We start from the raw sequence: 72,089 nt of genomic DNA, 5'->3' as shown, positions 1-72,089 counted from the left end.
TTGATTTTGAGAAACATTGAAAAAGCTTGTAATGATTTAACCCTTTTTTGTTTTGTTTTTAATTTGTTATTGAATTCTATAGAATGATAATGGTCTTTATTTCCCATACATATTAGTTCTTTAACAAAAAATATTTGAGATTTTATTTTTCTAGAATTTTTATATAGTATTTTCTATTTTTAAATAATTTTGATTTTTTATCATTTTTATATAGAATTAGGGTCAAATTGAAAGAGAATATAAAAGTTGAGGACTAAAATTGTTATTATACCAACTAAAAAGTGTTACTTAAAGGTTGAGTGAAAACATTAGTAACCAAAATGAAAATTTACCCATAGTAATAGTGAAATTTATCCTTTATTTTTATAACAAACCAAAATTCATTTTTACTATTGTTTTTAAAATTAATCTACAAAAGTTATTTGTAATGAAAAGACATGTTACACTTTTAAAGGAAAACTCAAATTTAACTTTTGAAAACGAAATTGTTTGGATAGCAACAAAAAACTTGAATAACTATTTTTTTGTAAATAGCTACCACTTTATTTTTTAAATTTTATTTTTTGGTAGAATCAATGTATTATTCATATTTATTTTACAATTCATGAAATATTAATTTTTAAGGGTTTATGGTTGCCCTCCTAACAACGTCATATTTTATGATGTGTCATAATCTAATTGTTATTATTATAGTTAACTAGTAGGTGGTTAAAAGAAATGTCATTTTTTTCTCCAAGTATTTAAATTGAGTTTGAATCTTTAGCTCATCATTATTTTTGAGAATAAATATAATTCTGACCCAAACAAAATTAGTTGTAGACCATAAAACAAATCTCAATACCCATAGTTATATAAAAATAGGTCAAAATTTGTAGTTAGTCCCTATACTTCTATAAAATTTGAGATTTAATTTATGTACTTTTAAAATTAAAAATCCAATCCTATAACTTAGTCAATTGAAAAGTCCTCGTCTAAATCATCATGGTCATTGATAGTTTATGTTAGAATTTCTCAACTTAGTATGTTTATTTTTATGAATTATATGTCATAAGAAGAAGACAAATAAAAAGATTTTAAAGAAAAATACTAACATATTTATTTTCTATCATTCATATATGTTATTAACTAAATCTCAAACTACAATAATGTATATTAACCTAAAAATATTTTATGGCCTTTGATAAAAATGTTGAAACGAATATGAAAAAAAAAAAAAAAAAAAAGGGCCATTAAGCTTAGCCAACGTGGTGCAAAAATAACGTTACCTTGCGCTAAAACCCAGCGAATCTTATCCACTCTTTGTAAGTCACTGCAGCATTTTTTCCTTTTCTTTTTTTTCTCATTTCTTAGTTCTTAAGTGAAACATAAAAGGAAAAAGGAAGAATATAGAAAAGACAACAACAAAGACAATGTTGAATGTGAATAGCATGGCTTCTCTATCAAACTCAAAGCTTCCATTTCAATATTTCCATTATTATAATAAGCATTCCAGCAAGTGTTTTAAGGTATTAACACCCAGGAAATCAGAGCTGCAACTGCAAATTATAAGGGCTTCTTCTTCAGCTGCTGCTCCTGATGTTGATCTCAACACCCTTGAATCTGCCATTTCCAAGGTTTATTATTCTTTTCTTTCCTTTTTATCAATTTCTTTGCCCTGGCTTGAAACTATTTGAAACTGGGTGTTTAACTTCGGGTTTAGTTTTTTTTTTTTCTTTTTAAATGAATTAACCTGCTTGTCATTATCATTTGATGGTTGATGAACTATTTGAGATTGCATATCATTTACAAATCATATATATATTCACCATGTAAGAGGATACCCACAAAGCATCCATAGCTGATTGGTTAAAGCGTTCAACTTATAATTGAAATAAATTCGTAGGTTTAATTCCTACCCTTCAATAAATCTATTGGAATTTACCCTATATCAATCGAATTTATATATATATGAGATTGGAATTATATACACTGGTTTTCTCTTTTTGCAAATTAGGATATGTGTATGTTTGAACTTGTAAATCCTTTATAAGGTAGTTTGATATGTATGTATATGTTTTGGTTCAGAAAGACAGTGAAGCTGTGAAAGAAGCACTTAATGAGCTGAGTGAAGTTGGATGGGCAAAGAAATGGAGTTCACAGCCGTATATGTCACGTCGTATGGTCAGTCTCTGATATCAAGTCTGAAGTTATGGGAAAAAGTGATCACTCAAATGTTACCCTGCATACTCATATGCATACGTGTACATGTATACCATACATCTTATCTGTTCATTGCTGTATATATAAATATTTAACCGAGCAAATTAAAGGGGCTTGACTTTGAGATTGTTTGCATCAGACATCTCTTAGGGAGCTGACCAGCCTTGGTATTAAAAATGCAGAAAACCTTGCAATTCCAAGTGTTCGAAATGATGTAAGTATCACAATGCTCATCTTCTAGTTGGGATAATATCATTCTACTCAGGATAATATCATTCTACTTACCTTCCTCATATTTTAGAGTCAGTAGGCTGAGAAGCTCTCACAATGCAGCCTTCACCTAATCGAGTTTTATTTCTGAACTTGGAACTCAATTTGAGATAAAAACAAATTAAGTTCATTTTCTTAGTAAAAAATGAATCTGATTCCAAAATTAAATGTCAACTTGATTATTTGAGTTTGAGAGATTTTTGAATATTAAGTAAAAATTATTTAAAAAGAAAAGCTGCAAGCTACTCAAATCAAGTATTAAGATACTCGAACTTTTGGAGCATAGCTTTTCAAATTAAACCCGAAAGACGTGTGAATACACAATGTCTCATTTACACCTTAGTCTAACCGGAATTTCATCACATAAAGCAATCTTCACATGGTTAAAACATTAATTTCAAATTGCAGTTCATGTATTTGATATGTTTCAGTTGTAACAGGCAGCATTTCTTTTCACAGTTGTTGGGACAACAGGGTTTTTGGGAGTTCTTGCTGGCCAGCTTCCTGGGGTAATTTTAGCTATATATATATATATATGTTCTCTTTTATCTTTGTTTTTCATTTACTTTTCTTTTGCCTATATTTTTTTTTAAAATAATGCTTTTAAAATATGAATTATGCGTTGAACACATAATTCTTACTCTTAAAAAAAGTGCACTTATGCATGGAATAGCCTTACACTTTTTATCCCAAAAACTTAAACTACTAAGAAATAATTCAACTATTATATTTAAGTTTTGAATAGCATTATTTACTTATATTTGTATTGGCATTGTTTTCTTTGATGGAGCTGTAAGATTCCAAGGTGGTAATATGTATGAAAAAAGAAAAAAAAAAAGAGAGAAAAGTAGAGAAGTTCTTGCTTTTAACTGGTTTTCCGGTTCACACTTTGCCTACAGGATTGGGGTTTCTTTACACCATATTTAATTGGGAGCATTTCTTTGGTCGTTTTGGCAGTAGGGAGCATTTCACCAGGGTAATTAAGTCTAATGCAATTTTTCCTATCCCATGGTTCCAACAATTTTGGTTTACAAGTAACGGTCATTCATTTGCTCCTACAGACTTCTTCAGGCTGCCATTGGAGGCTTTTCATCATTTTTCCCTGATTACCAAGAAAGGATTGTTAGACATGAAGCAGCTCATTTTTTAAGTAATCCCTAATCACGTATAGAATCTAGTGACGTGTGCCTGTGCATGTATATATTCATTCATAATCTTTTCTCTTTGTATGTAGTTGGTTATCTGTTGGGCCTTCCTATCCTGGGGTATTCACTGGATATTGGTAAAGAACATGTCAATCTCATTGATGAAAAGCTGGAAAAGCTTATATATAGTGGACAGCTTGATGCTAAAGAGCTTGACAGGTACTAATCTTGATAATCTGAAAGCTTCCATATAGTATATTATATGGTGCATGAAGCAGTAAAAGTACCATGGAAGCCCTTGTATTAGGAGCCAGATTGTGTTTTACTCCCTCTACTCAAAAAATGAGAAAATTTGTCATGTATGTTAAATCAAAGAGCAAACGGGTCCTTCTGTTAAAACATTCATATATTTCTACTGTTAAAAACTAGTCCTCATACATCAATATCAGGTATACATAGCACGCCATGTGTAACTATTTGATTATTTAGTCAACCATGTCAGTTTTTATTTCCAAAAGAATGGATCAATTTGCTCTTTAACCTAACATACAGAGATTCATTTGCCCATTTTTTTATTAAAGGAGACAATGTAATCCGACTCTTAATAGAGGGGTTTTCATGTTACTTTTACCTGCATGGGGCCTCAACAATATCATTTGCCATTCCCGGTTATTAGTTATATAGTTAATGATAAGCATACAAAAACATGGTATCATGTGCTTGGGCCACTTCTCACAAGCAACTAATGGGGGCGATATCAACAACTATAGAAGCTTGAAATTAAAAGGAGACTCACTCAACTGCAATGTGTATCTCAGGTTGGCAGTGGTTGCCATGGCTGGACTTGCAGCAGAGGGTTTGAAATATGACAAAGTGGTGGGTCAATCAGCTGATCTTTTCACACTTCAGGTTTTAAAACGGCCCTTTTAGCCAAAGTTGAACTAGATTTCATTAGTTGCTTACCTATTCAGCAACTAACTCTGGTCTGTACTCTCTGCAGAGATTCATAAACAGGAGCCAACCAAAACTGGGCAATGATCAGCAGCAAAATCTAACTAGATGGGCAGTAAGTTACTTAAAGTTTCCTTTCAGCTTCATATTACCATTAAAGGATAAATGAAAGCTAATGTTAAAGGTGAAACTAACACAGGTTCTGTTTGCTGGATCCCTGTTGAAAAACAACAAGGTGATTCATGAAGCCTTGATATCAGCAATGTCAAAGAAGGCAACTGTATTGGAATGCATCCAAGCAATTGAGAACGCTGCATAGGTTTTACCTTGGTGCTCCATTTTATATGCCCAAATTCGGGAAAGAATTCACTCCTTGAAATTTTCTTCTGATTTTCTTTTTATTATTATTAATTTCATTTTCAATACCATTAATCTTGATATTCAATTTATATACCCAAAATGATTGTAAAAGGAAAACAATCAAGTTCAAGTTCAATTCTGTTTTCTATGCTCTCTACATCATGAGTTGAAGTAAAAAGGCAATTTAATCCATTGGAGTAATTTAATCTTTTGTGTATCTGAAACAAGAAAAAGTGTACGTTCTTAATAGAAGAAATTGGTTTTGCTGCTTTAATTTTATTTACAGTTCCTATATTGTCAAATTGCATGAACTCAAATCAACATTGAGATGGATTTTCCATTAAAATACTATCAAATTTACTTAATATCAAATGTATAGGATTAAAATATTCAGTTTCATAGTGCATAGACTAAATTGCACTTTTATCTATGATAAAGGGACTGGTTAAATACTTCAACCAACATGATTCTACTCATCACAGCTTGCTAGTGGGTAGATGCTGAAAACTTACCAAAGTAGACAGATAGCGCTCTCAATGAAGCTAGAGACTGATTTCATTACTCTTGAGTAGCAAACATGGCAATAGGCATGCATATATTTAGAAAGTAAGAAATTAACGAGAAAGAAATGAAAGGGTATCAAGCTTTTTATTAGTTTATAAATAAAATTCAACTCTAAAACCTCAGTCATCAGCAAAAGAACTTATTCAAAGCTAGACTAGACACATAATGGTGGGGGTGGCACTAAATTCATGTGTAATGACCGAGGAAAAGAAAGATATGAAGCTTTCCTGGACTACTTTCGACCGTACATGGAAAGCATCTCTCTTAATCTTAACGCTTCTTTTTCCAAGCAATCAAAACTCGTGGAATTAGGTATCCTCCAACTCCAGTTTCCATGCTGCACATAGTAGTTACCAAACAAAAAGTTACGGTGAGATGTGTGAAAACCTAGTTTGAATATGAGCCGCTTAAATTACACAAATTACTTTTTCTTTTTTCCCATAATAAAGATTAAAATAGCAATGAAGATTCTGAAATATGGCATCAGAACTTAGACCACAGTTAATAATCTATTCCTTAATCAACAGGTTTCTAGATGCATGAACCTGAACTACCTCGTGCTACAGACCATTGTCATATGCACGCATTTGAAGAAATTATGTTTACCTGTGTTGCAGGAATGTTCATCCTGGCAGAACTGTCCAACCCAAGAACATCCTGCATGGTTATGATAGTAGTTTGAGCTATTGAAGAAACTGCAGCTTGGATCAGTGCCCATGAGATCTCATCTTCTTCAGTGATACGAAGATACTTGAATACCTGGGATGAATTTATTATGTAAGACAAATACAAGATGATAAATCCGGTCGGAAGATTTAGCATAACAAAGAAAACTCACGTTGGACCTCTCTTGTTCCATCAAATTGTTCCACCAACCTTGGATCTATGAGACAATCAAAAGAACTATTAGCATGCAATATCTAAGCATTTGGTAAAATAAAAATTCCAAACCAAACCACAATATGCCTTTAGCTCGAATTTATGACTAGTAACATCAAATTTCACACCTCATTGCTCTCTTTCATTCTTCATTCCTACTCTTCTTCCTCCATATTATATATTCAGAGCCAGACAATTTTCTAGATTGGGATGTTTGCTCCAGCTATTAGTATTCAGGACAAGGGTGATTACCTTACTGACATTGTTGTTCGTATCTTTTTTCAATATTTTTTTCCTGAAAATTGAAAGAGAGAGGTACCGGCATATCTTTTTGAGTTTTGCCTTCACTGGTTTTGTCTCGATGGTTATTGTGATTTCCATCATTCCATATCCAAAAAATTGTGCTTGTTTTGTTTAAAATTGCATTTGATTAATGAAGTTCGTTCAGATAGAATAAAGTTCCCAAAAGCACCTATTCTTCCTAGCATGTAGCATTCCAACTTTCAAGCAACAATGAAACCAAAAATAAAGAGATCAATGAAGAATCTTTAAGGAGATTTACCGTGTCATTGTCATGTGTTCCAGTGTACACAACTTGATTGTGCTCGTGATTGTGAGGTAAATGAGGGTTGCTAGAGTCACTACCAAAACCTAAACCAAGAGAAAATGGGACAAAACTACAATATCACAGAATGCCAAATTAAAGGCCATCAGTCAAAAATGATAGTTCAAAAAGATGATATCACAGCTGATTAGTAGCAATATATTACCAAACTGGAGAACGGCCATTCCAGGTGCTCCAATATATTTCCTGAGCTGAACTACATCCTCAGTTATAACTCCCTGCCATGTGACACCCAATGAGATGAGAGTTTGCAAAGAAGAAGATGAACTAAGGAGTCAAACAAAACATTCTTCTGGACCCCCAAAAATCCTCAGCATCCCTGCTAAATATATTATTTATTTAAGAAAACAAGCAGCACAAGGACACCAACGATTTGTTTAGTGGTGCATGCAATGTAGGAATTAAAAGAAAACAAGTTTAGTTTTATAATTAATTACTTGATCTATAATTGTCATTATGACTATGATTTATCTAGATTGCCATCCTTTTTCACTCATTATATTTTTTATGTAACACCTAAGCATACAGACAGAAAAACAATTAAGCATGAAATAGCAATGACGCATCAAACAATGCCAAACTAGAATTACAAGCAGCAAAATCTGCAACTTTGTCCTATTCAAAATCAACTAAATTATCAAACCAGCGCTCAGTGTACACTGAACTAGCTCGTGCATTAGCTCACATGATCTTCCTCCCGTTTGTGGGGGAGAACACGTCATAGAAGGGGTTTCAGCAGATATAAGCAAGAACATTGAACTATAAAGACAAGTTATATTTTACTCAATATCTACAAAGTAACTGAATGCCCCCAGAAGAACTTTTATCATAGGCAGGTCAAGCTTATTGAAAAATCAAGTATCTATACTTACTTTCCCTTGAAGAAGAGATGAGCAAATAAAGCTACAGAAAGAAAAATGATAAAATAAGTTCTTCATATTCTATCAAGCAGAACGCACCAGATCTTCAGCTATGATATTTATCTTTCCAACTGCTTTGGAGATGGCGTCGAACAAAGATTTTTGAGGACCAACCTACTATCATGGAAATAACATCAGTAGTGGAAAATGGGACAGTTGAAGAAAATTTTAACATGGTCAGAATAGAAACCTGACCTTCCATCGTCCAACCATTGCAACTTTCGCTTCTGCATATATTAATTGTGTCAATAACATGGTTTCAGTGTTTCACATTTCTAGCAAGCGCCAAAAGCTCAGTATAGTTTACAACATCTCACCAGAAGGGACAGCCCAAAAGCCAGCAAATCCTCTAAAGTGATCTATCCTGAATTCATCATATAGATTCTGTGCACGTCTAATGCGACTTATCCACCATAAAAATCCATCTTTCTCCATGGCTTTCCAATCATATAGAGGACTGAAATAAAGCATACATTAATTAAAGATGATTAGTGCAGCATGAAACTAGCATAAAAAATTTAAACTGCAAAGATACCCTACGAGAAAATAAGAGCAGAATATCTGGATAAGCAAAACATCATATATAGGTTTACAGGCTATGACTAAAATAATGTGAGTTTAGCCAACTGTCAAAAAGTATTAAATAAAAGGCCCCTAAGTCCCTATCCTTGTTAGAAGATCGAAAAGACATCCATGGCACAAAAAAAAAAAAAAAAAACGGGAGGAAATGTGGAAAAAGAAGATGCAAAACAATCCTCAAGTTCAAAACTGCATACAATTGGATTTATGATGCGTCTCCAAAATGAATGAACATGAAACAATACCTTGCTTTTACTAGCACAGGTAACATTATTTATGAAAATTAGATTGTTTACAGAATATGCATGTAAACTTGTTTCTGGTCAGTACAAACCTCCCCCAGAGCTGACCAGTATCACTGAAGGCATCAGGAGGAACACCACTGACTAGCATAGGATAACCATGCCTATTCTGCCAAAGAGAACAGGAACAACAATTGAATGATTCAGAGCATAGTTAAATTATTACCAAGTTCTCTTTCATGAGTAAAGTCCTCACCAGCAAAAAATGTTTCTTATTTGCCCAAACATCAGCACTGTGATAACCTACATAAATAGGCATGTCTCCCATTATGCTGACTCCCTTTGTCTGTGCATAGTTGCGAATTTTCTTCCACTGCCTTTGGAACAGGAATTGTTTAGCAATGAACAAGTCTATCTGCCAAGTGAAAGCAACAGCAGGTAGCAATATTAGCATCTAAATTAGGTAGATAATGTATGATACCACGGAGCCAATATTTTTAACAAGAGAGGTTCAGATCATACGAAATCCTTCTTTTCCTCGTATATTTTTTCTAAGGCCGCAAGATGGCGATTTTTCAAAGGTTCAGGCCAATCATACCAACTGAATGCTTTTAAACTGTCATTAACAGCAGCAAAATAAGCTGCATCTTCAAGCCAGCCTAAAAAAAATTAAAATAAAAAACATGAAGAAAGGCCTCCAATGGCACACAAATTAAATTCAAAGGTAATGCAAAGAAACATGATAAATCAGTACATCTACCTTTACGTCCTTCGTGTTTTTTAAGGAAAAATTCTCCTGAGCATTACTTAATTAATTAGGATAAAGTAAAACTTCTTATAAGGCCACACATGCACGCAAGTGAAATTTCTCTGAAAATTATTTACTGCTATAGACAACTCCCTATGAGATTTCTTTAACTGTCAGGCTACATATATAAATGAATGGCTCTATACATATAGAGATGCAGTCATATTATTTGCCAGAAATATTTCAGTATACACTGCATCATCAACGAAGCTTGCAGTTGATTCTGTATATTATATACAGAGATAGACACACAAAGGGGCATGGAAGGATCAGGACACCAAAGTAAAACTTTCATAAAAAGAATGGCAAGGATTTTGCAAAGCAAATTCAGAGAAATTAGGGTGAAAGAAGGTATTGAATTTAATTTGTTAGCTAACTTCAAATGATACCAGCAACAGATTTGTATAAAATTCATCTGGTTACAGTAATTTCATTCCAGTAATGGAGAGAACATAGGAAAACAATTTTATTTTTATATAAAAAAAAAACCATAATTAGCTGCACCAAATGAATGGCTAGTACATGATTTAAGAATGAGAAAGTAAATATGCTAAAAACTTGTAAGTCCAAAACCTTTGTCAACCCTTAATGATCTTTAAAACAGAGTCAAACCCTTTCAATCCCAGCAAAAAACAATGTTCTTTTTCCACCAAAAACCTTTCTTTCTCAAACTCCACATATTCATCAAATTCATTTAGTAATGCAGATTGAAGCTCGGTGGATATTTAAACTAGAAGTACACAGGAAAGTGATAGTAGTTAGTGCAATTATATAGAAAATAAATAGCTCACACGATATGGTAGGATCTCTACGGAAAGCCTCAAGCTGAGTTTTAAGTTCTCCATCAGTCGAAAGTAGCCTTTCTGCAGCCTAAGAAATAATGATGTGAGTTGAACTGGGCACCGCAACCAAATAAAGAAGTGATGTTCAGTAGATGCTTTACCTTAGTTATAAGTGGATCCTTTAGCTTAGCGACCATAGAATAGTTCACACGGTCACAATCACTGAACAAATGATATAGTAGGATTGTAAGTGTCAACATTATTGTCATACTACAATTTTAGCTGAATATAATGGTATATATAACACTCCTCACATTGGTTGTGGAAGCTCTTTCTTTGTTAGCAAACCATCTTTAACAAGCTCTTCAAGTGAAATCAAGAAAGTGTTACCGCAATTTGCATCCTGAATGATAATCATCAAGGAAAATCATACAATGCCATATAGCAACTAAGAGTATATATATATATATATATATATATATATATGTAAGAGAGGGATTTACTTACCTTGTGTTAAACTCAAGTAGTTTCATAACTTTAGTCAACGGTTGTATTGTTAAAATATTAATAGTACAAAAAATTATGAAAATGTTTAAAATTGCTTAGTTTTACCCTGAATCTCTCCCATATACATTCAACAAGTAATTAAAAGAAAACCTACTAAATTGACCAAAACCTTTCAGGATTTTTCATTCTTAAATCCGGAGAATCGATTAATATTACTTATTGAAACAAGAAAACAAATAATTTAATAAGATATTAGTGAAGAAGCACCTGCCCTGCATATGGTGATCCCTCATCATCAGGAGGAACAAGGGGAAGCACCTACATTCACAATCAATTATTTTCCAAAATTAGGATTAGGATACTAAATATCGTTATCATTACAAGATGCAATGCGTTAAACCAACTACATTAACTGAAACAATATATACCTGCCAAACGGAGCAGCCAGCTAAATGAAGCCAGTCAATGAAGCGAAAAGCTTCTTCACCAAAATCACCAATACCATAATCTCCCTTAAACGAGGTCGGGTGGAGCAAAATGCCAGCTCTTCGGCGCTGGTCTGGATCGGGTTTGGGAAGCCAATCACCATAATCAAGCGGTAAATCTTCACCGACTTCCATAGCAGTCAAAGTGGAAGAGGAGGCAACATTAGCATGAAAGTGAAGATTGAAGGATTTGGAGGTGTTAATTTTGGGTTTGAAGAATAAAGGTAAGGATTTGGGAGAGGAAAGGAAAGAGGGAGAAGAGAACAAGAGAGGGATAGGAATCGCCATGAAAATTTGCAAACATTGGTGAATTGGGGAAAGAGGTATATGAGAGAGGAATCATACAGTGAATTTTTAAAACCAACGATCTATATTTAGCCAGAAAAGCAAAATAATTGTAACAATTATTAGTGGGAAGCAGCAGCCAGATGGGGGTGGCACTTGGTAGATTCAGCAAGGTTTAGGCCAAAATCAAAGCTAAAAGCATGGGATGCACGTGAAGCTGTCACGCCGAGCGCCATAAGTGCACGAAAACACACATCTTGTAAAAACTAAAATTATCACATGATAAATGACATTCAAATTGTCTGATTTTAGGTTGAACATTTCCCTACACGCCCATCATCTCTCTCTCTCAAAGCCGATTAAAGAAATATCATTTTTTTATGCCCAATGAATCTTGGGATGGGGATTGGAAAATTAGAGTTCACTTCTAAATTTTTATTATAATTGGTCAAAATTTTCTATTAGTCCCTACACTATGTGCACATTCTTTAATTTGGTCAAATTTAATTTTTTATATTTTCTCATTTTTAGTCCATGTACTTTTTAAAGTTTAAAATTTCAATATTGACATAAATGATAGTAGTTAAATCCATTAAGTCAAATTTTGCTATTGGTTCCAAAAGTTGTGGATCAATCTTTGCTCTCCGATTTGATCATTATTAGTTCCTATGCTTTTAAAATTTTGAATTTTTAGTCTTAACTCAAATGACAACCATTAAAACCATTAAATAAAGGTTTTTTTTTGTGAACATTACATAAAAATAACAAATTGACATGGTATTGCATATGTGATAATTTGTTTGTCACTTTAGACATTAGAGATAGCAAAATTTAACTTAACGAATTTAACAATTATTGTAAGGTCAAGAATGAAGTTCTAAGATGCAAAAAGAAAGGGACTAAATCCACAACCTATGCATAGCATAAGGACTAATAGCATAATCTGAACATTATAATTTATAATAATCAAATCTAATGCTACACAACATTTTATTAAGGGTTAAACGCAAAATTAGCCCTCAAATTATACCATTTTTTCACTTAGATACTTAAAATTTTTTTTTATCAAAAGTCATACCTAAACTATCAATTTCATCTCATTCTATCTCAGAACACAATACAAACCGATAAGAATGTTGCACATAATCATAGACTTTTTGAATTAAATGAGACAAAATTTGTAGTATAAGTACAATTATTAATAAAAGGAAAGGTGTAGGTATATTTTCTATAAATAAATAAAAAAGTGTAGATTAAATTTTGTTTGAGCATCATATTGATAACATAAAGATATTGTTATATTCGAATATTGTTGAAGAATGAGCATCCTCAAAGTTTTGTCCCCTGCTATAAAGAAAGCTAAGAAGTGTTTACCAAATGCAATATACACACTTATTAAGGGTATAAAATGAACCTTCAACAATCTTATTTCATATAAATTTTACTCTTTCAACTCATTAGATCATATCATTGTCATCAAATTCAATATCAGATAAAAAACATTTAATAACATTTCACTCAATCAAGAGATGCAATTCTTATATAGAGCTCTCTCGCCTAAATTAACTGCATCGACTAAAGGGAAAAAGGAGGAAGGAATTCACAGAAAGAGACCTCTCACCCAAACAATGAGAGTAGATCCCTTGCCTAGACAATGATAAACAAGGATTTGTCCAAAATCAAAAAGAAAGTGGCTTAAAGAAATAACTAGCCTAAAGAATAAGCCTCATCAAACAATACATGATCTTCATATATTAAATCTAAGTTGTTCCCTTGATTGACACCAATCTCCCTCATTTATAACCATAGACAAGCGCCAAGTCACATTGACTCCACCTGAGGACTCCTCAACATGATAACAAACCTCTCAATCACATCTTAGTGCAAATGTTACAAGCTCAGTACCGCCCAGCTGGTTGCTTCTCGTAACAAGATATATGTACTAAGAAAACTCGACTTGGAGGAATAAAAGCCCTCTCCAACAATTAGACCCAATCAAGACTAATCCTGTAGCAGCCCGGTTTAGACCTTAGTCGGAACAGTGGTTTTGGGATCACAAATCTGAGTCAAAAAAATATTTTAATATTATATTTCGTGCTTAAAGTATGTGAATTGATATTTGTGAAATTTTCGTATGAAAATTTCATCGTTTGAGTGTTTAATTTGTGAAGAGGACCTAATCACGTAAAATATAAAAGATGTGTTCTATTTATTAAAGTGCTTAATTGCTATGTCTTTATATATGTGGGGTCTTTATGATGCAATTAGACCATTGAAAGAGTTAATGGACATTAATGGCCATTATTTATGTGTTTATTATATGTTTTTAATGAAGGTTAAAAAGGTAAATGATATATTATTATGAATAAATAAAACAAAGGCATGAAATTAGTCAATTAATGCTTGTTCTTGCCGAAAATATCAAAGAAAAAGAAAAGAAAAAGCTTGCTAGGGTTTTGACACTTATCTTGGCTAAATAGGTATGTGTTTTTGATCGGTTTTTGATAAGTTCTACGTTTTTGTGATCGTTGCTTAGTGTTCTATCAAGCCCATGTCTCAATTTCCTATTTTGTTGATGATTTTGAAATTGTGAGTTTTGTGATGTTAGTTGTTGGAAAATAAAAGATATGTGTTGGGTTGATATATTTTGTCTTTGAATTTTTGATGAATTTGTGTAATTTGGGCTAAACTGTAAAAATAAGATTTTGAGAGACTAAAATGAGAAATAAATGAAATATGTGGGCTTGTATGAACACAATAAATATTCGACTAAGCATGGGTGTATAGAAAAATAAAAGCCCTCTCCAACAATTAGACCCAATCAAGACTAATTCTGTAGCACCCCGGTTTAGACCCTAGTCGGAACAGTAGTTTTGGAATCACAAATCTGAGTCAAAAAATATTTTAATATTATATTTCGAGCTTAAAGTATGCGAATTGATATTTGTGAAATTTTTGTATGAAAATTTCATCGTTTGAGTGTTTAATTTGTGAAGAGGACCTAATCACGTAAAATTAGGGGTGAGCAAAATTCGATTCGATTCGAAAAAATTGAAAAAAAATTCGAATTTTGGATTATTCGAATCGAGTTAATCAAGTTAATCGAATTAATCGAATCAACTCGAATTTTTTTTTTGAATTTCGAGTTAGAGTCGAGTTGAATTCTCGAATTCGAATAACTCGAATAATTCGAATAAACCGAATATAAACTATATTTTTAAATTTTTTTAGATTTTAAGCTTTTAGTAATTATAAACCCAAGCCCAAATATTTTATTAATTTATTTTATCCCATTTTTTCCCCACCCCAACCCAAGCCCGTTTGCCCAAAATATTAGTTTCCCAAAACCCATTCCTCCCCCAAATCCAAATCAATTCAAACCCCCCATACCCCAGCTGTAGCCAATTCCAATTTTCAATTATTTTTCTTATTCTCTGATTCTCCCTGCCCCCAACTCTGTTTTGTATGAAATGAAACCCTAAAATTAAACTCTTTATTTAAACTCCCATTTCTATGAAACCTTAAACTTTATTTTTCTAAAAAAAACCCTAAAATTAAAATCCTTCTTCTTCTTTTAATTCATTACAACCTTCAAATTAAAATCTTTACTCCAAAACGAGTAAGTCTTTGTCTTTGTTGAACTGTTATGTAATACGCCCATGTATGGGTAATTTAATTTTTATGTTTACTTTGCATGCATGATTTCTTTAGGAATTTTGATGCATTCTTCTTGCTGTTAATTTTCATCAAAATGGTGTAAATTGTTGGCATGTATGATAAACTTCTGTAGAAGCATATACTTGCAAAGAAAGACAATTTTTTTTCCTTTTTCCAAGCCAAGGCTGATTTGGTTCCCCAGAGCTTTTGAGTCAATAAAATGCTTTCAAGCATTATTTTTCAAACATAAGGCTTATTTATTACTCAACCTTGATATAAACATGCGCATACATGGACCTGGATAATGAGATAGAAGTGTTTCTGTGATTGAACTGATTTGAGCTTATGTTTAGTTTGCAAGAATTTAGTTTGCTTTCTTGCCTGCAAAAATGCTGCAGGTTTTGTTCATAATGTATCATTTTAGGATAAATGGTCATTTTGAGATGTAATGTTTGTTTTATGAGGGATGCTGTGTGATGTCTGGTTCCCTTTCACCATAGATTTCAATTTGTATGCCCCTTTTCTTTACAGCAAGTTTTTGAATTTTCCAGGAGTAAAACATAACAAATGGCCTTTCTATTTCCTTTGCTAGATGCACTACACACTCTTTTTTTTCTTTTAATTCCTTTTCTTTTTATTGCAATAATATCCCCACAATTTGTATCAACTTCATAAATGTCAAACCTTGATTCTTACCTTCAACTACTTTTGTGCAGGAAGAAGTTGATTGCAGATGCAAAGACCAGTTTTATTCGACAAATACCTGAACCACTAAAGGAAGAACTAATCAAACGTGGTGAGTTGGAATATTGACAAAAGTTTTGATCTGTTGAGGCCTTGTAGAAGTTGTTTTCTTATTTCTTCAATATAATTTTGTTTTGGCTGAAAAGTGAGGAAATCTTAATTCATTTTGTATGAAGAACATTTTGGAAGAAATCAATTAGTATTAAAATATTAGCCCCTCGAGTCAAAGTGCGAGATAATTTTATAACCGATTCTTCCAACCTTTTTGGTCTCATGGATCCGGTTATTGTGCGTCTATAAATTTTTATATTTCTTTTCATTTATATATAATTTCTTATAACCACAATAATTTATATTTATTTAAATTTTAAGTGATATAATCGTATCGTATGTTTTAAATTCTAATCTTAATTTATTTATTTTTCTTTTCAAGTCCAAAGCTATATGGTAACACTAAATTTCAAAGCAGTCTTTCATTGGCAAACTGTAGTCATGATACCGTTATATAAAATTGTCTAATAATTACTTCAAATTTCAGCAAGTTTGAATAAAAATTTATACTAAAAATATGAATTTAAACCAAAAAAAATGTATCGCTTCAGTTTCCCTTCAAGTGAGATCTATTTTCTAATAATATTATGTAATTTATTTACAATGATTGAAGAAGAAAAACCTACAAAGAAGGCGATGATGGGGTTCAGGGAATTTTAGCTTTATCCACTATTCCACTTGATGTACAATAACCTTTAACAAATATGAATTAGTATCCTTATAATGTGTTATTAAGTGCTATCTATTTTTAATTTATGCTATTGTACTATTATATTAATTAATTTATGCTATTATACTATTATATTAATTAATTTTTAATTTAACTGATTTATTAAGTTTGATTTTAAATCAATTATTGGTCATGGTTAGTGATTGCAACAAATGTTTACTTGTAGATGAGTGATCCAAAGCGAGATAGTTCAACTCAAAGTTCACAAAATTCTTCCCCAAGTAAAGATGATCAAACAACAACCAATGAAAATGTTCGAAAAAAGATTACTCCAAGATCAGCTTGTTGGAACCATTTCACCAAATTTGTGACTAAAGAGGGGGAGAAGAGAGCAAGGTGCAATACCTGTGATGTTACTTACACCATGGAATCAACTTCGGGTTCTACAACAAATTTGAATAACCATTTGAAAACATGCCTAAAAAGACCTAGAGGTAATATTTCTAATCCGAAGCAATCAGAATTAGCATTTGTGAAGGTTAGCCAAGAAACAACGGATTTATCAACTTGTGTGTTTGATAAAGATGCTGTTAGAAGAGCATTAGTTCGTATGATAATTGTGGATGAACTACCTTTTAAAATTGTAGAGGGAGAGGGTTTCAAATACTTTCTTTCTATAGCATGCCCACGGTTTAGTCTTCCATCTCGTTGGACAATTAGAAGGGATTGTCTTGATTTATTTAACTCCATGAAGAGTGTGATGAAGAACTGTTTTGAAAAAGATATAAGTAGAGTTTGTTTAACTACAGACACTTGGACTTCATTGCAGAGGATATCTTATATGGTTTTAACAGCACATTGGGTGGATGATGAGTGGAGGTTGCAAAAAAGGATTATAAATTTTTGCCCAATATCAGCTCATAAAGGTGAAAGCATAGGTCAAGCCATTGAAAAATGTCTTCGAGATTGGGGGATTGAAAGGGTCTTCACTATTACGGTTGATAATGCATCCGCCAATAGTGTTGCCATTGAATATTTGAGAAAGAAATTCAATCATCGAAATGCTTCTATTGCAAATGGAAAATTTATTCATATGAGACGTGTTGCACACATTCTTAATCTCATTGTGCAATACAGTATTAAGGATGCTTCGTATCGTGGATCGAGTTAGAGGTCTTTGTGAGGTATATAAGAGCATCACCATCGAGGTTGAAAAAATTCAACCAACGGGTAAAAGAAGAAATAATAGATAGTAAGGCTCAATTGTGTTTAGATGTGCCTACTAGATGGAACTCAACATATATGATGTTAAAGGTGGCTGAAAAATACGAGCGTGTATTTGAATCATATGTACGTGATGACCATAATTTTTTTCTTGATCTTACTGCTGGAGATGGAGTTCCTACATTTGATGATTGGGAAATTGTTCGAAGAGTTATAAAAGTATTGGAGCCTTTTTATCATCTTACATTGAAGGTGTTCGGATCTTTGCATGTTACCTCTCATTCACTTTTTGAAGTATTGGCGGATGTACATTGTCTTTTTGATGGGTGGCAAGATTGTGGAGATCTAGACATAATTTCTATGACTTCCAAAATGAGAGAGAAATATAATAAGTATTAGGGTGAAGGAAACAAGATCGACATGCTAGTTTACTTGGCGGTCATCTTTGATCCGCGATGTAAAATGAGTTTTTTGGACTTTGGGGTCAACTTGCTTTTTCCTAATGTTGCTAATGAAATTATGAAAATGATTGATAAAGAATTGCATTGCTTGTTCAATGAGTATTCTTTTAATGCAGGGAGAATTGAATTGTTTGAAGGTAGATCTAGTTCTTCAACAAATCTTTGCAGTTCAATGGAAATAGATCAGTCAGAAATGAAAACGGGCTTGGCCAAACAAAAATACCTTAAGAAGAAGAAACAAGTTGGATTAGAAAGCAAATCTGAGTTGGATAGATATTTGGGTGAGGATGAAGAAGTAAACAATTCAAGTTCATTTGATTTACTATTATGGTGGAAAATGAACAGTCCTAGATTCCCTATTATTGCACAAATGGCTCGAGATATTCTTGCTATTCCTATCTCAACGTTGCCTCAGAAAGTGCATTTAGCACGGGTGGACGTGTTCTCGATAGTTTTATAAGTTCTCTAACTCCTCTCATGGTCGAGGCTTTGGTTTGCACACAAGATTGGCTTCGGAAATCTAATGATGCCATCAATCTTAAAGATTATGTTGATGAACTTCAAACCATGGAAGATGGTAATATATAAATTTTAATTATAAAATAAGTTTTTGTATTATTTATATTAGTAAGCATTCCCATAATTTAACTAACATTTTGTTTTTAAATTTGCTAGATTTATTCAAAATATTCAAGATCAAGAAGGTAACATACTTAGCATTAGTTTATAAAGTTAAATGTTTATTTAATTTATTTTTGCAAACATTTTTATCATTTAACTAACTCAATCAATACTTTTACTAGATGTTTCAAGATTATCAAGCGTGATTGAAGCACAAGAAGAAAGTTAAACTACTCTATAATGGTTTTTGAACTGATGTGTTATTGTTATTAGTTTGGTTTGGTTTGGTTTGTTATTGTTGTTGGATAATTGAGCTTTTGTTGTGTTCTTTTTTTTTTTTTTAGACTGGTGTAGGTTTCTATTGTATTTTGGATTTTTGCTTATGTTTTTTTAATTACAATGTTGTTGTATTGTTTTGTTGTTTATTTGGACTCATGAAGAAACTTAAACTATTCTATAATGGTTTTGAGCTTATGTGTTATTGTTATTAGTTTGGTTTGGTTTGTTATTGTCGTTGGTTAATTGAACTTTTGTTGTGTTTTTTTTTTTGTTTGGAGTGGTGTAAGTTTCTATTGTATTTTGGACTTTTTCTTATGTTTTTTATTATAATGTCGTTGTTTACTTGACTCATGTTGTTTACTTTGACTTTTACTTATGTTTTTTATTATAATCTTGTTGTATATTTTTTTGTTGTTTTTTGTTGTTTATTTGGGTTGATGTTGTGTTGCTTGTATTTATTCACTTATTTACTTTAATTTTTTGTTGTATGATCATGTTTAAAAACTTTAAAGAAAATTATTTTTTTGAAAAATTACATAAAAATAAATAACGCTAGTCATTTTTTTTAAAACTTAACTCGAACAAATATATTCGATTCGATTCGATTCGAATTCCATCTCACTCGACTCGATTCGAGAAAATTTCAAATAAAGTTAGGATGATGAAATAAGATTCGAAAACTCGATTAACTCAAAAATTTTCGATTCGATTCGATTCGATTCGATCGAATGCTCACCCCTACGTAAAATATAAAAGATGTGTTCTATTTGTTAAAGTGCTTAATTGCTATGTCTTTATATATGTAGGGTCTTTATGATGCAATTAGACCATTGAAAGAGTTAATGGACATTAATGGCCATTATTTATGTGTTTATTATATGTTTTTAATGAAGGTTAAAAAGGTAAATGATATATTATTATGAATAAATAAAACAAAGGCATGAAATTAGTCCATTAATGCTTGTTCTTGCCGAAAATATCAAAGAAAAAGAAAAGAAAAAGCTTGCTAGGGTTTCGACACTTATCTTGGCTAAATAGGTATGTGTTTTTGATCGGTTTTTGATAAGTTCTACGTTTTTGTGATCGTTGCTTAGTGTTCTATCAAGCCCATGTCTCAATTTCTGATTTTGTTGATGATTTTGAAATTGTGAGTTTTGTGATGTTAGTTGTTGGAAAATAAAAGATATGTGTTGGGTTGATATATTTTGTCTTTGAATTTTTGATGAATTTGTGTAATTTGGGCTAAACTGTAAAAATGAGATTTTGAGAGACTAAAATGAGAAATAAATGAAATATGTGGGCTTGTATGAACACCATAAATATTCGACTAAGCATGGGTGTATAGAAATTTTGTGTATTTTGTGTTTTGTGAAATAGGGACTAAATTGCAAAAAATATGAATGTTAGGGGCAAAAGTGTAATTAGCCCAATTATGTGTTTTTAGATGAATTTGATTGAATATATGATTAAATAAGTTGAATTTGTATTGAATTAGATCAAGAAATGAGAAAATCCGATTTGGATCGGGGAAAGTCGAAAATTATCGAATAGTTGTTTCAGTCCATTCGTGTTAGTACGAGTTAAGTTCATAAGCAAATAAATGTTGTTAAATTCAAATGTATATGTGTTATATGTACCGAATTGAATTATAATAAATATATGTGTATATGCCGAATTGAATTGAGAGTTGGAGAACTAGTTACAAGCTTGAATCGACAAAGTTTCAACGTCCGAGAAGTCTCGTACGAACCATAGGAATAGTTAGGATACATATGTCATGATATAGGATTTTGATATGTGTTATCGTGTAAGACCACGTCTGGGACGTTGGCATCGATTTGTGATTTACGTGTAGGACCATGTTTAGGACATTGGCATCGTATATGATTTCGTGAAAGACCCTATCTAGGACAGTGGCATCAATATTTGATTACATGTAAGACCACGTCTGGGACGTTGGCATTGTACGAGCTTATGAGCTATCCGAGTATCCTTATTGATTCCGAACGGTTCAATGGGTATTTCGAGAAATAAATGAGTATATGAATGTGCATCCGAATCAGGTATGTTGCGATGTATATGAAATTAAGCAATGAAAGTGAGTATGATTATGATCAGTTGATATATGATCTATGTGAAAATGAGATGTGGATACTAGCTAGTGAACTATGATTAAATGAATTATATGAAAAATGTGATATTGTAATTGTGTTTTGCCATATATGATTCAGGTACATGTGATTTGTATATGAAATTCTGATATGAAATGTGAGTATGATTCAAATGAACAATATGTTATATATACTCGTTATACGAAATTGTGGTCCTATGTTTCTGACATGAGAATTATAGAAAAATGGAACATGGTTTGGATGTGTGATTTGTTATGGTTATTCGTGTAACACCCCCTACTCGTGTCTGACACTGGGACCGGATACAAGGCATTACCAGACTTAAACATGCATACAAATGAAAACCGGCCCTAAAATTTGATTTAATTCAAGACTGTTCAGACACATACATAACGTCCCTTATTTGGGTCTACGAAGCCCAAAACATACTTTGGAACGGTTTCGAGACTAAACCGAGAACTTACGAAAACCTGGAAAATTTCACGCAACAACAAGTCTTTCATTTTAAACATATTTCACTTTAACCAACATCCATGACTATCAACCTCAACACAAGATATTAGCACATACATGAGTTCAATAACATTCAATATCATCTATTTTAATACCAACATACCACTTGCCTACCATTATTTATGTAATGTACATTCTTACATTAACTAGAACTAGATATGCCAAATCTTATTCTCGTTTAATACCATCTTACTGTGGTTACCAATTTGTCCATTAAACATTCATGTTCAAGGCATTATTACTTATTTACATTTAATTCATGATCCATAGGTATGCATTCAACTTACCTAATGTATCACCAATCATGCACAACAAACAAAGCTAACTACCTCATCACACCAGAAACATAGAACATGACATGATTAATTAAGCTTACAAACCATAGAGAATATGGGCCACATCCCATGGCCATATACGATAACACAACGTAGATCAATAGGTTAGGCCAAATCATAATAATAATACATGTCATAAAACTAGCTTCCTATACATGCCACTCACTTGATATTTCTAATATTTGAATTAATTCTTCCAAAAGTGATAGCTTGATAGTGTGATTCTGCCTCTGACGATCTTCAACCCCGAGCCGACCTGCCAATACTAAAGAAATGGAGAGGAAGGGTAAGCTTTACGCTTAGTAAGTCCATATGAAATTAATAAGCAATTACTAACATGCTTTTCAAGATAAAACACTATAATTGTACAATTACACATGTTCAGGTTAAGCTATTTTATCGAGTTATAGTTACTAAATCATTTATATCTGGATCTAAGAAACTCCAAATTAAGTTCTGTTAATTTTTCTTGAAACTAGACTCATATACCTTTCTCCCATAAAATTTTCAGAATTTTTGACTTAGCCAATTAGTATAGTTTATTCATTAAAGTTTCCCCTGTTTCAGTGTTTGGCTACTCTGACCTCTGTTCACTACGAATCAATTTTCTCTCTGTACAGAATTCAAAGGGCTATGCCGTTTATTTTTCTTAAAAATAGACTCAATAAGGAATCTATACATGTAAATTATAACTCATAATTATTTTTTCACAATTTTTATTGAATTTCTCAAATAGGAATAGGGGATCTCGAAGTCATTCAGACTCTGTCTCACAACAATTTAAATATCTCATAACATAAAATTCAATTGCATGTACCGTTTCCTCTATGTGAAACTAGACTCATTGAGATTTAATTCATATTTTATTCAGCCTCTAACTCAATTTTCAAAATTTATGGTGAATTTTGAATTTTGCATCACTGCAGTAACCCAAAACTGCCAAGGCTAAATTTACTCAATCACAACTATTATTCACTAAATCCATACAATATCATTTCATCCATCATGGAAAGAACACATAATTATGCTTCATAGGCATAGATCCATAATCTCAATGTCATCAAGTATCAAGACTTATTCCTCATCATGTCATTTTCATAGTATTCACCAATACTATATACATCATATATCAAGGCATCACACATAAGTTTAGTGTACATACCTGTACAACTTGTAATTTAACTTAAGAACATACTCACCAATGGCTTGTCTCATTGGGACCATTATCGAATACTCCGTCAAATTACCCGTTGAACACTCAGAATATAATCGGATACACGGAAGCCCGCAGCTAGACAAACTCAATAGCCTGCGGTTTATGCAGCAAAGCTACCATAATCTCACCCATAATGAACTCGGAACACAACTCAACAAGCTCGGGTGTTCGCATCCATAATGAACTCGGAACACAACTCAACAAGTTTGGATGCTTGCATCCATAGGTGAACTCAGATTGCAACTGAACGAGTCGGATGCCTCATAATTCTCACGAACTCGGACTACAACTCAACGAGTTCGGATCTCAATTTCCTAGTGACATGTCACTTGTATCCTAAACTATTCCTAAGGTTCAAACGGGCTCTTTCCTTGATCATACGCCTTTGCCATATTTCTTGTTATGTCAATATCAATACTCCGATGGCAACTCATATTTTTCAAGTATTCCACATAATTTTTATAATAATTCAACAATAATCATAGCATGTAACAATTCGTAAATAATAATCATCATACCATTATAAAGACATCAACAACATATAGTAATGTTACATCATTTACATAATATCAAATTATTCACATATATGTATACTTACAATTCATATAATATCATAACATTAACATTAAAATACACATTGCATTATTAAAATCATATGAACTTACCTCGTATGCGAAAATGGTCATTTTTACCATTTTGTCCACAACTTGGTATTTTACCGATTTTAGCCTGAATTTTGATTATCCTTGCTCTATCATTTCAAATATAGCCTAATTAGGACTCATATTATTCAAATCAACCCAAAATCATATATTGGAAAAATTACAATTTTGCCCCTAAACTTTTACATATTTACACTTTTGCCCTAAATCTCGTAAATTAAAATTCACCCTATTTTATTATGTTTTATGACATGCTGATCATTTTTCCCTTCTATAGCAACATCCAATTCTCACTCTAACATGTATTTATGAACATTAGGTATTTTTACCGATTATGTCATTTTACTCGTTTTCACGTAAAATCGCTTAGCGAAAGTCGTTTATCTAACACCCAACCTTCATTTTCTATCATTAGACATCAAAATACATGCATATTATTCATGGGTAAATTTTTAGACATGAACCTTAGCTCAAATTAATGGTAGAAATAAGTAGAACAAGTTATCGGGATTTCAAAAATGTAAAGAACTTTAAAAACGGGGAAAAGATGGACTGACAATCAAGCTTGGAAGTTTTAAAAACCCTATCCATGTCTTCCATCTCCATATACGGTTATGGCATGAGAAAAATGAAGAAGATGACATCTTTTTCTTAATTATTTTAGCTTTATTTACCAATTTACTAAAATACCCTTAATGAAAAATAAATAAAAACATACCATGCCATGTCCATCTTTGTCCACTAATTACAAAATGGGCTATTTCCATTTAAGGACCCCCAATTTAAAAACCATTACTCACAAGTACTTAGTACCTTCGTAAACTAGAATACACATTTTGCAACTTTTACAATTTAATCCTTTTGACTAAATTGAGTGCCTGAACGTCAAAATTTTCGAACAAGGTTTTCGTGAAATTATTCCGTAAAATCGTAGACCATAAAATATAATAAAAATAAAATTTTCTTCATCAAATTTATGGCCTCGAAACCACTTTTCCGACTAGGCCTAAAATCGGGATATTACAATTCGAGTTTTGAAATGCATAAAAAGAAATTGATATATTTATATGCATGAAATGTAATAAATGACCATGTTTCGGTTGGTTATGTAATGAAATTGTGCAAGCTTAATTTATATGAATAATCTAATGGTCGTTATTTGAAATTAAAAGAATGGTTTATATGTTCACCGATAAATAAGCCTAATGAAGTTACTTAATGTGGTGATGTTAGACTATATATAAGATAAGTGATTGAATATGTGTATGAATTTAACTATATTTGGCTTATTCAAGTTGAATTATATTCATGATGTTGTGAAGATTTATTTGCTTATGGCTTACTAAGCTCTCGAAGCTTATTCTGTGTGTTTTTCCTATGTTTATAGATTTTCGGAGATTTGCTCGAGTTGGAAGTTGATGGAGACGTCATCACACTATCCGGTTATCATTTTGGTAAATAATGTTTTGAGATTTGGTTATGTGGCATGTATAGGCTATATGTATGTGAATATGTTTTGAGATATAAATATATGTTTTGCCAAGCGATATGGCTTGATAAAGGATGTGAACATGGTTTGGTTTTGTTATGGTTATGTGATAAGAAAATGGTATGATTTGATGCATATGAATGATTAAATGAAATGGTCAATTTGGTATGTGCTCAATTAATAAATTTGGTATAAGTTTGGCATAAAGATGGATAAGAAATTGAGATGTTGGTAACATATGATTTAATATAACTTTGGCTTATGATTTGATATGATTGAAGTATAAGTTATAAGCTTGAATTTGGTTGATAATAATATGGCATGAATGATGTAAGTTTTAGTATTGAAATTGGCTGAAATTATAGTGCAAATGTGTTTGGTTTGATGCTTGTTAAGTTTGACCCAAATTGGGTGGCAAATTGGCTTTTCAAATGGCCTATTTTTGTCCACACGGGCAGAGACACGGGCGTGTGTCTCAGCCTTGTGCGACACACGGTCATGTTGCACGGCCGTGTGTCCCTTGGGGTACCCTACGATTTTAAGTCAATCTTGAGCACGGCCAAGGTACACGGGCGTGTGGCTAGCTGTGTAACCTAAGTCAGTTTCAACCACGGCCAAGGCACACGGGCATATCTTGTGGCCGTGTGATTAAGTCAGTATGAATGCCCTAATTTGACACGGCCTAGACACACGGGCGTGTCTAATGCCATGCGAGGTACACGGCCTGGTCACACGGGCGTGTGACCTCTGTAACTTAGAAAATTTATTTAAGTTTTAAAAAATTTTGTATGTGTTCAGTTTGGTCCCGAACCTTCTCCAAAGCATGTTTAAGGTTTTGTAAACCTTCTAAAGGGACTATTTGTGTATGAATTGCTATGATATGATGATGTATGATTATGATTTTATAATGTTCCGATATGTCCAGTAATACCTCTTAACCTTAGTCCGGCGATGGATACGAGTTAGGGGTGTTACAAATCCTCTATATTAAAACCCGACAAATCAAGCCCATAGCCTTCTAACTAGAGGTGTTCATTGATTGAGTTGGGCCTAGGCCAATTTCCAAAAAAAGTTCAAGTTTGAGCTCAAGCTCAATTCACCCAAATGGCTCATTTTGTTATTTAAAAAAATATTTTTTATTTAAATTTAATTATAAAAACACATAATTATTTTTATGCATTTTCACTTTTAAACAGTTAAATGGGTCTGTTCGACTCAATCAGAGGTTGATAAATACTAAATTATCTTGTCCAAAACTGGTTTAGTATTTAGCTCATGAACATCTCTAATCCTTACCCGAATGCTTGAAACCACTGATATCAGCTCTTAGCAACATTGTACAAACTGTCATCTTTCACCTTACCCTTAATATCGTGTTAACAAATTTTGTTGAGTTTAAGTAGTTAAAAAGTTCAAGCACAAATTGGAATTTACAATTGAAAATTTTGGACTTTGATTTGAGAAAATAAAGTGCCCAAACTCGCTTGCTAAGATGTATATGAATTTTGATTTTGTGTAATTTTATACATGAAATTTTGATTTATTCCAATTCTCATTAATTATTAATACAATTATTAGTATAACATCATTTTATGTTTATATCTTGTATACAAAAATAATTATATTTATCCAATATAAAAATGATTAGAAAGATCCTTTTCAAATTTGAATTTGTTCATTTGTTCATTTGGATTCTTTTAACTTCATTCTTATTTACTTATTTATTATTTTCCCTCTTTTATTTCTTTTATTTATTCTTTTTGGGTGTAGATGATGATATCTATACAAATAGATATATATCACATAATTCATATATATTGTACAAAGAAGACTACATGAGTGGATATATAGGAATCTAAACATGTCAAACCACTCGTTTTAAGATCTTCTACATTCTAGTTCTTCCCGTTTTGTCATCTGGCTTATGTTTTTTATATAGCATTTAGCCCGAATGACTCTATGCGATTACGCCAATACTTCTACATATTACGAGTAACGTAGAAGACATCTCTGTTTTTCACTCATATATTTATTTCTTCAAATGTGTATGATTAAATCAAAATCAAAGTTTACATTTGAACTACAATCGAAGTTTCATGCGTATAATTACACCAAATTAAAATTCATTTATCAAATTGCACATTGAATCAAAGTTTATATAAAATTTTAAGATTTATTCCTTTAATATATAAAAACTTAGTTTTCATATACATTTTAAACATGATTATCTAGATATTGAAATTTTCAATAATAATTGAAAATATAAAGTTTTATGTTTTAAAATAAAAATTCAATTTCACCACAACGCTCATGCTGTGTTTGAAGTATTTTGGATGAATGAGAATCTTTTTAGTAAGTGCGGCTGATGGAATTGCATTTGGATCCAACTTGTCCGGCCTCTAGTGGAGGGGGCAGAAATGATATTGCACATTTTATGTGACTGTGAGTTTACAAAGGCTATTAGGTTTCGAGTATTACCTGCTCATTGTGCGGCCAGCTTTTTTGCACCGGGATGCACTGGATAGTTGGCAACATTCGAAATTGTCTTAACATTGTAACGCCTGGTTTGGAATTGAGCTTATTCTGTGGTATCTTGGTTTGGCGTCTGTGGCATGCCGGTAACAAATTGATTTTTACTGAAGAGTGTGCCACCTGAGGAAATTATTTCTTATTGTTATGGTCTGTCCACACATGTTTTGAATGCAGACCAATATACGTATGTTTGTGCTGACAGTTCGGGTTTAACTGCTCACTAGCAAGCACCAGATATTGGATGGGTTAAGCTTAACTACGACAGGACTGTACACCCAATTTCGAATGGAGCTTCTATTGAGGTCTTAAATGGGATGACCATGGTAACGAGCTCACAGGATTCAGCAGGTATCTGGGGATGAGCTCGGAGCTGCAAGCAGAACTACATGCTATTAGAGAGGGCCTGTTGGTTGCCTGGTTTACTGGTTTTCGAAAAGTCATTGTTGAGACTGATTGTGCCCATGTTGTAACATGTATCAATTCTTCTCTGAAAGCTTCAAGTGCGTTGGGGGTGATTAATAACATAAGGGAGCTGTGCAATCAACAGTGGAAAGTACAATTTAGACAGGTGCAGCGGGAGGCAAACTGTACCGCTGATAATATGGCAAAATTGGTTGTTGCGAGCTGGCATGTTGATGTTGTTCGGTTTGATTTGCCGCCAAGATAGATTATTTTTGTTGTTAGAGATGATCTAATTTCATCTTCATTGTAGGCTTGCGTTGTGTTTCTAATTTTTTTAGGGTATAACCCTATTTTTATTAAAAAATAAAAAAATTTCAATTAGATAAATGAATTATTTGATAAATTATTAAAAGATTTAATTTACAATTTAGCTCCTAATGTTACCTAATTTACCATTTTGGTGCCTAAGTTTTTTTTTCAATTTGATACTTAGACGATTATTTTGACTCAATTCACCCAAAAAAATCCCTCAATGTTAACGAATAAAAATGTGGCATATGGAAGATGATGCCGTCCACTCTGGTAGTTTTAGGGGTAAACTAGGGTAAAATGATAGTTCAAGTATTAAAGTAGATTTAAAAAAGTTTAGTTATCAATATAATAACACATATATAATTAGGAGTTAAATCATAAATAAAATCTTTAATAAAATACTTGAACTAGATTCATTCAATAGTTTAAGCTACTTAACTAAATATATGGATCACTTCTCAAATAAACGTATAAGTAAATTCTGCTATTAGTTTCTCAACTACGTGTCGTGGATTTAGTCTCTAAACTTTAATTTAATTCATTTTAATCCTCATATTTTTAAAATTTTAAATTTTAGTCTTGACCCAAATAAATTTAATTGCAATTATAGTCTCTTGTAATAGTTAATTAGTTAATTAAGCTTTTTTCATTCTTTGATTAATGAAAAAAATACATTTTTGTCTCTCCACAAAATTAATAATTCAGTTTAAATTCTTGTAACAATTTTTAAAACTTTAACCCCTTAAAATGTTAAAATTTTATCTAAGCCCCTAAACAAACTTCTAGCTTTGTCCTGCTTGTATGGATGAAAGTTTTAATATGTTTTGATCCGACTTAGATTCAAACAGATCTATCTTATGTCGGCAACATTTGTAATACTTTATATTATTGAAAACTAAAGTCAGACAGTTAGCTCCAAGAATATATCAGATGAAATTGTTGTCATAAAGAAATGTGCACAATAAGTTCCACCTCGATGATGTTGCTACGAGTGACAGAAGGATCAATAGGAGAGTTTTTCATATGCAATTCGAGAGAGTTATCAGATGATCATATAAGCAAACAGAGTTGATTACTATATAGAATTCGTAATTTTTATACAAGTTAACATCTATAATCTCACATGAGATAGGCAGACACTATCAACTCCATCCCCCCTTCGTATACATATATGCCTTCTGATTCAATAAAATTTGTTGCAACAAAACCTAATCACTCCATCTGTAACTTTCCTTGTCATGTAGTTCCACTTATTATCATTTCTCTCAAAGGGAGACCATCCTATCTATATATAAACATCAATATATAATTTACCATTCCCTACTTTCAAATATCATCAGACCAGTCACTAGTACCATCAGTTTCATAGAACAATCCATCCACGATTTGGTCTATCACCGAATCAATAAACGAGTTGCAACCGACGGTGAAGATCCGACCCACTTTGTTCCGAGCACTCGATAACCAAGCAAAAGCCGCAGCACAAGTCATTGCGCCTAAGCACGCACCCACTGCTTCAGCAATCCCTTGCAAATCCATCTTCCTAAATATGGAGGTTCCCGTCACGAACTCTGTTGTCACTGTCGCTGCAAACACAATCTGCAAAAAGGAAAAGAAAGTAAATCCCCATCAGATTCATGTTTCAAATTTAGTTAAAATAGAAAACAGGGGCCAACAGTGAGCGAAGCTTTTTAAAGTTTAATTACCATGGCGAGACGGCCGGAGATGATCTCGAAATCTTGACTTTTCTTGGTACTTTCAATATACTCCGATAAAGTCTCGAAAAAGGGTGAAACGTCATCGTTTTCTTCCCTTCTGGTCTTCATCACCCCTACTCGATCCGAACCGTACGACCTTAACGTACATAACCTCGGCTGCAACACTATCTTTCCATTCTCGGGTTCACCCACTTTCACTCTCTGAACCTGAACCTGACCACCCTGTTCCCTCCTAGTGTTCGCTCCAGGTTTAGTGGACAGTAGTTCACAGCGAATTACACGCGCCACCGTGGCCATAACAGAATGGGAAAGAAGGGAAACGGTGTTTTGTGTTATGGTGTGGGGGAGGTTTGGTTTTGATGATTCCTAGAATGTTGGCGGATGATATGAGGAGCGTATGATTTGGAAGCTTCGTGGTGGTTTATGAATCCACGTCGAATGTCATTTTATCTGACATTTTAATGGGCCTGGTGGTGAGTTACGTAACGGAAGGAGAGGATTTTGGTTCGGTAACGTGGCTTTCACAGAGATGGAATTATAACATTGTTGGTACTTGGTAGGTTTTATTGTCTTCAACCACCCATCGTTTTATCATAAAAGTGATGTGTTTACTTTTCCAGCATGCTCCACAATCATTGCTTTACTTTACTTTGCCCTTTTCTATTGCTTTACTTAAAATTTCATTAAGTCGGATTTAGATTAAAAAAAATGTTAAATTCCAACCTAACTTCATTCATATTAAATTTTTTATATTATTTTATATAAAAATAAATTTAAAAACATAATACATCAGATATATTATGTCGAAACCATTTTCAAATCGAGTTTTGGAAAATGGGAATCGATTTTAAAAAACGAAAACGGGAGTCGCCACCAATCTTTTTAGGTATGATTGGGTCACCTTTAAAATATTTGGTTTTAAAATCATTAGTTTTGGTCCACGAAATAAAAGAATGGGTTCGGGAGTCGGTTACGTACGAGGAAGGATTAGCACCCTCGTAACGCCCAAAAATTGGTACCTAATTGATTATCAAATATCTTTAATGTCGAAAATTTAAAAAACCTTAAGATGTGATCCTCTTTAAAGTATTTGAAAATTTGGGTTCACTTGTATCAAAGTATTGGCTATAAGTTAGCGTTTTAGAAATCCCTATCTCGAAACAGCAAAATGCTACATCCAGTAAGTTAGGACATATCACTTTTCAATTCCAAGATAGTCACTTATATTTTGAAAACCTTTAAAAACTTAGAAGGATACTTGACTATTCGAACTTAACAAGAAAAGTTGCAACCCAATAAGTTAGGGCACTACTTTTTCGAAATTTCCAAACATCAAGCATTGCCTTTATATTTTTTGAAAATTTTGGAGCCTTGTCTTTTAAAGATGTGTGGAGAATTGTATTACATTATAAATCATAATAATATATTATTGTACTAGGTAGATAAAAAATGAATACTACGATAAAAGAATAATACATATAAAGCAAAAAATGAAATAATATATGTATAGTGAATAAATAAATAAATGAAATGTGCATATAATGTGAGTTAAAAATATGATTTAATAATAATAATTTACATTTTAAAATAATATATATATATAATATAAACATAAATAATATAATTTATGATACATGATATACATAACATATATAAAAATAATAATAAATAATATAAAAACAAAACATAATAAAGATTATATAATAAAATGTAATATAAACATATAAGAAAAATAATAGATATAATATAAAGTAACATATAAAATAATATATATATAATTAATAAATATAATATATGTGAAAATATAATAATATATAAAAGAGATGTAAAATAATATTTAAGAAAAATAATACATAATAAGTAATAATAATATATAATTAAAATAATACTTATAATAAAATAATTTTATAATATATAATATAAAAGTAAAATTAAAATAAAACAAATAATAAAATATATATATAGAATAATAAATATAGGACTAAATTTTAAGTTTAACAAAATTACAAGGTGAATTTCAAAGAAATAAAATTGAATTGAGGCCCTATTTAAAATGCGCGTAAAATTAGAGGGACTCGCTGGGCAAAATACCCTATTCCCAAAACGGCCACGTTTCTCAGAGTATAATTTAACAACTGTCAGGGCCTAATTAAAACTAAAATAAAATAATTGGGCCAAATCATAAATAAAATAAAGTTTAATTGTAAACGCAAAAGGGGTAGAAAGACCGATTGGGAAATTAACCCAATTTTAAAAAATACGCGGATCCTCCCCGGGTAATCGGGTCAACACGCGGATCCTGGGGGTCGTAGAACGACGCCGTTTCGTTCAAGCTATTTAAGCTACCTTCTCAGCTTAAAATTCATTTTGAACCCCGATTTTAAAAAAAAACTAAAAAATTCTCTCTGAAAGAGAGAGAGGAAGGGAGCTCCGGTCCTGGCCTTCGTACGCCACGCGTGGGCGCCGCCCTAAGGGCCACTGTATACGAAGATCGGAGGGTTTAAAATCCTCATCTCTTAAGATCCAAAACAGGTAGTTCTTCTCCTTTTCAAATACCCTTAGTATTTTGCTACACAGTTCATATATATGGGCAAAAAAAAAAAAAAATAGAGAACAAGTCACTCGATTATCACCTTTGAAACTGTTTGTATTCGTTTTTTTATTTCCGTATCTGTGTAATCGTTACAAGGGTTACAAAGGCTTTTTTATAGCCTATTGATTTGTTACATAAGGAAAGAAATCTCTGATTTTTTGTATCTTTGACTGATGTGCTGTGATTTCCTTGCCATTTTCTACTCTGCTTTTTTGCGTATCTGCTGTTTGTTTCCTTTTCTTGCAAGTAATCGAGTGAGGGATCCGGCAATGACCTTGCTGCGCACCGATCGCGGATCTTGGAATCACGGTGCTGATGGTGTTACTGGAACGGAATGCATCGAAGGGTCGAGACGCTTGGGATGACTCGAAGCTTCCAGAACTTCATTGCGACGCTGAAGAGAAGAAGAGCTAGGGTTTCTAACCCTATCCGAAACACATTTGGGCTCCCGCTATTTGGGCCTTCGGGTGGGTCTGTTTAAATTAGGCTGGTCTAGGTAGGGTCAAGTTTTGGCTGCTGGATCTGTTGTATTTGGGCTACGGGACTACTTTAGGGTTTTGGGTAGTGGGCCTGCTGGGTAGTTTTAGGTACTGATTTGGCTATTGGGTTGTAACCGGGTATGGGCTTTTGTAACCTGGACTGTTTAATTTATTTATTTATCTAATTTCTTTTCTTTATTTAAGCACGGTCAAATTTGGGCTATTACAGCTGCCCGTCTTTGCTTATTGCTGTGTAACAGGAATCAAGCAAAAACTCATAGAAAGACCCAAATTTGATCTGTTCCATGATCTTCAATCTGCTTCTTATAACTATCCTGCTGATATTTTCGACCTGCTCTCCACAGAGACACCGAATCTACTTCTTCGATTTGTAGAGATGCCAAATCATCTTGAGTTTGTTTGAGAACATTTGAGAGTCATATCTGCAATGTCCTCGATTTGTTCCTTGTAGACACAAGAATACCAAATCATCTTGGATCTGCTTCAGTATAAACATCTGAAGGTTAGATCTGCTATATTTGAAAACGTCTGAGAGTCAAATCTGCTATGTTCCCAATTTGTTCCTTGTAAACACAAGAATACCAAATCATCTTGGATCTGCTTCAGTATAAACATCTGAAGGTTAGATCTGTTGTATTTGAGAACGTCTGAGAGTCAAATCTGTTATGTCCTCGATTTGTTCCTTGTAAACACAAGAATACCAAATCATCTTGGATCTGCTTCAGTATAAACATCTGAAGGTTAGATCTGTTATATTTGAGAACGTCTGAGAGTCAAATCTGCTATGTCCTCGATTTGTTCCTTGTAAACACAAGAATACCAAATCATCTTGGATCTGCTTCAGTATAAACATCTGAAGGTTAGATCTGCTATATTTGAGAACGTTTGAGAGTCAAATTGCTACGTCCTCGATTTGTTCCTTGTAAACACAAGAAAACCAAATCATCTTGGATCTGCTTCAGCATAAATGTCTGAAGTCTAGATCTGCTGTCTTCAATTTGTTTCCCATGAGCACAGGACTGCCATGTTGAAATCTTTGATCTTCATGACCTGTAAGATGAGTACATGCCTATGCCTAAGTATGCTATAATTGAAATGAGTCGAATGCCCTTAACATGTTATGATGCAAAGTGCTGTGAATCTGACCCCTATCTCAGGTGTCATTATTCATTCCTTCATTTCTCTTTCTCAAAACTTTATTCTTACTCAGCTTGTAGGCCTTCCTCCAATGCTATGATCTACTGAAGATGTCTGTAAGAATTGCATCATCCATTTCTTTTTGAACTGGAAGAAAGAAATCCCTCGAGTTCCTTCATTCCTTACTTACGAAAATTTCTCGAACAATTGTCCTGTTTTAGTTTCTTGTATCATCTAGAAAGTCCCAAAGTAATGTGAAAAACTTCATTTGTGAAAATATTTTAGTTCATCTATCATTATTTCAATGCAACATAAAAATATCGGGAGATGAGTAAATCTTTGAGAATAATTGGATTCAAATTGTTAACAGTACAAAGGAAATAAGGATGATAGCATATCTTTAAGAAGAAATGAATCTAAAGATAGCAAACAGGATAAAAATCAGATGCTCTAAATATCGCCGCTTGAGCATCTATATATTAGTTCCCCGAAGCCTTTCTTGAGTTCGACATGTATTTAAAAGATCTAAAGTACTTTGTTGATGCCCCAATGTACACTGTGCCTCACTCTCTGTCAAGTCAAATATAGCAAGGTTGCTGTATGCCCTTCAAAATTTGAGCTGCCCTTTCGGGTTTTCAACTCAAAATTCCTTTGGTCACAAGGTGCCCTTTGTGGGTTTTCACCTTGGCCTCTCCATTTTTTTTTCAAGGCGCCCTTTGCGGGTTTTCACCTTGGATTCTTTTCGCTTTTAGACAAAGTACTTTTTGACTGAGTTTGAATTCACCGGATTGGATAGGCTTTTTCCATCCATTTCTGTCAAAATCAATGCACCACCAGAAAAAGCCTTCTTCACGACGTATGGTCCCTCCCAATTTGGCATCCATTTTCCTCTAAAGTCCTTCTGAATGGGAAGGATTTTCTTTAGCACAAGGTCTCCCTCATGGAATTCCCTTGGACGAACCTTTTTATCATAAGCTCGCATCATACGCTTCTGGTACATCTGACCATGTTGGATAGCCTTCAGCTTCTTTTCCTCAATCAAGTTTAGCTGGTCATATCGAGACTGAACCCATTCAACTTCATCTAACCTTATCTCTGTTAAAATTCGGAGAGAAGGTATTTCTACTTCAATAGGTAAAACTGCTTCCATCCCGTAAACTAACGAGAACGGAGTTGCCCCAATAGAAGTTCTAACAGATGTTCGATAAGCCAAGAGTGCAAACGGTAGCTTTTCATGCCAATCCTTATAAGTCTCAGTCATCTTTCCCACTATTTTCTTAATGTTCTTATTGGCAGCCTCCACTGCCCCATTCATCTTTGGACGATAGGGTGAAGAGTTGTGATGCTTGATTTTGAACTGGTCGCAAACCTCTGCTATCATTTTGTTGTTCAAATTCAATGCGTTGTCGGATATGATCCTCTCAGGCATTCCATACCGACAAATGATTTCCTTCTTCAAAAATCGACTTACAGCTGACTTGGTAACATTTGCGTAAGAAGCAGCTTCTACCCATTTTGTAAAGTAGTCAATCACTACGAAAATAAATCGATGTCCATTCGAAGCTTTCGGCGATATTGGTCCGATGACATCCATGCCCCACATGGAAAATGGCCATGGAGACGTCATGACATGTAAAGGTGAGGGTGGTATATGAATTTTGTCCCCATAAATCTGACACTTATGGCATTTTTTGGCATAATTGATACAGTCTCCTTCCATAGTGGCCTAGTAATAGCCAAACCTCATGATTTGTCTTGCCATCGTGAACCCATTTGCATGCGTACCACATACACTTTCATGGACCTCTTCTAGAATTAGCTTGGCTTCCACAGAATTGACACATCTTAAAAGTACTTAGTCTTTCCTTTTCTTGTACAGAACATCCCCGTCCAAAACATAGTCACAAGCTAATCTTCTCAGGGTTCGTTTGTCATTTTCAGATGCCTGTGTTGGATATTTACGATCTCTTACATATCGCAATATATCCTGATACCAAGGATTGTCACCCTTTTCTTCCTCTTCAAGGTTACAACAACTAGCTGGAAATTCATAGACACTCATTTGAATTGGTCTCATCTCTTCCTCTTTGTTTGCTTTAATCATCAAAGCCAAGGTCGCTAAAGCATCTGCCATCTGGTTCTCATCTCGTGAGAGATAGTTGAAGGTGATGTCATCGAACTCTCTTAGTAACCCCAAAACTACCATTCGATAATTGATCAACTTAGGGTCTCTTATCTCCCATTCACCTCTTAGCTGGTAGATTACTAACGCAGAATCTCCATATACTTCTAGGGTTTTTATGCCTCTTTCTATGGCCGCTTGGAGCCCCATGATGCATGTTTCGTATTCAGCCATATTATTTATACAATCAAAATCCAACTTGCACGTGAACGGGTAATGGTCGCCATTCGGGGGTACCAAGACTGCCCCAATCCCATTTTCGACTGCATTAGAAGCCCCATCAAAATTTAGCTTCCATGACGAATCTTCAGTTGCTGCTATACACATTAGCTCATCATTTGGAAAATCAAAATTCAATGGCTCGTAATCCTCCAAAGCTCTACTGGCCAAGAAATCTTCCACCGCACTTCCTTTGATAGCCTTTTGACTTACATAGACTATATCGAACTCTGAAAGCAAAATTTGCCATCTCGCCATTCTACCATTTAGAGCCGTTGATTCCATCATGTTTTTTAATGGATCTAATTTTGATATGAGCCAAGTAGTATGGTATAGCATGTATTGTCTTAATCTCCGTGTGGTCCAAATCAACGCACAACACAACTTTTCGATTGGGGAATATCTCATTTCACAGTCAGTGAATTTCTTACTGAGATAATAAATTGCCTTTTCCTTTTTCCCTGACTCGTCATGCTGACCCAGCACACATCCCATAGAATTGCTGAACACTGACAAGTATAGTATTAACGGTTTATCTGGACTAGGCGGAGATAACACTGGAGCATTCAACAAATACTGCTTGACTTTCTCGAAAGCATTCTGGCATTATTCATCCCAAGCACATTGATTGTGCTTTCTGAGGAGACAAAAGATAGGATCACATTTCTCAGTCAATTGTGAAATGAACCGAGCAATGTAATTCAACCTTCCTAGGAATCCTCAAACTTCTTTTTGAGTACATGGTGGAGGCAACTCCCGTATGGCTCTGACCTTGTCTGAGTCAACTTCAATTCCCTTTTCACTGACTACGAAGCCTAATAACTTCCCCGATCTAGCTCCAAAAGTGCACTTTGCTGGATTGAGCTTCAACTGAAATTTTCTCAACCTTAAGAACAATCCTCTCAAGACCTCAATGTGTTCTTTTTCTGTTCGCAACTTGGCAATCATATCATCAACGTATACCTCAATATCCTTATGCATCATGTTATGAAACAAGTTTACCATGGCTCGTTAGTATGTTGCCCCTGCGTTCTTCAACCCAAACGGCATCACTTTATAACAAAAGGTGCCCCACAATGTTATGAAAGTAGTTTTATCCATATCCTCTGGATGCATCTTTATCTGATTGTATCCTGAGAAGCCGTCCATGAAGGAGAACAACGAATATCTCGCTGTGTTGTCTACTAAAGTGTCAATGTGTGGCAGAGGAAAATTATCCTTTGGGCTTGCTTTGTTTAGATCTCTGTAATCAATGCACATTCGTACTTTCCCATCTTTATTAGGGACTGGTACAATATTAGCTACCCATTCAGAGTACTTCACTTCTTGCAGAAATCCTGCTTCAAACTGCTTCTTGACCTCATCTTTTATTTTCAGGACAATGTCTGGCCGCATTCTTCGCAACTTCTGTTGGACCGATCTACATTCTTTTCTTATCGGAAGACGATGTACTACAATGTCAGTACTCAATCCGGGCATATCCTGATAAGACCATGCAAAGATATCCTTGAATTCCTGAAGCAACTTAATCAAGCTACGCCTTGTGTCATTAGCGATCAGTGTTCCAATTTTCACCTCATTCCCTTCCTCTAAGGCTATATTCTCTATTGCCTCTTTTTCATGTGGCATGATTTGTTTCTCCTCCTGTTTTACCATTCTTAATAGATCGAGAGATACGTCACGATCTTGAGCATCTTCAAAATCCTGAGACTCCTCTAAACACATGTCTTGCTCATAAGAGAAATCAGGAGCGGCAGTATTAGCGCTCATATCATTGATATCTAGAGACCTGTGAGGGGTATGAAAGAATATACAAAGAATGAATGAATTTGAGAATGATCGTTTATGTGCTATGAATAAAAGAATAAGAATTGTTAGAATTTAAAGGAATATTGGTTGATAAAAATGAGACAATACTCTTTTAAATTGGTAAAAGTTATGTTTTATTTGAATAATAATAGATGAACATAAGCCTATTTTCGCAAATGTAATCTTACTACTCCTAGGCCCTAGAGTAATAAACATGTTTCGAGAATTACTCTGAAAAATTTCTAAAGACTACAGGAAGATCCTCCGCAGTCCAATTGTTCAGAGAGCTCCCCTGTTCGTAAAGGTGAATACCCTCAAGGTTTTCTTATCCAAACCACTCATTATGTACAACATTAATTTGATGACTCTCTTCTACTAGCAACCCTCCTGACTTAAAGGTTGTGGATATAGGTGGGAATGTCATCAGTTCCCACTCTACTTCTCCTCCGTTCAAACGCGCCTTCCTTCTTGCTTGACGCTTTTCCATCTCCTGTCTCTTTTGTTTATGGTCTGGCTTAAAACCCAAACCAAAGCGATCCTTCTTCTCCTCCAATTTTGGTACTTGAATCCCTCCTTGCGACAGTTTTCCTAGTCCTTTTCCTAGCAATACTCCTTTCCCCATCATTATTTGCAGGGCCATCCTTGTTGCTCTAGACATCCTGGGAACCGGCACCTCGCTTCCCTCCGAAATGAATGTAACATTAACAATTTCCAAGGAACGAAAAGAACACTCAATAGCCTCCTCATTTGTCTCCACATAAGGAGGCTTACTAGTGACGGCTGCTATGATGTCCTCCTCTGCATTGATGGTTATCAAGCGTCCATCTGTCACCAACTTCAATTTTTGGTGCAGTGAAGAAGTCACCGCTCCTGCCGAGTGTATCCATGGCCTCCCTAACAAACAATTATAGGAGGGCTTGATATCCATTACCAGGAAGTCAACTTCATACGTATTTGGTCGCTCTTACCATATTATGACACATCTTCATGTGCGAACTGTCAATGGGTAATCTGTTCAATGTGGATAATGGAAGGACGTTCAAAGCAGACCCATTATCAACGAGTACACTTGGAAGCGTGTATCCTTTGCAACGAGTGGTGATGTGCAAAGTCTTAGTTGACCCTATGCCCCCAGGTGGGATTTCATCATCATTGAAGTAGATGAAATTATCAGCATTGATGTTATTTATCAACTAGTCCAACTTATTGACAGATATATCATGAGTAACATATGTCTCGTTGAGTACCTTCAACAACGCTTCCCGATGCACTTCAGAGCTTAGCAGTAAGGCTAAAACCGATATGCGTGCTGGTTGCTTACGCAACTGCTCGACCACACTGTACTCACTATGCTTAAAGAACTTTAGAAATTCCTTAGCTTCCTCCTCCCTCACTGGTTCGTTAACAAATACTTCACTCTTTTTCTCAATTTCAATATTCTTGGGTTTTGTGGGCTCTACTCTGACGTCCCCCCTATCATAACGCTTCCCACTCCGCATATGGAAACCTTCATCTCGTACATCCTTAGATGCACTGGCTATGCTTCCTTCTCCCGGCACCGTCACGCTACAGTCATAACTCCATGGTACTTTTTTGCTATCCTTGTAAGGGAAAGGAGTAGGTGTATGGATAATAACCTTGGGCGCTGCTGGTGTCCCCATTTCATTATTCCCTGGCAGGGAGATAATGATCCTTGGTCTACCGGTTCTTTGCTGTTCATTTTTCAGCACACAAACTTGCTTTTTACTAGAGCTACATTCATAAACCTGTAGCTCTTTATTGTCTATGAAGCCTTGCACCAAGGTCTTGAATTCCTCACAATCTTCATGGAACTCACCGTAGTCCCACGTTCTTTCTTTCGTATTTTTAGAGGTCAACATACCTCTCTTCATCATCTCCTCCCAGATTACCTTCATAGGCATCCTTATCTCATCAACATTTTCCTTTTCCCTTTTTTCAACGGCTTCACCAATGGCATTTACTCCCTGATTGTCATGGTTCGGCAAAGGATTTTCAGTATTTTGGGTACTTTCAAATTTCAAAACCCCATTCTTGATCAACCTCTCTACGGCTTTCTTGAATCCAGTACAATTCTCAATTGAGCGCCCCGATATTCCAGCATGATACTCACATCTGGCATTTGTATCATACCATTTAGAATACGGAGGTTGTAATGGTTTTAAGTGGAAAGGGGCTATAGCATGCGCATCATATAGATTCTGATAGAGCTCCCTATACGTCACAGGTATAGGTGTAAATTGCATCCTCTCGTGCCTAGTGTTGGATTCCTACTTTTGAGAGTCTTGTTACCCAACTGTGGCTACTTTGGGCTGGCTAACTGTGACTGCTTTTGAATTAAAACCACTTGTATTGTTTACCTCATTGTCTTTTCTTCTTGGGGCTGATCTTTTGACTACTTCCCCCTCAATTCTTCCTCCTCTTATGGCATTCTCTATCATCTCTCTTGCCATAACTATGTCCGCAAAAATTTTAGTAGTGCTTCCAATCATATGAGTAATAAATGGGGCTTTTAGAGTATTAATAAATAACATAGTGGTCTCCTTCTCCAACAGTGGTGGTTGAACCTGCATTACTACCTCTTTCCACCTCTGTGCATATTGCCTAAAATTCTCATTAGGCTTTTTCTCCATGATTTGCAGGGTAATCCTGTCAGGGGTCATATCTGTTACATGATTGTACTGTTGCATGAAGGCTTGTGCAAAATCCCTCCATGAACTTATTCTAGCCCGGCTCAACTGATTGTACCATCTGGCTGCCGCTCCTATCAAACTATCTTGAAAACAATGGATCAACAGCTGATCATTGTTTACATACCCCGTCATCCTTCTACAAAACATTGTGATGTGGGCCTCTGGGCAAGTAGTGCCATTGTACTTTTCAAATTCTGGCATTTTGAATTTGTGAGGTAATACTAGGTTTGGGACCAGACTTAAGTCCTTGGCATCAACCCCATGATTATTGCCAGTGCCTTCCAAAGCCTTGAACTTTTCTTCTAACCATCTGTAGCGTTCATCCAATTGCCTTGCAGCTTCGACCTTCAAATCCTCCTTTTCCACCATATCTAGATCGAGAACAAGAGGATTAGTAAGATTGTCACCCATATTAAGTCCTGAACCAATCGGGAAATTCACATGGACACCAGCATCAATTGGCCCATGCTGAGGCCTCACAGTAGTAGATGACTTTCTAGGAGGTGCCTCAGTTTGCAATGATACATGCGGCGGTGTAAAACTTGAAGGAGGACCCTCATTTTCCTCTTCAGTGATGGCCATAAGATCCTTTCCTTTATCAGTGGCCTTCAGTAACTGAGCCATTTCGGCCATTATATTCTTCTGAGCTTCCATCATTTGTTCCCTCATCTCATTCTGCATCTTAGCTAACCGCTTTGCAATCGCTCTTGCATATCCTTTTGCAATCGCTCAAACCTTTGATCCATGTTCTTAGTTTTAGTGCGAGTGCTGTAAGGATGTGTAATTTCCAATTTTCTTTTCTACCTTTACAAAGAAACTTTAACTAATTAGAGTCTTTCTATAACCCTAAATGCATATGATATGATGTAATGCAAATGTATGAATGCAGCAAAGGCATCAATCTCAATTCAATCTCATTTAGAAAACTTTATTTAGAAAAAGAATATCTTTTCATATAAATGATTACAAGTATGCTTTCGCCCTAATGCCCAAAGTTTTAACTCTATCTAATAAAAGGGCTAACTCTTTTCCTATGTCTGACGACGACTCACACATCATACTCAACACGTCGGCTCGTACAGCCAAGTCTTGCACATATTCAGCAACCTCTCGAATCTGAGCTATGGCTTCTTCCATGACATGATCTCTTTCTCTAATCTGCCCTCTAGACTGATAAAGCTCTCCCTTTAGATAGTCTCCTTGCGTCTCGAGTTGCTCGATCTGAAGTTTACCTTCCTGCAATGTTGCTTCCAAATCTTCAACTTTACTCTTTAGCTCCTTTAACTCGACCGTAGAATCATGGTTGCGATGCCAATGAAGGGATCTTCCAAGCTCAGTTACTTTAGACTTCAACCCTTTATTCTCTTCTTCTAATGCCAAATTCCGCGATTGCATCTCCTGAAACCTCTTCTCCCAGTGCTTAGCTCTAGCCTTGCCTTCTTGGACCTCTTCCTGCAACTGATCTGAAGATCCTCCTACTTTCGCTCTTCTCAAGGATACCTGTGCCTTTTTGTAGTGTTCCTTCAAGTCATCTCTATCCTCCTCAATCTTCCTCTTTTCCTTTCTTTCTTTTTCGACCTCTATCTTCTGGACATCAATATCTAAACTCAAGTACATCTTTTCTTTTTCAAGCTTTGCTATCCTTTTCTCGAGCTCCATATTTTTCCTCTCAAATTCTTGCTTCATAATTTCTAACTCCGAGGGTATCACTTGCAGATATTCTTTCATCGGTCGAGCTCCTTCCATATTTGGCTCAGGAATGTTATCATTGATCCTTCTACCTCTCCATTCAACATATTCTGGAGTCGTAGCAGGGCCAATAGCTACTCCTTTCAATCGGCACGTCTTGTTCCAAGCGCTAGAGATCTTACTGACCCTTTTCTTGTAATCGGCTCCTCTATATGCGAACTCACTTTGAGTTAGCCCATGAGTTGCTAGCACGAACTGCCTCAAACTGAATTGCCTTAACACGAGCAAGGGAGCATAACCAATGGCACCCCAAATTCCCAATAAAGGGACTCAATTGAAACTGCCGCAACGGTAAAGAACCTCACCAGGAATCATCCACGGAGCTCTCCAATCAATATCTTTCGACTGAAGATTTTGAAGTAGTACAATCCAATTCTCCTCTGGAACATCAACTCTCCTAATTGAAGCGATTATGTCCTTCAGCGGTGAGTAATCCTCGAAGAAAACCTGACAAACGACCTTATCTATCAACCGAAAATGACTATAGAACCAAGCTAGAAGCAATTGTGCACAACCAACAAACCTGCCTGCGCCAGCTTTCCTACATGCGCCTAAGGACCTGAATGTCTCTGCCAATATTGCAGGGACAGAGGTGACCCTCTTACTGAGTCCATGGAAAAGATTCGTGGTTGCCTCATCCACATATCCTAAAGCCCTAGGGAACACCATCAATCCGTACAAACTTAAGGCAAAAACATCTACCCTTTTTGCTTCATCAGGGTGTGTCAAAATCAGATCCTTCAAAGCATCCCATGAAATGCACTTGCACTCGCCCTTCTCTTTAATTCTGGCAGTAATCCACTTCTCGCTCATCCCTGTAATAGCCATTAATTTCTTCCAAAAGGTAGGGACATTAACAGCTCTAGAATAGATTCTATCTTCCTACACCTGGGACAACGTAACAAAGCAGTGTACTCCTCTATGGTAGGCGCCAAATCTACCTCCCCGAAAGTAAAGCAATTGTACGCTGGATTCCAAAACTGAGCGAGGGCTCGAAACAAGTGCTCATCTATTTGAACATCGAGCAAGTAAGATAAGTCTCCGTAATTACCGTAGAATAACTGTTTAGTCTCGTTGCCCCATTGATCCCAAATCTCCTTAAGCTCTTGGAGATTATTCTGCGTAACACTGATGCGAATATATCCTGACAACTCCGACATATATCCCGCAGCTATACTATCTCCCTTTTCTAACTGAGTTTGCTCAGACCATCTATAGACGTTGGCGTTGCCCTCCACTCTATCAAGAAGTCCGTTCTCCATAATAAAACTCTCTAATTTAGACACTGACCGTGAATCGATACCTTTGTAAATGCAAAATGTCATGCAAACAAAAGAAGAGAAATAGCCAGTATCACATGATATCAATAAATCTCAACAATAATTTATAAGGGTAATATCTAAAGTTTAACTCTAACTAAATTAGGCTCTTACGGTTTTTTCTATATGAGGTTGGTTCTAAAGTTTGAGGTACTTGAACCAGCAGATTCCTCGATCCTCACCCATTATAGGCTCATTTGAATCGAGTTCAGTTCAGGGGAATACATTTCCCTATGGCTACACGGAGATGAAAATCTCACGAAACCATAGGTACGGATGTATCTCGAAAGTGATCCACTATCCTGCACGGAGGTGAAAACCTCACGAAGGCATAGCTTCTCACTCCCACTTAAGGGTGTGACCACAACGGTCATGCAAATGCAATGCGTATTAGAATATAGCAACACATGCAATAATACAAACACATGTAATGCAAAGAGGATTAAATTTTAAAATTTTTAATTTTCGACATTAAGACAAGAGATAATCAATTACACGGCTTGACTCTCTTATTAGTCCCGATGGAGTCGCTAAGTCGTCAAACCATTTTCAAATCGAGTTTTAGAAAATGGAAATCGATTTTAAAAACGAAACGGAGTTGCCACCAATCTTTTTAGGTGTGATTGGATCACCTTTAAAACATTTTGTTTTAAAATCATTAGTTTTGGTCCACGAAATAGAAGAATGGGTTCGGGAGTCGGTTACGTACGAGGAAGGATTTGCACCCTCGTAACGCCCAAAAATTGGTACCTAATTTATTATCAAATGTCTTTAATTTCGAAAATTTAAAAAACCTTAAGATGTGATCCTCTTTAAAGTATTTGAAAATTTGGGTTCACTTGTATCAAAGTATTGGCTATAAGTTAGCATTTTAGAAATCCCTATCTCGAAACAGCAAAATGCTACATCCAGTAAGTTAGGACATATCACTTTTCAATTCCAAGATAGTCACTTATATTTTGAAAACCTTTAAAAACTTAGAAGGATACTTGACTATTCGAACTTAACGAGAAAAGTTGCAACCCAATAAGTTAGGGCACTACTTTTTCGAAATTTCCAAACATCAAGCATTGCCTTTATATTTTTTGAAAATTTTATTGCCTTGTCTTTTTAAAGATGTGTGGAGAATTGTATTACATTATAAATCATAATAATATATTATCGTACTAGGTAGATAAAAAATGAATACTACGATAAAAGAATAATACATATAAAGCAAAAATGAAATAATATATGCATAGTGAATAAATAAAAAATGAAATGTGCATATAATGTGAGTTAAAATATGATTTGATAATAATAATTTACATTTTAAAATAATATATATATAATATAAACATAAATAATATAATTTATGTATACATGATATACATAACATATATAAAAATAATAATAAATAATATAAAAATAAAACATAATAAAGATTATATAATAAAATGTAATATAAACATATAAGAAAAATAATAGATATAATATAAAGTAACATATAAAACAATATATATATATAATTAATAAATATAATATATGTGAAAATATAATAATATATAAAAGAGATGTAAAATAATATTTAAGAAAAATAATACATAATAAGTAATAATAATATATAATTAAAATAATACTTATAATAAAATAATTTTATAATATATAATATAAAAGTAAAATTAAAATAAAACAAATAATAAAATATATATATAGAATAATAAATATAGGATTAAATTTAAAGTTTAACAAAATTACAAGGCTAATTTCAAAGAAATAAAACTGAATTGAGGCCCTATTTAAAAGCAGCGTAAAATTAGAGGACTCATGGGAAAAATATCCTATTCCCAAAACGGCCACGCTTCTCAGAGTATAATTTAACAACTGTCAGGGCCTAATTAATATATAATATAAAAGTAAAATTAAAATAAAACAAATAATAAAATATATATATAGAATAATAAATATAGGACTAAATTTAAAGTTTAACAAAATTACAAGGCGAATTTCAAAGAAATAAAACTGAATTGAGGCCCTATTTAAAATGCGCGTAAAATTAAAGGGACTCACTAGGCAAAATACCCTATTCCCAAAACGGCCACGGTTCTCAGAGTATAATTTAACAACTATCAGGGCCTAATTAAAACTAAAATAAAATAATTGGGCCAAATCATAAATAAAATAAAGTTTAATTGTAAACGCAAAAGGGGTAGAAGGACCGATTGGGAAATTAACCCAATTTTAAAAAATGCGCGGATCCTCCCCGGGTAATTGAGTCAACACGCGGATCCTGGGGGTCGCAGAACGACGCCGTTTCGTTCAAGCTATATAGCTACCTTCTCAGCTTAAAATTCATTTTGAACCCCGATTTAAAAAAAAAAAAAACTAAAAAATTCTCTCTGAAAGAGAGAGAGGAAGGAGTTGCTCGCCTTCAGACGCCACGCCACCGGTCCACGAGCCCACGCGCCGCCCTAAGGGCCACTGTATACGAAGATCGGAGGGTTTAAAATCCTCGTCTCTTAAGATCCAAAACAGGTAGTTCTTCTCCTTTTCAAATACCCTTAGTATTTTGCTAAACAGTTCATATATATGGGAAAAAAAAAATAAAGAACAAGTCACTCGATTATCACCTTTGAAACTGTTTGTATTCGTTTTTTTATTTCCGTATCTGCGTAATCGTTACAAGGGTTACAAAGGCTTTTTATAGCCTACCGATTTGTTACATAAGGAAAGAAATCTCTTATTTTTGTATCTTTGATGATGTCTTTGTGATTTCCTTGCCATTTTCTACTCGCTTTTCGCAGTTCATTTGTTTGTTTCCTTTTCTTGCAGTGTAATCGAGCGAGGATCCGCAATGACCTTGTCAAGACCGATCGCGGATCTTGGAATCACGACGACGATGGTGTTATCGAACGGCATGCATCGAAGGGTCGAGACGCTTGGGATGACTCAAGCTTCCGAACTTCATTCTGTGAAGAGAAGAAGAGCTAGGGTTTCTAACCCTATCCAAAACTCATTTGGGCTCCCGCTATTTGGGCCTTCCGTGGGTCTGCATTTAAGTTAGGCTGGTCTAGGTAGGGTCAAGTTTTGGCTGCTGGATCTGTTGTATTTGGGCTACGGGACTATTGTAGGGTTTTGGGTAGTGGGCCTGCTAGGTAGTTTTAGGTACTGATTTGGCTATTGGGTTGTAACCCGGTATGGGCTTTTGTAACCTGGACTGTTTAATTTATTTATTTATCTAATTTCTTTTCTTTATTTAAGCCCGGTCAAATTTGGGCTATTACATATTAAAATATTAAAATAAATATTTTTCAATAAATTAAAATATATTAAAAAAATTTATAATTAAATAATATTAAGATAATTGAAACTTAACAAGCAAATGCCTCTAAATTAGTAACAAAATTAATAATAAAACAAGAGTTATATAATATCTAAATAATAATAACAAAATAATAGTAATATAATAGTAAAATGGTAGGAAAACACCAGTGAAAAAAATGTAGGCAAATTCAAGCCGTGCCCGAGCCAAAAAATCTTATCCGAGGCCTGAGCCTTTTAGAAAATGGACTTTATTTTTATTCAAATCTATTTTTAAGTATATTTTATATAAACTTTCTTATTTTTTGAATAAATCTTTAAATTTAGACGAATAATGTAACCTATGATAGAGTAGAATAGTACATGTAGAAGTGATCATGGGTTTGGCCTACCCTACCAAGGCCCTTAGAAAAATGGGAGGGTTTGGGTAAAAATATAGGTCGAAAAATGGGTTTGGGCAAAAAACGAGGTCTGCTTAAAAACGGGCAGACCTCTGTAAGAGTTTTTTTGGCAAGGCTTCGCCCCTACCAATTATATATTAATATATTTTTGTTTTTATTTTAATTATTTTAAATTTTAATATAACTATTTTTTATTATATTGTTAATTTGTGTATTGTCTTAAGAATTGTTTTAGTATTATTTTATTTGTTTTAATATTTATTTTTATGTTTTAAATATATTTGATTTATTATATTTTTAAATTTTTTTATTTAATAAAATAAGAAAAAAAAATTAATATGGGTCGGGCCGGGCCGGGCTCGGGCTTAGTAATTTTATTTCAGGCCGGTCTTGGGTAAAATTTTAGGCCCATATTTGGGCGGGCCGGGCCCGGCCTAGTAGACGGGCCTAAAATTTTACTTGGGCCCAGCCCGAACCCGGCCCGGCCCGGCCCATGATCACCTCTATACACAAGTTATATTCATTAAAGATATTAAATATAATTCAATAACTAAGCACATAGTACAAGATATAGTTATATCAAATTTTTATTTATGTTGTCTTTCAATAGCCTATAGCCTTAGAGCCCTAGATTAAGTGAGAAAAAAACAAAAGAAAATCCTTAACCTTTAATTATTGAGAGCGAGTGATGTATTCAATAAAAACAAAACAAAAAAAAAAACTAATTTGAAAATATCCAGCTAGCTGGTCCTGGAGGTGGAGGATATATCACATAACCCTTTGGTGTCTGCCTCATTTACCTCTTTATTATCAGCTTTATGATGTCACGTGTTTTAGGTTAGATTACTTATTTTTTCATCAAATTATTGCGTAAACTTTATTTTTAAAATTTTAGTTTTTTTTATATTTAAAACATCAAATTATTGCGTAAACTTTATTTTTAAAATTTTAGTTTTTTTTATATTTAAAAACTTAATAGTATTATTAATACTATTAATATTTTTTATTAAATTTTTGATAAAGTATTATAAAATTTCTTAAAAACACTCTCTCAATAGCAATATGATAAAAATAGCATTATAATAGATTTGATTTTAACAGTATTAATAATTCTTAAAAGTTCACGTCAACATTTTAATTAAAATAAAATATTTAAGTTAATCATTAACATTACAAAACTAATATATTAAATTATGTCAAAATTAAAATATAACTATAAAAAGTCAAAACTGAATAATTTTTAAAATTTATGCCAATTTCCTAAAAAATAATAATTTAATCAAAATAAAATATTTAAATTAATTAATGACATTACAAAATTTAAAATATTAAATTAAATAAAAAATTAATGTATAAAAATTAAGACTCAAAACTGAAAAATTAACTAAAAACTCACTCATTTTATATTTAGCGAGACTCAAACTTGATGCCTCAAAGATCTCAAAACCTCAAGTTAACCAATTAAACCAATGCCTCATAAAATCTTTAAAAAAAATAAAATAAAAAACATTTCATTTTTATATGGTAATATAGATATAGTGATGGGACGTCCATTATTTTATTACCACGGGGGCATAACATGTAATGAATGGACTTGACGACTCCGCCCACTTGAGGAATCAGGCCCTAATGTAAGCCAACTCCCCATGTAGGCCCTTAATCTCAGTATTCCCCCGCAGCAGTATCATCACGCTCAAATCCTCCTCTGTTGACGACTGTTAATTAAATTCTTCCATGCCCCCAGTTGTGTTTTTCTTTTTCTTTTTTTTTTCATTGAAATACGTTGTCAGCGAAAGCTCATCCATCGTATCTTTTCCACATTCGAGGGCGAATTTTGTTACCACATTCTTTTGTATAACTATGTCAATTAAGTCTTTAAGGCGGTAGTTGAGGCTCCATCTTGATACAGCTGATATCCCATGCCCACCAGATGTTCCATAAAATGTGTGAATAAGTTAGGTAAGAAAACTTTCCGGTAAAGAAGAGAGAGAGAAAGACATTAGCAAATGAAATTTCCTTACGTGACATCCGCAACATTTCCCTATATTCTCGGTCACACTTTTTCATCTGTAACAAACTAACTGCATTTTCCAACAATAAGCCTAAGTAAAGAAGTAAAATTATTAAAAGACTCGCTAGAATCTGGACTAGCTAGCTACAGGCTTAAATACTAACCCAACAAAATTAAACTAAATATTCAGTAAAAATTTGGCTCATTGATTTTCCCATGCAGAAATACTTGCCTACAGAAGTGAATCCTTGTCCTCAAGGATTAAAATTTGGATACTTCTGCAACTTATATAAGAACTCCCAAGTATCATCTTCAGGGAAAGTGTTTGTCCATTGCACCAACACTTCAGTCACTGCCCGGTTACCACATTTGGTCGTTATTCGAACTAAGATTTTCTCTGGTTCCTTAGCAAAGCTCCCATCTGCAGCTAAAATAGAAAGTTGCGGCTGAGTAAGAGTCGCTCCAATATGTTTCTTTAGTTGAGAAACATGAAATGAAAGGTGGACTCTCGACCCTTCTAGTAATTGCAGTGTATGGGCCAAAATATTTTGGCGAAAGCTTCGTACAAGGTCTATCAACCGTTGTTTGTTGACTATAAGTGCCGAGACAATTATATGACCAGTGCCACATGCAGTGTACATTGCATTTAGCATTGTGCAAGTTACTTGTCTTATTTTGTATTGATAATCTTAAACAAAATCTTTGTTGATATTTATAAACATGTGGTAGCTCTTTTTGAAGCAACATATCTTGAATATGGAATGAATCGGATCCCCTGAAATAAGGAGATTAGATTATATCTAAAGACTTTATTTTTGTTATCTCCACAGTATTTTAGATTTTATTAATCCTGCTTTAATTGCTACTTTAATAGGGAGACTGATTGTAACAGATCTAGTATGTTAACAAATTGAAATTACTATATATATGCTTGAGACTTGTATAGGTTATAACACTTATCTATTAATTGAGAAACTTGTATAAGTTATGCATTATGAGTTCTAATAATTATTTGTTCATTAAGGAACTTGTTGTAGTGAGTGTGCATCAAAGTGTGAACAAATGTATTACTTGGTTTACAATCAAAGTTTTTAGGAAAAAACATAGAGGAGAATGATATCTTTAAATGCAAATGTGAAATTGATATATTAGTGTTTATTAAAACTTGAATCACTTGATATACGAGATTAAAAGATGATGGATTTTTGATGGATTTTTATTAATAGTTGAAAGAAAAGCAAATGTTGTCAAAACTACCATTTGAGGATGTATTTAAACCCGGAGGTGGTTAAAAAAAAAAAGTTCACTTATCCTCTTGAATTTGATGAAAAATGCACCAAATCAGAATAAACCTATGTAGGACCTACTAAACATGACAAAATTTGTCATTTTGGCACTTTAATTTTAGAATTTTAAAATTTTAATCTTCATATATTAATAATTATTAAATTTATTAAGTTTTTTATTTTAAAATTTGATGTATCAAATATGTTATCGTATATGTAATACTATGTTAGCTTGTTATCTTCACATATTACTAAAAACCAATTAATAGAATAAATGATTATGTTTACATTAAAACTAAAATTGAAATTAAAAAAATAAAGTGACTAAATATTATCCAGTTAGAGAATATGGACTAAATCTCTAACTTTACGCGTAAATATAGGACTAATAGTAGAATTTAACCAAACAAATTTAATTGCAACCATTTGATCAACACTAAAATTTATAAATTTGAAAAGTATAGAGACTAAAACCGACTAATTCAAAAAGTATAAGAATTAAAATTAAAAGAATTAAAATTAATCAAATTAAAGTTGAATATTAAAATGTTAAAACTCCAAAACCTAGAATCAAGTTGACATGTGAATACAAAATCAAGAATGCAAATAGCAATACATAAAGTTGTATTGACTACTTAAAATAATTAAGGTTAAACTATGCTATTAATCCTTATATTTTATGAAATTTATGGATTTAGTCCCTATACTTTAAATTGGTCATTTTAGTCATTGTACTTTTTAAATTTTAAAACTTCAATCCTCACAAACAATAAATGTTAAGTCATTAAGTTAAATTTGTTATTCCCAAAATTTGATACAACAAACATATTATTTCAAATTAATCAAATTAAAATATAGAAACTAAATTCACTACTTTTACAAAATGAAAAGATTAATAATAAAATTTAACCAAGAATTAAATATTGTATAAGCTTCTTGGTCCCTTGTCTACCCTTTTTCTTTTTATATATATATATATATATATATATATATATTAAATATTTTATTAAGATGAGGCCATCCGTCAATTAAACACTTAATTATAAAATTATCAAAATAATCTTTAATATACAAATAAAATTATATTTTATAATTTTTTATCACTTTCATATAATAAATCAATAAAATTTAATTATAATAACATTTAAATACAAAACATGATACAAAATCTTAATCATTATAATCAAATCATAAATTAATTTTAATTTTTACAATTTTTTACTTACATTAGGGTGTCTCATAAATCTAATTTTTATTATGTTATTATTACCAAGAAGGGCACGTTGTTTGCACGTGAGTCAAGGAGGCACGTTACTACACAGTACTCCCACCTTGTTAGCGCGTGGCGTAGACTCGGTGCCTTTTACTGTTCCGTTAGCCTTTTTTAGTCATTACGCTTTTTCTTGTTCCTCTGCGGTCGCTTACTCCAAGGACGGTGTCGTGCATGGTTGACATGTAACACGATTGAGGTAGGCGCCACGCGTCTGCAAGGATCGTGATTTAAACACGCTTCTTGTCTCTACGATGTTGTACTTAAGTGTGTTCAAAACCACCGGAAGGGTTAATATCCAAAAGTCATAAAAGTTTTAATCGTTAATTAAATTAAAAATTTTTCAAAATATTTTAACTGATTGAAATAATTTACATTAATAGAAATTTTTACATGTTCTTTTAAATAAATTTAAAACATGAAAAAATTATCATTACAATATTTTTTTTGTTTTAATTCAAAAAGAAAATAAAACAATAAATAACACAATAACAACACTAATTTAAAACCATCATAATAAACACTACATCCAAAAAAAACGAGACTTGAGTGATAATAAAAAAAAAGAAAGAAAGTTTTGAAAATGAAAAAAAAAAACCAACAAAAAAATCAAGAAGAATATAAGATGATTTGATGTCAAATAACGTCCGCCCAAACTTGAGTTTGACATGGAAACAAAAAAAAGCTTCTCTTTCTTCAATTTTTTTACTTATTTATTTATACTTTAATTTAAAAATATGTAAATCTATTATGATTTTAAATGCAGTGTATAAATCCAATTAGATTTAAATCTATTATTTAATTTTTATATTTTGACCTTATATAATATATTGGTCCTTTTTATTATTAACAATTTTAAACTGAATTAATCATTAATCAAAATTTAAAAAGCCTTAATCGATCAAAAATAATTCTATTAAAACTAAATTGTGTACTAACTCGTGAATTTTGATCATTCGAAATCATTTGTTCGCTTAAAAATAATTTTCTTTTTTACTTTTTACTGTGATTTTTTTCTAAGAAAAATTCACATTACTATCAAATTAATTTTTCCAGGCTATTGAAAATAAACAGTGCTAACAATTGGGTTTAGTACCAGTAAAGGCTCATTCTCAAAATTATTTATGAATATGGGTCGTTTTCAAAAATAATAATGGGTTAGACCGAAAATTTAAAAATTCGCTAACATGGACACATTTTTAGTAGATAACACAAAAAAACACTTCCACATTAGCGCTTTTTTCCTCATGCCAGACAAAAGCACACTTACGTAGACGCGCTTTACTAAAAAGCACTGACGAGGATTCGCTTTTGGCCATGTTTTCCCGCAACGGTAAATTTTTTTAAAAAAAAAAGAGTATAAAACCTTGACCCATTTTTTCACACTAAACTTTATTATTCTTTTAAATTTCTCTCTAAATTTCTCAAAAAAACTCTCAAAGCTCTCTAAAATTTTTATTTTTGTTTGAATTATTATTATTTATACTTTCCAAGAAATTTCTCTCTAAACTCTAAACCATAAACAATTAAAAACCTAATACCACAATTTAAATTTTCCTAAACTCTAATCAAACCCTAAATCTAGGCTCTAATTAGCAAATAACCCACTGGAGATTACACAGTCAAAAGTATGTTCACGTCAGCGCGCTTTTGCCTGAAAGAAAAAAAACGCTGATGTAGAAATATATTTTTGCATTATCACTTGAAAATACGTTCACATCAGCGCATTTTTAAAATTTTAATCTATCCCATTTTTATTTTTAAAAACGGTTGATTTCCGTAAATAATTTCGAAAAGAAACCTTTATCGATACTAAACCCGCTACAATTACCAGAAACAACAATAATTAGCACATCATCTCCTTATCTTAATTTATTTTGCCGCAATTTTCGATTGTAGAAGTTTAAAGAAGGAAAAAGAAAAGGCGACAACATTTTTTTATTTTTCTGATCAGGATTCAGCCTTACTGGAAATGTGTATTTGGTTAGGTATATCAAAGAATTAATCATTTTAGTCAACTAGATTAATGATAAGATTTTATTTTTTTAAAAATAACTATTTTATTAAATTAAATTATGTTCTTATTTATTATATTTAAACCTCATTATAAATTAAAATTTAAACAAAATTTTAGTTAACGCAAAAATTCAACTTTAATAATAATATTAGATGTTGAAACCAAGTCTGCTATCTCTAGCATGTCTCTGTCTGCTATCTCTGGCAGGTTTTAGGGTTTTTTGTTTTTGTCCTTGTATTAATTGGTCTGCGCAGTGGTGCCCTTTTGCATCTTTTGTCTTGGGTTCACACAGTAGTTATTCGTCACGAGTATCAATTATGGAATCTGATTTTGCTGAACTTTCAATTAATGAGGAGGAAGATGAGGTTTTGCAAATTCAATGGGAAACAGATCTAGAGAGGGAGAGGGGGTTCTTTCAATTAGTGGGTTGTTTTTTAACAGCTAGTGTCATCTATTTTCCAGTAATGAAAAGTACAATAGCAAACCTGTGGCATCCTGTCCGTGGTGTTCAAATTCGAGATTTAGGGGAAAAAAGATATTTGTTTAAATTTTTTCATATTATGGATATGGAAAGGATTTTAAAAGGTTCACCATGGACCTTTAACAACCATTTACTGTTGCTATACAAGTTGCAAGGCAGGGAAGATCCATTGAAAGTCCCTTTAATTTCTTCACCCTTTTGGGTTCAAATCCATGATATTCCTTTTGGTTTTTTCTCTAAACAATTGGCGCTGCAAATTGGGAATTTCATTGGGGTTTTTATGGAGTATGATGGTTCTAAGTTGGGGAAAGAGAATACAATTTTATGAGAATTCGAGTTCAAGTAGATATAAGGCGGTCTTTGAGAAGAAAGAAGCAACTTATGTTTAATGGTCAGTGTTTATATGTTCGATTTAAATATGAACAACTGACTCTCTTTTGCTTCTATTGTGGTTGTTTGGGATATAGTGATTCATTTTGTGAAGCAAAAATGGCATTAGGGGTCGAAGTAGCAGAAATGGGATGCGATATAACGTTGTGGGCTCAGTCTCGAAGGGCCTTAACTATGAAGAGTGTTTGGTTACGTGAGGAAGGGGAAGAAGTATGGGGTGAGAATCAGGAGGGACCTCCAATGTCAGGAAATAATCTAGGAATTCCTGATACGATATTAGGAATTAGAAGCAATATAGATCCCATTTTGGGAATAAATTTAGAAGGGAGAAGGTATAAATCTCGCATTCAATGAGAGAACTCAGGGATGGCGGATAGTTTTAATACTATGGATCATGATATTGAGGATAGTGTATTGATGAGGGAGGAAGGAAACAAACGACAGAGAGGGGATGTTGAAGGATTGACAGGAAAAGATAGGGTAAACTTCATGGATGAGAGAAATAAAGGTATAAAGGAACCCACTCATTTATTATCAGTGGCTGCCAAAAGGCAAGCTGACCAAGCACAATGAAAATCTTAACCTCGAATGTCCGTGGCTTGGAAAGCCAGCAGGCAGTTTAAAGACTTCGACATACGTTGAAGTTATATAATCCCCAACAGGTCTTCTTTATGGAGACAAAAATTGGCAAGAGTCAAATGGAAAAAGTTTGAAGAAGTTGTGGTTTTTTAAATGGGATTGAAGTCGGATCACGTGGTTCTAGAGGTGGATTGTGTTTAGGATGGAAATGAGATGTCAGTGTTTTACTCCAAATCTATTCGATTAGCCATATTGATGTGATAGTTGATGATGTAGATGAAGGAACCAAATGGAGATTTATCAGATTTTATGGTTCTTCTTATCACAATGATAGAGATGCTACGTAGGTTCTTTTAAGACAACTGAGTGAAACTGAGGAACTCTCGTGGTTGGTAAGTGGGGATTTCAATGAGATCATGTATGGATGTGAGAAAAGAAGGGGATCACCGCGGGAGGAACGAAGAATGGAAGCATTTAGAAGGGCGTTAGAGGATTGCAATTTAATGGATATTGGCTTTTCTGGGAATTGGTTTACATGGGAAAGGGGTAATTTGCCAGAGACGAATATTCAAGAACGGTTGGATAGAGGTGTAGCTACGGATAGCTGGTTAGCTTTGTTCCCAGATTTTTAAGTCAAGCATCTGCCACATTCCTTCTCTGATCATTGTCCATTGCTCATCAATACTAAACGTGAAGATAAGAGGTGTGTAATGAGAAAGTTCAAATTTGAAGCATGGTGGGTGTTAGAAGAATCATTTATGGGTGAAGTCAAGAATATCTGAGAAATTTCCTCAGGTGACTTACTAAACAAGTTACAAGATGTCCAAAGAGGGTTGCTCAAATGGGCGACTAGAATCCGATACAATAGAAAAGCAAAGAAGGAGATGTTACATTTAAAGCTGACAAAATTGTTAGGAGAAGACAGAAACGAAGAGAATCTGGCAGATCTTATTGATACGAAGGTAGACCTTAATTTTGAAATTGAAAAGGACGAGAGGTATTGGGAGCAACGGGCGAGAGTTAACTGGTTGAAACTAGGGGATAAGAATACTGCCTTTTTTCATAGGCAGGCAACACAAAGATGGAGAAAGAATTGTATCCGGAAGCTATAATATGATGATGGCAGGGAAACTAAAGTTATTGAAGAAATGGAGGGGATAGCAAGATCATATTTTCAAGAGCTGTTTCTAGCTGGAAGGAGAGGGAACTATGATCACATTCTGTCAAGCATTGATCGATGCATTTTTGAGGAGGATAATTCAAAACTTAGGGCTAACTTTACAAAGGAGGAAATTCTTAATGCATTGAAAGAGATGGGTCCTACAAAAGCACCAGGTGAGGACGATTTTCCAACACTTTTCTATCAGAAATGCTGGCCAATTATTGGCGAAGATGTCATGTCTTATTAACAAGACAAATATTATGTTAATCCCAAAAATCGTGAATCCCTCTAATATTACACAATTTCATCCTATTAGTTTGTGTAATGTATTATAAAAATTGATAGCATTTACAAATCGTCTCCGATTGGTGATGGATAAATGTATTGATTTAGCACAAAGTGCTTTTGTACCAAGGAGACTGATTTTTGATAATGTGATTCTGGCTTAAGAACTTCTTCATACTTTGAAACATAAAAGAGTAGGGAAGAAAAGTTTTATGGCAGTTAAATTGGATATGAGCAAGGCATATGACGGGGTTGAACGGGGCTTCGTCGAAAGGGTCATGAAGAAAATGTGTTTTGACTCCGATTAGGTAGACTTGATAATGAAATGTGTTACTACAGTTTCTTACTCGGTAGTTTTTAATGGTTTTTCTGGTTCCACCTTCAATCTTTCTAGAGCTCTTAGACAAGGAGACCCACTTAGCCCATTTTTATTTCTATTCTGTGGGGAAGGCCTATCTAGTCTTATGAGATCAGCATTGAAGGATAAAATCATCCGTAGTGTCAAGGCAAGCAGAAGTGGTCCACAGGTTTCACATTTATTATTTGCAGATGATTGCATTCTGTTTGGTGAGGCTACAGAAAGAGGGGTGATTTTTTTAAAGTAGGTTTTGCACGAATATGAAGGTTGTTAGGGACAGAAGGTTAATTTTTCCAAATCTACGATTTTTTTTAGCGCAAACACTCGAGAAAGGGATATAAGCTTGGTAATTAGAGTACTTGAGGTACGCTGTTCAACTGATCCTGAACGGTATTGAGGTTTGCCTAATTTGGTGGGGAGAAAGAAACGAGCGTCTTTTCAACATTTGAAAGACAGAATGCAACAAAGGATTGATAATTGGAGTATTAAACATCTTTCTCAAAATGGTAAGGAGGTTTTCATTAAAGCGGTTATTCAATCCATTCCTACTTATTCTATGTCGTGCTTTCTACTTCCTAAGTCCTTATGTACGGAATTGGAGAGATTAATCGCAAAATTTTGGTGGCAAAAAAGTAGGGATAAGAAAGGCATTTATTGGTGTGCCTGGAAGGATATGTGTACTTCCAAAGAAGAAGGTGGTCTTGGATTCCGAAAACTTGATAATTTTAATATTGCGTTATTAGCTAAACAGGGTTGGCGTTTAATTACTCATCCGAATTCTTTGTTAGCTTGGGTTTTGAAAGCCAAGTATTATGCGTCGACAGATTTTTTAAAGGCGCGATTAGGAAATCTACCTTCGCTTATCTGGAAAGGTATCTGGTCTGCCAGAGGAGTCCTGGAGAAAGGACTGTGCTGGAGGATAGGCAAGGGGAATTGTATCTCCATATGGGATGATCGCTGGATACCAGGTTACGACGAGGAAATGTTACAGCATCAAAGAGGAAATACAGATATTGAGTTAGTCTCAGACTTGATTGAGGAAGGAAATAGAACATGGAAAACAAATTTAATTTTTAATACCTTTGATGAGGATATTGCAAAGAATATTATGTTGATCCCTTTGGCAAGGTCTCTACATGATGATTTCCAAGCTTAGGGTGGAGAGCCATCAGGTACCTTTTCGGTTAGAAGTGCCTACAAACTATTACAAAGGACTTGTGACAGCCTAATTTGACCTTAGTCGGGAAGTTGTTTCGGGACCATAAAATTGAGTCACAAAAATAATTAAATGTTATATTCTGTGATTATTACATGTGAAAGTGCATGTGTGAAAATTTCATGCTTTGATTTTGTCATTTGTGAGTGAAATTTTGAAATAGAACTTATGTGAAAATTTCTGAAAATGCTATAGGCTAATTTGTAGTGGCCAAATAAATAGTAGTGTAAAATAGGAGGATTTACATGTCAAACCTCCCATTTTATGTGTAGTGGCCGGCCAAGGTGATGAGTATTAGATAATATATGTATTTTAGCGTTATAATAATTATAATGGATGATGGTCATGATGAACAACATGTGCAAATTTTTTTTATTGAAGTTATGGCATAGGTTTAGGAATAAAATGTTTAGGAATAAAGAATAATAAGAATAACAAAAGGGAAGTAAAAGGAAGGTTTTTGTTCATTCTTGGTTCTTCATAGCCGAAAATTGAGAGAGCAAATAGGGGAAGAAACCCTTGAATATTTGGTCACTAGGAGGAGGAAAATTGAAGGTAAGTTCTTGGTACTTTACTTCTATTTTGATGTTCATGGGTGCTTCTTGATTATACCTTAACTCATGAAACATATTTTTGATTTTTAGTTGTGTTATGAGCATTCGGTCATGAATTGAAATGAGGAAAATGGTTGTTGTTTCATGTTCTTTTGATGAATAATGGAAGAGAGGTGAAGTTGAGCTAAGTAAATGAGCATGCATGTGCCTTAGATGCTAAGGGGGAAAATCGGCTAACATGTTGTGTGTGAACTTGGATAATATTGAGTAATGTTTGTGCTTTAAAATGATAAAATAGAGTTTATGCTTAAGTGAAATTATAGGTATGTGATGATGGATTTGTGATATGCATGTTTAAATAACATACATGCAAGGTATGTGTGAAAGAGTGATTTGGTAATAAATCTACTTGGGACAGCAGCAGTAACGTGATTTTGAAAAATCACCATAAATTGTGGGAGATGAGTTAGAAGCATAATAAATTATATAATTAAAGATTAATGAGTCTAGTTTATTATAAAAGAAACCGTGTAAACAAGAATTTCCGATAATGAGATATTTGAAGTGATGTGGGACAGGGTCAGAATGACTTCTAGATCCTCTGTTCTGTTTTTATAAAATCATTATAAATTGTACAAAAATGGTCCTACGATGAAATTTATATTCTTAAACTCCTTAATGAGTCTAGTTTCAAATGAAATAAACGAGAACATATTTTGAATTCTGTACAATGAGAAATTTGATTCATAGTGAAGAGTGGTCAGATTAGTCAAACAATGAAACAAAAGAAAATTGAAGAAAAATATGGTATTGATTGGCCAACCCAAAAATTCTGAAAATTTTATGGATAAAATATATATGGGTCTATTTTCAGAGAAAATTAAAGACACTTAATTTGGAGTTTCGTAGCTTCAGTTATAAATGATTTAGTGACTGTTGCTCAGGAAGACAACTTGCAGTAGAATTATGATTATGTGGTAAACATTGACAAAAAAAAAATTGTTAATAAGTTGCTTATTGATTTCTTATAAGCTTACTACGATCAGTAGGTGTAAAAGTTGAATGTATATATATATATATATATATATATATTATATTTTGAAAGTGATGCTTGAATAGTTGAATAATGACTAGTTTAAAATATTTGAATTTAAGCTCAAGAGCATAGAGGGGCAAATTCGAATAAGGGAAAAGAGAAAGTAATCGAATAGCCGTTGTAATCGTTCGGCAACCTTCGAGGTAAGTTCTTAAGTGTTTAAGCTTGATTCCCTTTTATATGCCTAAGAGTTAAATTAATATGGTAAGGAGAATGTAAATTTTATTTGGTTAATGTGCCGAATATGTAATGATTTAAGGCTATAAGCCGATTATGACTATTATGCTTAAGTTGAATTAGATTTGGAAATTTGATGCACTAAATGAGTGTTACAATGAATAAATTATGTCGTATATGTACTGGTAGAGATATCACGATTTGTGATTATTAAATATCTAAAGAAAACCATGATGTGTATAAAATTATTATTATTAGTCCTTTGTGGTAGCCGAATATGGCTTGGCACTAAAGTGATTAAATGTGAACTTCGATGAGGTAAACTGTTAAGAGTGTGGTGCTATAAGACTATGGGCTAATATGATATGTGGATTCGTTCCGTAAAGTAAATTATTCAGGTACGAACAACCTAATTAAGTAAATGTGAATTAAATGAATTTGATGATTGGTGTGAATCGAAATGTAAATGATAGTATTCATATGAAACTTATATCCGAATGTAGCAAATGACTACTAATGTGATATGTTGAATGAGATGTGTTAATATATGATTAAATATGCATGATATTTGATGTGTATCCAGGCTTAAAGACCCGCAGGCTATATGCTAGAATTATATTCGGGTTAAATCCTGCAGGCTTTGTGCTGGTATTATATCCGAGTTAAATACCGCAGGCCTAGTGTTGGTATTATATCTAAGTTTAAAGTCCCGTAGGCTTCGTGCTGGTATTATGTTCGGGTTTTATACCTCGCAGGCCAAGTGTTAGTGAATTTGATAAAGTATATGACTACGAGATCCTATGTTAAGATGATAAATTGAACTCGTATTACACATTAAGTGATTCTGGTATTTGATACATATATATATATTATATGTGAGATTAATCTGACGGGTGAGAAGCATATGAAAAGATTTTATAAATTCATATGTATATTTGTATATGTATGCATTCAGTTATTATGTAAAGTTACAAGATAGTTTTCGATATGCCATTTAACTATGAATGTTGAAAGTAAGTGTGGGTAAGAAATGATACACTAGTGAAATTTGAAAGAATTAAAGTTAATCTAGAAGCTTGTAAATACTATGTTTATATGAGTTTGAATATAAACAGAGTAAAATGATATGTTTTTGTGCATAATCTGCCAAATAATATTGTACTCAGAAAGTGTTATGTGATTTCGAACATTAGTTTGTTTTTAAGTTCAACTGTTTAAATTGCTTAAGACTTACTAAGCTTACTTTGAATGTTATGTTTCTCTGTTTATTTTTGTAAATCGTTGACTCTTACTATTAGCTCGGGAATCGTCAGCACTTCGTCACACTATCTACCATGTGATTTGGACTTAGCTTATGGCATGTATAGGATAGATTATAAGTAAAATGATATTTTGACTATTGTATATAAGCCATGCGAATATAGCATCTTATGGAAGTTTACTTTTATAAGTTTTAAATTCGATCTTTGTTTGTGTATATTAGTTATATAAATAAATGATCTTTTATTTAAGAAAGGGTTCAAAATTTCACCGTTTTGATCCGATTCCTAATTTCTGGTAATGTCTCGTCCTATTCCGGCGACGGTTAGGGGATAGGGGTGTTACAGGACTACTCTTCCTAGTGATAATATTTTACAGACCGAAAACACAGCTTTTTACAGAAAACTATGGGATTTACACATTCCTTCGAAAATTAAAGTTACAATCTGGAAAATTTCCTGGAATTATATCCCTACGCTAGATAATCTGAAATTGAAGCGAGTTACAAATGAAGCCTGGTGCCCCAGATGTCGGTAGTTAGAGGAAGACAGCAATCATGTTTTCAGAATATGTCCTACATCGGCAGCAGCTTGGAGGTATTTAAATTTCTCTTGGGTGCTTAATAATAGCATTCAGAGTATTTGGGAGTGGCTCACCTGAGTCTTTAAGCGAGGAACAACCGAACAGTGCCGATTATTTTGTTGTGGGCTTTGGCTTCTCTGGTCAAACAGGAATCAATTGCTGCACGAAAGTAAAAATAGATCAGGCAGAGAAATCTCTCGACAAATAAATAGTTATGTCTCAGAGTTGCAAAGCTTAGAAAAAAATTACTTATCTCTGATTTAGGAAGGATTTTTACCCATGAAGATCAAAGGACGAGAGTAGTCATTTTTTTCGATGAGGCTTTTGACCAACATCTCTCCAGGTCTGCCTCGGGGCTGCTTGTTCCTGACATGCGAGGGGATATTTTGGTTTCAAAGTCGGTTATCCATGAGAATGTCGCCTCACCGTTCGCGGCGGAAGCACATGCAGGAGCACAAGCAGTAAAGTTAGCGATTCTATTGGGTCTTCACGAATGTGACATTAATGGAGATTCAAGAACTGTTATAAAAAAATGCCAGAGTACAGACAGGGATAACTCGATTATTGGGGCTATAATAAGGGACATTCAAGATATGAAACATTTCTTCCAGAAAATAAACTTTCACCATATTCCAAAGTCAGAAAACACCTTTGCTCATGTGATTGCAAAAGAAGCGTTGAAAGAAAATGAAGGTCATTACCTGGATGGGGGAATTCCGGAGCATGTTCGAAGAGTTCTGGAAAGGAGAAGGCCACGGGCTCCAGACTGAGGAAATGAAATGATCTTTTGGAAACGTGTAGCAGAAGGCTAAAAGATTTTGGGGGATTTGAAGGGTTCTGCTGTTAAAGAGCTGTGCAGGTGCATTGAAGAGATAAGACGTTTTGGGATATAGCTGTTTTCCTATCGGCTGGAAGTTTCTAGGGCAGGTTTCCTTTTTTTTTAATTTTAATTTTAATTTGGTTTTGTTTGGGCTATCTTTGTTGATGTCCAGTTAGGAGGTCTTGGGCTTTCCAGGCCCGATTTTCTTTTATTTCTTATCCTTTTATGTCTGCTCCTTGGTCCATTGTTCAAGTGAGACAGTCTATGTTTTGATTCTTCTTTATAAATCCAGTCGATTTACTCAAAAAAAAAATTCAACTTTGAAATATTAATTTCCACTTTCCAGCTATGTAAATGAATTTTGTGTAATTATTATTTGTTTAAATTTAAATACTTGATATTTAATCTGTTTATAACTATAACTCTAGGGGTGAAATCAAATCGATTCGATTATAGTTTTTTATTTGTTTTCTGAACCATCTATTATTATTTGATATGGTTCTTGATTTTTATTTTAAATTTTTAGTTTATTTTAATAAAATAAAATTTTATTTTATGGATTTTGATATTATTTAGTAAAGTAAAAAAATTATAAATATTTTAAAAATTTTCAAGTAAATAATTTATGTGATTTTAAAAGAAAAAATTGATATAGAAACTTTGAGTTATTTTAAGAATATAATAAAACAATTAAAATGAATTATAAAGTAAATAAAAATAGAATTCCATTTAGTTAGGATAAGCAGAAATTTGAACTTGTATTTTATAAATAATTTAAACACTTGATTTTGGGATTCTGGATTTTCTTGCTCAGCCTTAGGTTACCAGTGGGCGCGTGGACTTTTGCACCAGAAATATACATAAATATGTGTTTTAGGATACTTACACCAGAAATATTTTTTATTTATTTTATTTTCCAAATTGGAAAAAAAATAAGAAACCTTTGGGCAACGTAATAAATAAATATCCTCTGTTTCTCAGATTGGAATACTTCAATTTTGGACCCACCCCCGATTCCCTTCTACCTTCAAATTCTTCCTTTTCTTCCCTCAATTTTTTTTTTGTATTTTATTTGACCACAACAAAAAATGTATGATTTGGGGGATGAAGTAACGATTGAAAGCTACAGAATCCCTTGGCTGATATGGATCCAAATAATCGTCCTTCTACTTCTCATGCTTCTTCTTTATGGCTTCACTCTCTTCGCTTTCGATCTCCCCGAAACTTCTTCTTCTTCTTCTTCATCTTCCCCTGACTCCCAGTTGGGCAAGCTACCTGGTTTCAAGCAAACTACAACCTTTTCTTCCCAGGTATCCACTTCTTCCTTTGTTCTTCATCCAGCCCCCCTTCTTCATTTTTATTCAATTGGGTCTTACACATGGCTTATTTTGAGTTAATATTTTCTTCGCCAAGAAGAAAGAAACGTTAGATATTAAGAAATATTTATTTTTTTGAAAAAATGAAAAATGGGTAGCAGGGAGCTACCTGATGGTTGAAATTGACGTATAAACTGGAATTTCTTTCTATTTTCTTCAATTGTTTTGGATGAACTTTTATTATTTCCTTTTTTAAATTTCTTATATTATAGACATATAGAAATGTATTATATAGTGGATTTTGGGAAAACAATGTGAAGATTATTGGGGCCCTTTTTTTTTAATTATTTGATAGTATATGGGGACCCTTTCTGGTTACGTAAAACAATGAAAAAAAAAAGTAAACCATTTCTAAGAAGCAATGCCTGTTCTTAGTATGATTAGAATTCCAAACGCAAACTTGAAATGTTGTCATTCATTTTGTGTGTGAATCTTGAGACTTAACCTCCAAGTTTTGTTTACATAAAGCACATTGAGGTTCTTGTTCCCGTTACTTGAAGTTCTGCTTTCGCTCTTTGCGGAATGATAATAATTGAAGCATGATTATAGTAACAGTTGTGGTTAAGGGATAATGTTTTTTCAGGTCATAGAAAGGCAGAGCATAAGGGGAGAGATAGGCATAACAAAAACAACAAGTAGGAGGATGGTAAGAGGAGAAGAGATGGAGGGAAGTTCAAGAAAGGAACCAAATCAGCAGGAATTGGACCTTCATCCCTGTCACTATTTCAGGCTTGCTAAACTAGCATTTCTCAAGTGTTTGGGTCTTGATTCTGATCATAACAATAATACTTCAATTACTGAACAAAGAAACCAAAGATAAGTGCATACTTCTTGTTATTTATTAAAGTTGGTGGTATACAGGGAAAAATTGTCTTCTTTTCTTGGGCCAAGAGGTAAAATTCGGGGGCGGAATATTTGCTTTGGTTATTTTAAGTTTTTCAGTTTCTTTTTTCTTTCTGAAAAAGGAAGTATTTAGTTTTGATAGTTAATATGCTTTATTAATTAAAATTCGAGTCCTTAAAAGGAATTTTAGAGTTAATTGTAATAGACATCTCAAATTATGATATTCATTTTAAATTGGTTCTCAAATTTTTAAATATTTTAATTACATTCCCAAACTATCAATATTATATCAACTAATTAAATGACATTTAGCATCTTATGCAATTAAAATTAAAGTGAAATTAAAATAAAATGTTGCAATAAAAGTAAAAATTAAAAATAAAGTAAAATTAAAAAGAAAGAGTGAACAATATAAAATTAAAATATCCATTCTTCTTAGAATTTTTATTTTAAATTATATCACGTAAGATCTTGCGTGTTATTTAATAGTCAAATTAATAATTTTAGTGATGAAAGGACTTAATTGATATAATTTCAATAATTTAAAATTTTATTTAAAATTATTTGAAATTTAAGAATTAATTTAGAATAAAGATTGTTATAGTTTAAAGATATTTAGTACAATTAACTCATAATTTTATTTTGACTCCAACAATAAGAATTGTTCCATGTGTGATATTGTGATTACATTGAGAGATTATTTTATGAACCATTCTCACAACATTTATGGTTTATTTTCAATTATTTAATGACATTTTAAAATTAATGACATTTTAATAATTTTTTATGTCATTGATATATAATTTTAATTTTTTTTACTTTGAACCCCGAACTCGAACTCCGGACCTTGGGGTTCTAAGGTAAAAATTATTTAATAGCATTTCAGTAATTCTTTTCATGTTATTAATACACAATTCGGTAATTTTTATATTACTAAAATTATGTATAAATGACACGAAAAAAATTATTGAAATATCATTAAATAATTAAAAGTGACTATAAATAATGTGATGAGAAGAGTTCATAAAATAATTTTTCATTACTTTAATTTCAATTAAACATCATGTTTTAAATTGAAATGTGTTTATTAATGCTAACTTTTTTAATTAAGAATTAGAATAATTTGGAAAATTAAGATTAAGTTAAAATCAGTAATTATATATTTAAAATATTTTATTTTTAACGAGTAAGTGTGATGAAATCGGGAGAGTCCAATAAAAATAGGATAAACTATTAAAATAGTCATTTTTGTTTGTTTCAGGTTAATTTTAGTCATTTATGTTTGAAATGTTATGTTTTAGTCGCTGAACTGTTAATTGCCGTTAATGGTGTAACGGAAAGATGCCGTGGCATGTTAAATCATAATTTCAAATGAAAATTTTAGGTTAAATTATACAATTAGTCCCTATATTTTTTCATTATTAGCAATTTAATTTTTTTCTTTTATGTTCTTTTAGCTTTCCTTTTTCCTTTTTTTTTTCTTTTTCATTCTCTTTTGCTTCTCCCTCTATTTTCCTCATTTTTCCCTTTTAGACGATCCTTGCCATCGATGCTCCATCTCTCCCTTATCTAACAACGACTCCTAACCTGCCAGTTCTCATCATTGCCTCTTACCGACACTTCAAACATTGACCCCAATAATAAAATGGGTTCCTTTTCCAGCACTTTCGTAAAATGGGTCTATGGAATCACTGTTGGTTTGATCTTAGGTGCAATCTATTGGTGGTACTCAACTTTAACTTCGGATTGGGGTTTTGCTTTTTTCAGGAAACCCTTTTTGTCTTTCTCCAAATGGTCAATGGAAAGTGATGAATCTACCACCAATGGTTTGAAAACCGTGTTTCATAAAGTAGCCCTCCCTGACTATAACTCTAAGTTCATCTTGAGAGGTTATTGCTCTTCTTTCAAGTTTTTCTCAATCATTTTTTTTGCTTTTAATTAGTAGTAAAATGAAAAAAAATTATTGTACATTTTCATTTTCCATTGTAGAGGTGTATAGAAGGAAAGTTTTCTTTAACTATGAGAAGCGATTAAGATTGCGGAGTCTATCGGAAAAGGGTAAATGGTTGAATACTTTGTGGAATATATTTGGTTTACTTGCCTTTAGATTGTAAAGATACTGCCTTTTGCATTGAGTTAGTAATTTGTATTTGGTTTTTGTAAGGTATCTTATGGATATTGTTGTTATTTACTCTTTGTTGGGTCTTCATGTCACTTCATGCTTGCAGGTTTTTGAGTATTTTGCCTCTTTTCAAATCTTGAAAGGGGAACTGTTCATGAGACCAGTTGATCTAATGCAAGCTATGGTTCCTTTTTTCCCCCATCTGAATCCCACCTTGTTAGAGATGGTTATTTGACAAGGGAAAGATAAAAACAACATAAAAGAAAAAAAAATTAATTACTCAAAACGAATTGGGGACCAATTATATAATTTAGCCTAAAATTTTTGTTTGAAATGATGATTTAACGTGTCATGTTAGCTTACTATTACACCATTAATTTCCATTAACGACTAAATGTTACAACATGATAACGTAAGCGACTAAAACGTAACATTTCAAACATAAGTGACTAAAATATAACTTGAGGTAAACAAAAGTGACTATTTTGGTAGTTTACCCTAAGAAATATAAATCAAGAAAATCATATGAATGCTTGATTGATAGTCAAACCATATGAAAGAAAGGAACTGTGTTCGTTTGAATCAAGTCTTCACTACCAAATAAGTGAAGTAATGAGGACTTGCATCGAGGCTCAGGCAGACATAAGCACACTGGAATATAGGCAAACCATCGAAGCAAAAAGAACCCTTTGATGAGTTTCTTTCCAAGCTTTTGCTTCACCGGTGATAGAAATGTTTCTATTGATTTAAATTAATATCTATTTTCACAATATTCACTTTAGAAATAAAAAGTTAAACAACTCAGGTTAAATTTAAATTATTAGAGTTAATTGCATTAGATATCTCCAAACTATCACCCTCGTTGTAAATTAGTCTTTAAACTTCAAAGCATTTTAATTATATCTTTAAACAATTGATGTTATATCAATTAAGTCTTTCCATTATTAAAACCATTAATTTAACTCTTAAATGACACATCAAATTTTATGCGGTATAATTTAAAATGAAAATTTTAAAGAAAAGTAAAACATAGGCACATAACTTTCAATAGTAAAAAGTAAAAATAAAGTAAAACCGAAAAAGGAGAAAGTGAATGGTAACATTTTTGCAGAAGCTTTGGAAATATAAAAATGAAAATTTTTACAACATCTATTTCGACAATATTCATTTCTTTTCTTTAAAATTTCATTTTAAATTATGCTTTGAAATATGATGTCTAATATAACAGTTAAATTGATGATTTTAGTAGTGGAATAACCTTATGGATATAACATTTATAGTTTGAGAATGTAATTAGAATGTTTTAAAGTTTGGGGCTAATTTATAATAAGGGTTATTATTTGGAGATTATGATGTAATTAACTTAAAGTATTATTTAGAAATTAATGTTTTATTTATTTTCCCAAAAATATATAAAATTATAAAATTATTTTAAAATATATAAGATGTAATTTAATATTTATAAATTAACTAACAATCTTTTGGTCAAATGTAAGTTATTATATGAAAATATTTAGCAATTTAATATATAAAATTTAAATCAATATGCTAAAGGCTTATGATAGGATAAACTAGAGTTTATTTCTCCGAGTAATGGAACATATGAGGTTCAAGACGAAATAATAACAATTAATTCACTAGTGTATTAGCACGGTATTGTATCAAGTCCTTATCAATGTTAGCCTGTCAACACAATTCAAATCTCACTAAAGGCTATGACAAGGTGACTCGTTTTCTCCATATCTCTTTCTGTTGTGCCATGTTAAATATGACTCCTATTTTCAGTCAAATTTGAAAAATAATCTTTCAGTTAAACTCTGTTTACTTCAATCAAACACTGATTAGTTTAGATTATTTTATTATTATTTGACCTATGAATTTAGCCTATAAATAGACTCTTTTACAACCTTAGAAAAATACACCTATTAGAGATTAGAACTCATAACACATTTAGAGAATTTTGTGTTTACGTTTTGAGGGTTCTTTGTTTTTGGGTTTTCGGGGTTTAGTCTTTATCTCCATCTTTTGTACTCTTCTTTCTTGTTATAGGCCAATTTTGGGTCGTTTATAAATTACTCGGGCCCAAATGCCCAATCATTAAACCCAAAACCCATTTACATAGAACCCTAAAACCCACCAGCTCACTACCTCCAAAACCCAACACCCAATACATTAAATCCCAAACCCCTTAAACCATCTAACCCATCCTCAGTCCAAATACATTTATATCCAAACCCATCCCCAAAACCCAACAGAATAAACCCAAAATTTTACCAAACCCAACATACATCAGCCTGTTTACCTTCAAACCCATTTACAACCATCAGCCCAATACCCATTAGCCCAATTACCCAAACCCACTTGAAACCTCAAACCCAAAACAGAAAATACCTAACCCTAGCATTCGGAGCCGAATTAGCCTCCCCACTTACCTTCTGCCCCCAACCACCCTCTGTCACCACCACTCTGGCCACCATTCGTCTGCACCTGCAAGGAGTTAAGATGAAAAGACAGTAAATAATAGAAAAGGTTTGTAAATACTATAAAAAGCCGTCAAAACAACAAATGTGGGGATTCGACAATTTTTTGATAAAAAGAAAAAACATTCGATTCTAAAACAGCAAAAACAGAATAGCAATTCCAGTTATACGAAATCACAACTATCATACCAAATCAGAAGACCCAAGGTACTAAAGTCGAAAGCTAAAAAAACCCTAAGGTGACTATTGTTTTCTGTTTTTTTTTTCGTTTTTGTTTATACATTCAATCTACTCTATTTATATTTATATACATAAATATATAATATAAATAAAAATACAAAAAAAATAATAAAAGAGAGCTTTTTACCTTTTCCCGCCACCGTGCACGGTGGCTGGCGCCGACGCCGGCGATGGTCTGGAAATCGGACCGGTGACCGGCCGTGGCCGGATTCCCTCCCCCTCCCCCTCTTCTCTCCTTCTTTTTTTTCTTTTTTTTCCTCACCCCGATTTTAAATGAATTTTAAAAAAAATTTGGCTTTTGTAGGGACCAAAACGGTGCGTTTTGATCCCCCAGTTAAAAATGAAAAACGACGTCGTTTTGGCCCCGGGTCGGGTAGACCCGACCCGCTCCAATTAGGATTCGCGTGTTTTTTAAACGGAAGGGCAATTTGCGCATTTAGCCCTTCCGCTTTTTCATGCATTTACAATCAGTTTTTTTTTTGCTTTTAATTCGGCCCTAAATTCTGTCGAGCTTTTCAATTTAGTCTCTAGCCATGCGCATCGTTTTAAATGCTTCGGGCAAATTGCCCTTTTGGCCCCCCACAGTTTCATGCGCGTTCTAATAAGTCCTTTCCTCCTTATTTTCTTTTAAATTAGACCCAAAATTTAGTTTCCCAATTCAATTTAGTCCCTTTTTTTTACCTTTTTTTTGTTATTCTACTTTAATTTTATTATTATTATTATTGTGTGTTGTTATATATATATCTTTAATACATATATGAGTATATTTAGGTAATATTATTAATAATTATTATTATTTCTAATGTGTCTATATTATGTATTATATTATGTATATATATATATATATATTTATACATTATATATACTTTAAATATTATATCTTATATACTATTATGTATATTTTAGTGTATATATATTTGTGAAGCATTATCAATAGTTTTATTA

General features: G+C 33.2%; 5 protein-coding genes and 2 long non-coding RNA genes across 10 annotated transcripts; 3 read left to right on the top strand and 4 right to left on the bottom strand.

The window, feature by feature from the left end:
- Positions 1-1,251: 1,251 nt before the first annotated feature.
- LOC108467088 (uncharacterized) lies at positions 1,252-5,199 on the top strand. 4 transcript variants are annotated; one of them, XM_053024155.1, is made up of 10 exons: positions 1,252-1,613; positions 2,069-2,246; positions 2,339-2,413; positions 2,910-2,978; positions 3,369-3,445; positions 3,531-3,619; positions 3,704-3,833; positions 4,433-4,523; positions 4,615-4,680; positions 4,765-5,199. In XM_053024155.1, the coding sequence occupies exons 2-10, from the start codon at positions 2,115-2,117 to the stop codon at positions 4,882-4,884; spliced, it is 849 nt and encodes a 282-aa protein (XP_052880115.1). In that variant the 5' UTR covers positions 1,252-1,613; positions 2,069-2,114; the 3' UTR covers positions 4,885-5,199. The 4 variants fall into 4 exon arrangements, with proteins under 4 accessions (XP_052880115.1, XP_017623075.1, XP_017623077.1 ...); XM_017767586.2 differs by having other exon boundaries at positions 1,257-1,613; positions 2,065-2,160; XM_017767588.2 differs by having other exon boundaries at positions 1,258-1,613; positions 2,065-2,160; positions 4,433-4,490.
- A 351-nt stretch (positions 5,200-5,550) lies between these two features.
- On the bottom strand, positions 5,551-12,002 carry LOC108467087 (4-alpha-glucanotransferase DPE1, chloroplastic/amyloplastic). Its single transcript, XM_017767585.2, has 16 exons — positions 11,260-12,002; positions 11,099-11,149; positions 10,639-10,727; positions 10,486-10,546; positions 10,334-10,412; positions 9,257-9,393; positions 8,991-9,149; positions 8,827-8,903; positions 8,231-8,370; positions 8,109-8,140; positions 7,953-8,027; positions 7,139-7,211; positions 6,931-7,019; positions 6,328-6,372; positions 6,096-6,248; positions 5,551-5,826 (listed from the first exon to the last, which is right to left on the bottom strand). The coding sequence occupies exons 1-16, from the start codon at positions 11,602-11,604 to the stop codon at positions 5,722-5,724; spliced, it is 1,710 nt and encodes a 569-aa protein (XP_017623074.1). The 5' UTR covers positions 11,605-12,002; the 3' UTR covers positions 5,551-5,721.
- A 17,954-nt stretch (positions 12,003-29,956) lies between these two features.
- Positions 29,957-31,162, bottom strand: LOC108464817 (stress enhanced protein 2, chloroplastic). The gene is made up of 2 exons (XM_017765093.2): positions 30,608-31,162; positions 29,957-30,500 (listed from the first exon to the last, which is right to left on the bottom strand). The coding sequence occupies exons 1-2, from the start codon at positions 30,914-30,916 to the stop codon at positions 30,228-30,230; spliced, it is 582 nt and encodes a 193-aa protein (XP_017620582.1). The 5' UTR covers positions 30,917-31,162; the 3' UTR covers positions 29,957-30,227.
- A 5,542-nt stretch (positions 31,163-36,704) lies between these two features.
- LOC108465419 (uncharacterized) lies at positions 36,705-39,020 on the bottom strand. The gene is made up of 3 exons (XM_017765745.1): positions 38,933-39,020; positions 37,097-37,480; positions 36,705-36,994 (listed from the first exon to the last, which is right to left on the bottom strand). The coding sequence occupies exons 1-3, from the start codon at positions 39,018-39,020 to the stop codon at positions 36,705-36,707; spliced, it is 762 nt and encodes a 253-aa protein (XP_017621234.1).
- A 10,811-nt stretch (positions 39,021-49,831) lies between these two features.
- LOC128289441 (uncharacterized) lies at positions 49,832-51,229 on the bottom strand. Its single transcript, XR_008279087.1, has 2 exons — positions 50,561-51,229; positions 49,832-50,448 (listed from the first exon to the last, which is right to left on the bottom strand). It is a non-coding gene; the product is annotated as an uncharacterized LOC128289441 (long non-coding RNA).
- Positions 51,230-65,059: 13,830 nt separating this feature from the next.
- LOC108466663 (uncharacterized) lies at positions 65,060-66,536 on the top strand. Its single transcript, XM_017767043.2, has 2 exons — positions 65,060-65,393; positions 66,043-66,536. The coding sequence occupies exons 1-2, from the start codon at positions 65,172-65,174 to the stop codon at positions 66,277-66,279; spliced, it is 459 nt and encodes a 152-aa protein (XP_017622532.1). The 5' UTR covers positions 65,060-65,171; the 3' UTR covers positions 66,280-66,536.
- A 1,435-nt stretch (positions 66,537-67,971) lies between these two features.
- Positions 67,972-68,408, top strand: LOC108466840 (uncharacterized). The gene is made up of 2 exons (XR_008274021.1): positions 67,972-68,191; positions 68,292-68,408. It is a non-coding gene; the product is annotated as an uncharacterized LOC108466840 (long non-coding RNA).
- Positions 68,409-72,089: the final 3,681 nt, after the last annotated feature.

Source organism: Gossypium arboreum, chromosome 2 (genome assembly GCF_025698485.1).
Source record: "Gossypium arboreum isolate Shixiya-1 chromosome 2, ASM2569848v2, whole genome shotgun sequence".
Classification (NCBI taxonomy): domain Eukaryota; kingdom Viridiplantae; phylum Streptophyta; class Magnoliopsida; order Malvales; family Malvaceae; genus Gossypium; species Gossypium arboreum.
This window is presented reverse-complemented; position numbering and strand designations above follow the sequence as displayed.

What these genes read in the sequence shown, in the direction of transcription:
- LOC108464817 (XM_017765093.2), bottom strand. Translation starts at nt 30,916, where the DNA reads ATGGCCACGGTGGCGCGTGTAATTCGCTGTGAACTACTGTCCACTAAA. An exon ending in TCTCCGGCCGTCTCGCCATG is followed by an intron (nt 30,501 to 30,607) that starts GTAATTAAACTT and finishes TCCTTTTTGCAG; the next exon opens with ATTGTGTTTGCAGCGACAGT.
- LOC108467088 (XM_017767586.2), top strand. Translation starts at nt 1,410, where the DNA reads ATGTTGAATGTGAATAGCATGGCTTCTCTATCAAACTCAAAGCTTCCA. An exon ending in TTGAATCTGCCATTTCCAAG is followed by an intron (nt 1,614 to 2,064) that starts GTTTATTATTCT and finishes GTTTTGGTTCAG; the next exon opens with AAAGACAGTGAAGCTGTGAA. An exon ending in GTAGGGAGCATTTCACCAGG is followed by an intron (nt 3,446 to 3,530) that starts GTAATTAAGTCT and finishes TTGCTCCTACAG; the next exon opens with ACTTCTTCAGGCTGCCATTG.
- LOC108467087 (XM_017767585.2), bottom strand. Translation starts at nt 11,604, where the DNA reads ATGGCGATTCCTATCCCTCTCTTGTTCTCTTCTCCCTCTTTCCTTTCC. An exon ending in ATAAGAAACATTTTTTGCTG is followed by an intron (nt 8,904 to 8,990) that starts GTGAGGACTTTA and finishes TCTCTTTGGCAG; the next exon opens with AATAGGCATGGTTATCCTAT. An exon ending in GAACACATGACAATGACACG is followed by an intron (nt 6,373 to 6,930) that starts GTAAATCTCCTT and finishes ATTGTCTCATAG; the next exon opens with ATCCAAGGTTGGTGGAACAA.
- LOC108465419 (XM_017765745.1), bottom strand. Translation starts at nt 39,020, where the DNA reads ATGAGCGCTAATACTGCCGCTCCTGATTTCTCTTATGAGCAAGACATG. An exon ending in TTTTGAAGATGCTCAAGATC is followed by an intron (nt 37,481 to 38,932) that starts GTGACGTATCTC and finishes TTTTGCTTTCAG; the next exon opens with AGTTCGATATAGTCTATGTA. An exon ending in AGTAATCTACCAGCTAAGAG is followed by an intron (nt 36,995 to 37,096) that starts GTGAATGGGAGA and finishes ATCTCTCACGAG; the next exon opens with ATGAGAACCAGATGGCAGAT.
- LOC108466663 (XM_017767043.2), top strand. Translation starts at nt 65,172, where the DNA reads ATGTATGATTTGGGGGATGAAGTAACGATTGAAAGCTACAGAATCCCT. An exon ending in CTACAACCTTTTCTTCCCAG is followed by an intron (nt 65,394 to 66,042) that starts GTATCCACTTCT and finishes ATGTTTTTTCAG; the next exon opens with GTCATAGAAAGGCAGAGCAT.